The following is a 72,089-nucleotide window of genomic DNA, read 5'->3' as shown; positions in this document are numbered from 1 at the left end:
AAAGTCCTGTGAGGAGCTACTGGTAGCTAGGGGCGTGGCTTAGGTGTGTGCGAGACAACTCAGAGAGGCGACTGTTCTTTCAAAACAAAAATGGCAGCTCCTAAAGAGGTTAGCGAGGTTAGCATCCAATCAACTGCCAGGTATTTCTTTTTTTAAAGTGCGTGCCCTTTTCCAAACACTTTTCAATGCAGGCTTCTCAGAAGACAATGGCAGATTTACCAATGGAATTTGTAAGTTTTTTGGGGGCCTTCATTTCAGATAGTGGCAGACAGAAGCAGCTTTTCATTTCTAGCTGGCGGCCCTCACTTTTGTGACATGATATCATGGTAAAAGACCATTGACTGTATATAAAAAGTAGTCACCGAGATGTCACCCATTGGTTTATGAACTGCAGTTTTGAAGTGTTTTGACCGTCGCCATCTTGTTTTTTTTGGAAGCATAAGTGACAAGAGAGGGTTGAGCTAAGTACATCTGAACGCTATAAGACATTTTTAAAAGTTTAAATTAACTTTTAGAAACTAAAAAGACACTGTAAAAGGGTTAAAGTTGCAAGATGGAAAAACGGACAACTCCCAGATCGGATAAATGAAAATGAACATCATGCTGTATTGAATAAGACTTGAAACTAGAGATTGTGACCATAAACTCATGTTTACAATGTTTACTGAGGTAATTAATCAAGACAGAAGTAGAGTCATTTTCTCATAGACTTCTATACAACCAGAGGAGTCTCCCCCTGATGGACATTAGAGAGAATGCAGGTTCAAGACATTGTTTCAAAGGTTTTTGTTAACTTGACATTCTATTAGATAATTTGCATTAGAATAGAAATGTATGTATGCTTAGCAACATTACTAGTAGCCAACTATGAAAAAGACAATACGATTCATGCTTTAAGAATCACAAGTTTATTCCTCCACTGATATCACTGTGGAGTGGTGATTTGTAAGAAAAAGACTAGAACCAGGGAGAAAAGATGTGTGCTTTTCCTCAGAGGGCCGCGGGCCGACCTTGCAGAGCTCCCGCAGTCTGGACGCCCTGTCCGACCTGAAGCTGCAGCGTCTGGAGGCCGAGCTGGAGGGGGCCCGGCGCCAGGTCGAGGCCGCCTGTCAGAGGGAGACAGAGCTGAGGGCCGAGTTCCAGAGACTGCAGCATGAGGTGGCCCAGCTACGTGGAGCGCAGAGACAGGTGGGCCTGCTGCTTCAAAAACTGGATGTTAGATGTCACATGATGCTATCAAACCGTTATCTCAACTGCTGACGCCAGACTCTGGCCACTTTGTCACATTGTTAGGGACTTAAGTTCATAACTAAGGGTATTTCAACACAAAATGCAATGCATTGAAATTAATGTTGTATTCATTGATTGGTTAGAAATTTGGCAATACATGAGGAACTATACAAAAATGATTGTAAATAAAAACTAGACTAAACTATTTGCCCATGATGTCTCTCAGATGTTGTGTTGTTGTGTTTGTGACTTCTGTTTGCAGCAGAAAGGTTTCCATGGTCAGATAATGCCATGAGCACGGACTGAAAACTCATCCAGTTGGTGCCACATCCTCCAAACAAATAGGGCGCAGCATTTCACCTCCATACAATCTACATTTACAGTCATTAGTTATATATATATTAATGCTGGGCAACATTTTAAATTTTTAATCGCGATTAATCGCATGATTTACTGCGATTAATCGCATTATTATGTGCAAAATTCAATAATAAATTCAAAGGTAGTGTATTGCGCACTTTTATTTAAAAAGTACTGCTATATGAACAAAAGTGCAATAACATTTGGTTTGCAAACACTACAAATAAGGTTATTTTTAACAGCAGTATTCCCTTTACACAGTAGCAGTTAAAATACAGTTATGATTCTGATAATAGATATTCAGCCAGTGTTCACAACTTTATCTTCATGTGTGTAATAGATGCAATTTGAAATATACACCTTGAAAACTGCAAACCTATCTATGTCATGTTTGTTGAATTCTCAGTGGCGATAACTAAATGATATGCTTATTATACATATTCCAAACAAAAAAACTTTAAAAACAAAAAAAAAATGAATTTAAATGAATTTTTGCTTTTTTTTTTGGTATTTTGGTCAGACATATGCAACGCTGATTACCGTAATATGTGTGGTATTTGTTATAAATGTACATTGGTACATAGAGGGTGATAAGAAGCTGTACTTGGAGGGACTTAGGACCCAGGGGAATGTAGGTGAAGCATGGGAACCTGGAGGGAGTCTGTACCGTGGCAGTAACGTGAACGCGGAAGTTATGCTAACAAAGAGTTGCAGTTAAGAGCAGTTTGTTCTCACGTGCTTATGTTTATTTAAAAACACGACAATATGTATTTTAATATTGTCACGTTTGATCCTGTAACGAGACATGTCACCCGGAGGGGGGCAGCAGCAGCAGGAAGAGAAGGAAGAGACGCCACACAAACACAGCTGTTCACTGCTCACTGCCCGGTTCTTGTGTTAAAAATGTCCGTGTTACCGGCACCAGACCAAGGGGAAATCTGGACCGGCAGCAAAGGTTACACAGGCTAGGAAGCACTGTGTAGCCAACTGATCTAACTGTGGATTAATACAGAGAGAGGACTAACGTTAGCGTCATGCTCAGGCCAGAGCTAGTTTTATTCTGAGCTGCATTGCAGATCATAACATTTCACAATTTACACAACAAATTCACATGAATTCAAATATATTCCACATCCAGTTCTACTAACATTTAACAGCTACGGTGTAACACTGAAGTTCACGGACAGAACTAGCTAGGTAGCATTACAACGTTCGTCAGAACAACTAGCTACAAAATATAGCTAACTACCTTTATCACACATCTCCAATCATGTTACAACATTACAAAACATTTAACTGTATTTACATTCGATCATAACTCAAGTTACGGACAGAAAACACGTTTTGCATACCTGTGGATTAATACAGAGAGAGGACCAACGTTAGCGTCATGCTCAGGCCAGAGCTAGTTTTATTCTGAGCTGCGCATGAGCGGAGCCTGTAGCTACGTTTTCTCTAATGCAGTGGTTCTTAACCTTATTGGAGGTACTGAACCCTGCGAGCTTCATCAGTGCATTCACCGAACCCTTCGTAATTGGAAAAATAAAATATGATTTCTTCAAAACATAGGTATATATTTTATTAGTGCACAAAATGAACCATGCATCAGTTGCACACAAAATCACTGTGTGCAAAGAACAAAACCAACAAAACATGAATTTCACACAAAAACATAACTCAGTGAATATTTACTGCAAATCAATGTGACTTTTGCTGTTGCCTTTCAGATACAAGTTCAGAAATGCGCGGCTTCACCTTGGCAAGTGCCACTCTCATCATTTTCGCAGCAACGTCTGTTCCTTTTCTTAGTTTTCATGTCCACCATCCTCGAAAAGGATTGCTCACAAAGATACGTTGTAACAAACGGTGTGAGTATCTCAAGGGCTTTCTTGGCAATACGAGGGTATGGTACAATTTGGTGACACCAAAACGTTGAGAGCGATATTTTCCGTAGTCGCACAACTGCGTCTGAATGACGACCGCTTCCAGCGTCATTCGCGCAGCCCGGTTGAAATTCGCGTCATTCGCAACCATTCGCGTCTGTGCATTGACTTTACATGTAAACTACCTGTGTCTGCCACCAGTGTGTGTCTGCCGAGGGGTTCGGCAGACACACACTGCGGTCAAGTGAGCCGCCGCTTTAAAAATTAATGACCGTCTATTCCTTAAGGTGCGTTCACACCGAGCGCCCCGTTCGGTGTGAACGCAGCATAAGTTTTAGCTTTCTCCGTGCTTTTTGGGCTACCCAAGCCACCGTACCGTTATGCTGCGTTCACACCGAACGGGGCGCTCGGTGTGAACGCACCTTAAGGAAAATAGACGGTCATTAATTTTTAAAGCGGCGCTCACTTGACCGCAGTGTGTGTCTGCCGAACCCCTGAGAGTGACTCATCGAACCCCTGGGGTTCGATCGAACCCAGGTTAAGAACCACTGCTCTAATGGATCCACAGCAGCACCAAAGCGCCATCTACTGACGTGATCGTGTATTATCTCGATATACAGTCTGAAGAGTGTTAGAATAGTTCAATTATTAACAAAGAAAGTGTGGAGGGGTCTGTTTTAATAAAAACTAACATGTAGCATTTCCAACCTACTACATCTGCTTAATAAAAAAGAAAAACTGCGTTAATGCACGATAAAAAAATGTACGGCGTTAATTAATTAATGCGTTAACGCGATAATAACGCGTTACCTTGCCCAGCCCTAATATATATATATATATATATTTTTATATTATATTTTTTTAAAAGCCAACTTTTTAACAGCATGGCAGGAATAGGCTAAATTCCAGCAAACTGCAGAAGCCCTGAAAGCCAGTTAAAACAACAAAGCCATCTTATTATCTTCAATTTGTTGCTAAAGAAAAAAGAAAATTATAAAATATGACCAGCTTTGTCCTTTCAGGGTTTAATATAACTACACCGTGGCTCATCAACACAATGCTTCACATCAGTTTGTCAGAGCTGCTTTCAGTACAGCACCAAGAAGAGTTGTTATAATAGTCACTGCTCAAAGTTGCATTAAATTAAATGTTGCACATGATTTTACATTTCCCCAAGTTCCATATCTCTCCAAATGTCGTAACATAAAAAGATACCATTGGGTGCAAATCTAAAGCGTATGTTGAGAATGAAAGTTCATTATTGATCATGGAAGTAGTAGGCTACTTTGACATAGTACTTTTATTTGAATGTTGGAGCTCTAATACATAGATACATTTACAACACGTTTTAACACTTTTTTACATGGATACAGACCATTTTCAAACCATATGTTTTCAGATGTCATGTAGATTGATATGTTGCTTGCTGGTCAGTTGGCTAAAACATGCTGAATGTCCAGTTTGGGCCCGAAAGACTTTCTTCTGTAGCTCCAACCTCCAACTTTATGGAAAGCCGAAAGAGACATTAAGCGCCTCTATTTCCACACGACTTATATTAAAAATGTTTTTTTGTGGCGTTTACAACCAAAAAATCAAAAGTAGCGTTCTTAAACATAAATCGTGAAAAAATAGAGGCGTTTAATGTCACTTTCGGCTTTCCATACAACTTAAGCATGAGCAGAGTTTGAAGGATGGTTTGGGGCTGTACATAGATAAAATCAATTAGTAAAAATACATGTAGTGGTGGAGTATATAGATCACATGTAGAACAACAAATCAATAGAAATGTCTTAGACAAACAAGTGCTGCTGCTCTAACCACATCTTTGTGTCTCTGTCAGTCACAGGACCTGTCCCAACACTGTGAGCACTGTGACGTAGAGTGGATAAAGAAAGCCGGGGACGAGCAGTGAGTCTTATTCTGAAAGCAGTCTATAGTATTTGTCATTTCTATGTATTTATTCAGTCACTCTCTTTGCGTTGCAGGGTGAACCTAGCATTAGCCTACACTGAGCTAACGGAGGAGCTGGGCCACGTTCGTAACCTGGCGTTTAAACAGAGTGACCTTCTGCGACAAGTCTCACAGGAGTCCGGTAGGACTTTCTATTGCATGTATTCAACAAACGGATTGTGCCGATTTTGTGGCCGCTAAACCTGCATAAACGAGACAAAATGGAAATGGTGTAATTCTCAAAGAAATTAACTTTTAACTTGTCGCCACTATCTGCACGTATTTAAATGAGGTAATATGCAGACGTTTTGCGCAAAGATCGGTCCATCTCGATGCAAATGAGCCTCATTGTAAAAAAAAAAGTTCTATATACTTATACGTATAAGTATACTTATATTTATTCTATATACTTATCGTTTCAGCTACGGCGGGAACAAGGGCCACTAATTTACAAAAACAGTTTTTAAAACATGAAACGTATTTAAGAAAAAGGTACAATAAACAATAAAATACACAATAAAAACATTAATAAAAAAACGACCTAGACCATGAATTCGACCCAAACGCAAGTCTAAACAGGTGTGTCTTGAGCTGATTTTTAAACAAATTCACATGATCAGCAATCCGTAGGGGTTCAGGCAGAGCATTCCATAGCTTGGTCACCAAGGTAACCAAAGGTTAATATAGCCCTAGCCCTATTTTTAGGCCTCTGCTCGAAAATTGCATACCCATACCTTTTAGACTGTAGATCTGAAACTACAAGGTCTATTTCAATAATTCTGATGGTATAATACAGGTAAAACTTGTGAGAGACTTGTTCAGATGTGTAAATATTGTGTATATGTTACTGGTTAATAGTGAATGAAGATGGCACACAGCTCAAATTGAAAAGTTCCAGGTTCGCCTGAAAAAAAAGCACTTTTATTGAACTTTTTTTTTTAAATAATGCAGATTGAAGCCTAAAAATACTCCACAGTCATAGCACAACAGGTTTGTGGTCTGTCCAAGCTAATTTTACTTAGCAGGCCAGCATAAATGAGGTCTGAGTACAGAAGATGAATTTCGGATGCATAGTTGGCGGATTTTTTTGAGATAAATACTGATATTGTGATAAATCTTCCAGTGTATTGAATTAGTTTGTGTATAACTGTGTATATTTGTGTAAAATGGCTTGCATGATGATTTTGCCCGGACCTTTTTTTTTCTTTTCGATATTTTACATGTCTGGACCATTTTTCATATTTCTTGATGAAAAGTCCATTCGGAACTTTGGTACCGGTACTCGTTCCCCAAATGGGGCTCGCTCGGGCTATAGAGGAGAGTGCGTGGGACGGACAGAAAATTTAACAAGTTTGACCTGAGAAAATGAGGGCAAAGTAGTTCAGCCACATATGTAGGAGTCTGGCCTTGTAGTGCTCTGTAAGGGAGAGTGAGCATTTTAAAGTGGATCCTATGTGCTACGGGGAGCCATTGAAGAGATCCGAGTATGGGTGTGATGTGAGACCGTCTATTTGTCCTAGTGAGTAATTTGGCGGCAGCATTCTGGATTGCCTGCAAACGGTTAAGAGCAGATACACTGAGTGAGGAGAAAAGTTCTTTACAGTAATCAATGCGAGAAGCAATTAAGGTGTGTATGATCATCTCTAGTTCAGCTGTTGATGCTACAGATCTCAGTTTACTAATATTTCTTGGGTGGAAAAAACAAGATCTAGACAGCTGCTTAACATGGGGGTCAAACGACATGGATTGGTAAACTATTTTTTGCCGTCCAGTTCCTAATAGCATTGAGCCTTGATAACCTGAAAGCCTCACTGGGTTTGAAGGAAAGACGGAGTTGAATATCATTCGCATATAAATGATATGCAACATTATAACTTTTTATAATCTGTCCCAAAGGTAAAAAATATAGGGAAAATAACAGAGGCCCCAGAACCGAGCCCTGCGGTACACCACAAGACAGTGGAGAGGTAACAGACACAAAGTCTCCCACAGAGACGATAAAACTTCTGTCAGCGAGGTAGAATGAAAATAAGTCCAACGCTATGCCAGATATAACCACCCAATCACGTAGCCTCTTAATCAAGATGTTATGATCTACAGTGTCGAACGCAGAACTGAGGTCGAGAAGTACTAACACAGAGCAGTCACCTGCATCAGAAGACATTAACATATCATTCGAAACCCTCAAGAGAGTGGTTTCAGTAGAGTGCTGTTTTCGAGTGCTGTTGGTGATTCTGACAGGAAAATTCATGAGTCGGGGAGTGGAAGTTAAGGTGGAGACTACGGAGTAGGAGACCCACCAAGCCGCCAGGGGGAGCTAGTGTTAATTGTAGGGGACGGAGGGGTATGCTTGTGCTGACAGGCTATAACCAGGTGAGGAAATGCGATGTGGGGTAGTCAGTGCGACGGTGAAGTCAAGATGGAGTAGAAAATGTTGTCATCGTGACTTCACCTGGCAGTGAGTTTAGTTTACCACTTCGCAGTTTGACCAAAATGTAACAGCCATAGTAAGTGTGTACACACCGTGTGTCACAGCCTCTGTAACATGGCGACAGCCACAGCTGCAACCACAGCAACAGCATTGCCCACCTAAAGCCCACCATGCATAGTCTAATTAAACCTACAACCACAGCCAGTCATAATACTTAGCCTCTGCTAGTCATCTTAATATCAGCGGCCATGATACAGAGGTGTGGCCGAGTTACACACAGTAACTCATGTATTTTCATCAACCTTACAGTTGCTAAAGCGCAGTGGCGGGCCGTGTATTTTATACCTGGGCCTTCACTGCTGTCCTGCAGCTGAACACACGTATTCGTATTAAACCGTTCGGTACGAGGCTTACGAACCGAAGAATACCTTTCAATAACACTAGTGCATTTGGAAAATGCAGAAGCTTAAATTGTAGGAAATATAATGTTTTCTGCGCTCACGTAGGAGACAACGGGCTGTGACCTCTGAACCCGGAACAAAAAAAACAAAAACAAAAAACAGCTGAGGCACCGCACGTGTTCCTGTTAAGCTAAACTAGCTTAACAAGAAAACAACAGCAGCAACACGCATTCTGCTACACACTCGAGGGCACGGGCCATTCAGATATTAGATGTAAAAAAAACAAACGCAGTTGACTTATCAAATGCTGTTCACTTAAAGACAAACTCCATCCTCCTTTCTTTGTTGACAAAGAGTTTAATCTCACGGTTAAATCCCAACTCACAAATCCGTTTCTCCTCCTTCAGCCATTGAGTGTCTACACCAAGCAAAATGCAAAAAATGTTTTCAAGTTACAATCCTTTTACGATGATCTCTCGTTCTCTCTTCCTCCCCCAGTCTCTCGTCAGACCACTGCTCCTCAGCGTCTATCCCCCACCTCCCCCCAGCGGCCCTCGCTCTCCCCCGACAGTCTCCTCCCCACCCCCTCCCCTCCTCTCTCCCCCAGCGGCGGCCCCGCCTCCTACACCCATCAGCCAACCTGTAGCCGCCTACGAGCGAAGTTCCAGGGTCGCCGTAGTTACTCAGAGGTGAGGCGGAGTTTTTAGATGCCTCAACATTTTTGTCATCTTACAGTGAAACTGCACATTTACTGCAGACAAGTCCTTTGACCTTTCAACCTCCTTTTTCCCCAGGTGTCCGACCCGTCCGGCATCCACAGGCCCTCAGCTTGGCTGATGAGGGATCCAGTGTCCACCCTCCCAAAGCCCAGGCCCCTCCTGGGGGAGAAGCAGGGTTACGGCCAAAACAAAGCTCAGCTCCGCACCTCCTTGGTGGGCCTGGTCAGACCGGCCTCGGCTCACGGGGCTGGAGGAGGAGGTGGTGGGGGAGGAGAGAGGGGTGGGGGCAGCAGTCTGAGCAGCAGTCCACATCACTGTGCTCTGGACCTGGGCTTTCCTCGGGCTTCTGAGGTGAGACTGAGCTTTACTTTTATCAAGTCAACTTTTGGGGCTGCAGTCGACTGCAGAAGACTGAAATTCAACCTAGTCTTCAACCAATCCAAAAAAAAAAAGAATGAGCATGTTGTGAAAATTCACTTCATCTTTAACTATAAATTAACTTCCCATATTCATAAGCACATCAGCGTGTTAGGACTGTGGATAAATAAAAAGTACCAAAAGAGATTGTGAGCTTTGAGCTTTACAGTCAATGATATGAACCCCAAAACCCACCGGCAGGGTTGAAAAGCATGTTTCCTTTAAACAATCACCAAAATGACACTGTCTGTCATAGCCGGAAGCTATGATAACCATTATTATTGTGAGATTTTCTGAAAATTAAAGGGCGAACGCTGCAGCCGGCAGTTGATAAACAGGCTGCAATGTAACCTTCAATGTATGTCCACTTAAAAGTGCTTGTTTTTGCCACTGACAGGCTCCTATTATTAAATTAGTAAGACCTTTGACTTTAGCTTTCACTAGATCTGGTGCGTTTACTATTCTGCGTTCGTTCTGAAATCTCATGCTGCACCACATTATGGAAATCAGCTAAATCTTCATCCATGACATGACAATCCTTTTAGAAAACACCAAGCTATGCTTTTCTGCTCCCCAACACAACAAACAAATAAATTGGTGTCCCCATTAGTCACTTAGACACAAAAGCATCGGAAAAAAGGTAACAAAAACTATTATCTGTAATCGATCTTTTCAGGAGTTGTCAGGATACCAAACCAAAATTTCGATGCAGTTTCTGCAACGGATGTGTAAAACTGGACCGGAGCATCCTTAAAACGTTTTTAGCTGTGTACACCTGTTGCTGACACAGATGAGGCCATATAGTGATGCATGCATAGACTGTACATAAGAAGTGAACGTAGTTATCGCGACGTCACCCATTGGTATGTGGACTGCTGTTATGAAGCCATCTTGGATTACGGCCGTCATCATGTTTTTTTCGCAACCAATGAACAGAAGTTACCATATTTGGAATGCAGAGGAGTGACGTAGAGACGCCGTATACAGCTCTGGTAGCGGCATACCCTGCTTTATGGTCTATTTGACTCTAAATGGACCATAATTTACGAAATGATCATCATGTCATCATCATTGAAGAAGACTTGAAACTAGAGATTGAGACCATAAACCCATGTTTACAATGTTTACTGAGGTAATAAATCAAGTGAGAAGTAGAGTCATTTTCTCATAGACTTCTATACAATCGGACTTCTTTTTGCAATCAGAAGAGTCGCCCCCTGCTGGTCAGTAGAGAGAATGCAAGTTTTAAGATAGTTCCACATTGGCTTTACTCTTCAGAACCGGATGTTGCCTGGTTGCATGTAGCTTGACCCTACGTGTGCAGACCACACCGCAGACACACTACGTGCAACATGTCATACACTATTCTACAGTCCTGCAGGGTTCGTACGGTCATGGAAAACCTGGAAAAGTCATGGAATTTTAAAATGGTTATTTCCAGGCCTGGAAAAGTCATGGAAAAAAATAAAATCCCAAAAGTTTTGGAAAAGTCATGGAAATTTGTTATATTCATATTTTCATGTCGTTCATTTACGCTGAGTTGCCAGCCAGTGTTTCTCAGATTGGAGTGAGACGAGGAGAAAAGGTGATGTCGTGATCTTCGCAATAAAACATCTCTGATGTGTCGAGTCTTGGCCAATCGGCGTTCAGATGTCTACAGTGTCTTCATTTCCCTCCGTTACAGTTTAAGTTACGTCATGTTCCGTTACCGTGCAGACTTGCTGGGTTAAGTTAACGTCCACTGCATGCGGAACTTTGTCGACTGTTAACGTTCGTCATTATCGCGATTTAGAAGGAAAAAACGTAGCGTGATGAAACATGCAGCCCCCCCGTGTTCCGGTTCAGTTCACGCGGTCACTCATTAACGTTAAACCGGAACACCTGCGCATCTGGTAGCAGGTTGTTTGTTTAACTCAAAGTAGAATGAGGATGATTTCGTGGTCAAAATAACTTTCATGACCACGAAACATGAGGCCCAGATACTGATGAGATGATGAGGTCAAAGAGCTTCAGGGAGAGGAGGCTGGTTGTGTAGCGCAGCTTGACGCAGGGCTGAGCTGTGAGTGGAGCTGGGCCTGGATAAAGGTGGAGCTGGGCCTGGATAAAGGTGGAGCTGGGCCTGGATAAAGGTGGAGGTCTAAACAGACGTGAGTACAGCTTCCTGCTGTCACAGTATTTTAAATACATTGATAAGGCAGGGTATGCTAAATGCAGCCTCTGCTCCAAGGAGATGAACTACAGCAACAAGGGCTCACGTGCCCTCTCATCACACTGTTCACTGTAATGACCACAGCCAGTGTACTAACAGTCCCACGTTGCTCTCAAGAACCCTGAAGTAATGAGAGGGTTAAGGTGCCTGTACCTTCATTTCAGCAGTTCGTAATGCAGAGGTGTGTATAGATCACAGCTATTATTTTACTCTTGATAAGTTACCTTAGCCAGAGTAGATTATCATTTTCATTTAAATAATTGAACTGGATTGAACGCATATTAATTGCAAATAGAAGATAGGCCACAATTCCAACAGCTGTACAGTAACAGTGGAAGTTAATATGAAGCCGTACAGTAACAGGGTTCAATGAAACATTTGCACTACAAAAGGGAAAGCAATATGTGCACTAGCTGGATGCTACTACCTACTAAAGCTCTTATTGATGTGTCAGTGTTATGAATGCCTGTCAACCAGAGTATATTTATAAATGTTTATTATTTTAATCAAACTATTGTCTCTCATTTGTTTGTGTCATTTAAAGTATACTGTATCCTTTGGAATTCTCATTGTTAGTTTAAATACTACATTTTCTCACTTTTTCATGTATACACCGAGATTTCACAAAATGTTTGGTCATGGAAATTTGGTTTAAAGTCATGGAAAAGTCATGGAAATCAATTGGTCAAAATGTGTATGAACCCTGTCCTGTAAACTGCAGTAGTAATGCTCACGCCCCTCCTCTCATTCAGGTACATCACTTCCGTCGTCTTGAGAACCCGCCTGAGCCCGCCCCACTGGTGACACCGCCGCAGTCCTCTGATGATGAAGAGGTGATGATGACAATAACGATGTGCGTGGCACTACTTGTGACTTTTAAAGCTGGGTTTATTCATTTTTTTTCATGTAAATTTACAGGATGTATGTACATATCTGTCGCCGGCCGCTAGCCCGCCTCGGACGCTCGGCGCGATTGGGATTGGCTCGTCGTTGCCTAGGGAACCACCTCTGCACCGCTCATTCTCGTCTCCTAGGAAACAGCCCCACCATCCCTCCTTCTCGTCCCCCGAGGGCCCTGCCCCTCTCTCCTGCCATCTGCCTCCCTACATGACCACCGAGCACGCTCAGTCGTGGCCCTCCATCAACGTGAGTAGAAAACAATTATGAGGATTGTATAGAAGAAACTAATAGAATCACTGCAGACCTTGTGGGGAGACGAGCAAAAAAACAAAAACAATTCACTCCATTGTCAGTTTCAGCAACCAAAAGCTGATGCCTGGTTGCCAGAGTGGCAACCACTTTTAAAAGTTGAGCCTTGTATATTTAGAACATCATAGCACCTAAAATAATAAGCTAAATAAGTTTTGATTTTTGATTTTTTAAAGCTGCAATAATGGGACTTTTTGGCCAATCAGAGCAGACCAATCACTACAAACTTACACTTACATAATATCAACATGTATGTAATGTATTTTTAACAACTAAAACACAGCCTCACATCTTTAATCCATTTTGTTCATGACTGGACTTTTACTTTGTCTCTAGGCTGCAACACAACAAAGTAATACACAAAAACAATAAACACATGTTGTCCATAGTTAATGTTGATGCAAAATACAGTTTCAGTGTACTTAAAAGGCCACTCTGCGTGAAACGTGACTGCAATTGCGTTCAATAAAAATAAATCTCTATATATTGATTGTAATTATATCTGTTTGGCAAAACTTTTCTAAACTAGGCTTTATAGCTATTTACTTTGTTATAGTTTATAACCATATTCTATCTATTTAAGAACACTGTTCTGGCACAGCTCATGCAGTCAACAAGATGGTTTTTTTCACTTGGAATTATTAATAAATGGTTATCTTCTGCTTTAAAAAATAATAATAATTACAATTTCTTATGTGATGGCAATGATCTTGACAATGAAATAGTTCAGCAGTGTTACATGTGTGTACAGAAATTAAGGAGGGTCACCGTAACAAAATCTTACCTGGCCAAGTCGGAGAGCGACAATCGACCAATCAGAGTTTGATTAGAAGGATTCAGAATGAAGACATCCTATTCCCATTTTGCAAAAATAGAAAAAATAACGACAAGCGTAGATGATATAAAGCAGCTGTCCAAGTTGTTACATGTCAATAATACACAAATAACTTTTAAACTGTCACATTTCTTTGACCATGTTGAAAAACATGTTGTAAAAATGAAGGAGGGCGAGACAGATGCATCACACTTCTGATTGGTTAAAGCAAAACAAAATAACTTCATTACCGCCAAGAAATCTTACGACAGGAATATCCAGAATATGAGCGACAGTCGTGGTGAGTAGAATGCTTTTGTTAGATCTTTTCCTAGAAGGAGTCGGATCAATAAGCATTTCTAAAAATGTACTGCATGATGCCTTCCCCATCAACCAGCCGACCAATTACAGTTCTTGCTATCTCTGTGTCACATCAGCAGCAACAGACTTTATAACTATGCCGCAACCTCTTATAACCATAACCCCTATAAATCGAGCTCAACTCCAAAATTCAGTCCCCATTTTCCTCTGGTTTGGTCTCCACCAACTCCTGAAGAAAAACATCTGGCTCTTTAGAGGCTAAATGTGAAATTAAGGCTGCAAATACCAGCTTTTTTGATAATCGATTAATCTGTTAATTATTACTTTGATTAATCAATTATTAATCAGATAAATATATATATTTATATACACATTTTATTATTTCCAGCGTTTTATAAAAATAGAAAAACATATTCCTTGACTTCTTTTGTACCCTTTTACAACAATTAAAAAAAATAAAAATAAATGGACATTTGGGATGCAGCCATGCTGTAACAAATCAGGAGTTGAAGGTTTTGGAGCCAAACCCAGATGAATTTAAGAGGAGGCAGCAGGATAAGCTCAATGATTTATTGTAGAAATGAACTCACATTCCAAAGCAAAAGGTCCAGCAGGTAGCTGACAGGTTAATCCAAACACTGGTAATTGGTAAAGAAACCAGAAATACAACACACTTAAAAATACTACACACTATAAACAAAAACAAAGGCTGGAACCCTCAAAGAACAATGACGAACTGGCACAAGGAGACGGGAGCACAGAGACTAAATAGACAAGGAAAGGAGAGTGATAATGAGGACAGGTGAAAACAATCAGGGCGGGGCAGACAATCTGACAGGCGGGAAAAGACGTTTTCTGCAAAGAAAGAGATGAGTACGAAAGAAAAACAGAAAACACTAAAAATGAATAACTTCAAACAAGGAAAATAGCACCAGAACACAAAATCCACTAGATAACTGATCTAAAGATGGTAAATAGTAAATGAACCTGTACTTGTATGGAGCTTTTCTAGTCGACCACTCAAAAATGCTTTTACACTGGATATCATTCACCCACTGACCCATCAGGACTGTCTAACCAATCACACGCATTCATACACACAGCACAGCCGACGGCAGAAAGTTGGGGTTAAGTGTGTTGCCCAAGGACACATCGACATGGACTAGCAGAGGATTACCGAGGATCAAACCGCCGACCCGCTCTATCACTGAGCCACAGTCGCCCCCTTAGCCTTATCAGTTTTAAAATAGTTTTATCGGAGGCATTATTTTTTTATCAAGCATTAGCTTTAAAATAGCTTCATCGTGGCATTAGCTTTATCAAGCGTTAGCTTTAGAATAGCTTCATCGTGGCATTAGCTTTATCAAGCGTTAGCTCCAAAATAGCTTTACCATAGGCGTTAGCGTTATCAAGCGTAAGCTAAAAAACAAAACAAACTGGTAAATAATGCTTTTTTTAAAGATAATTTCTGAGCAACTTTGAACAAATTGTCATCCTCTGATGGAATACAGAGCTTTTCTGTAATTTTAGGTGAAGACTAAATTAGATTCTGTGATTTTGCACATCATTTAAGTTTCAGTAATTTGACGCCTGTGTCTATCTCCGTCTGTAGTTGTGGATGGAGTCAGAAGAAAGTGCTGTCCGGAGTTGTCCTCTGTGTCAGCTGACCTTCCCAACCGGTTACCCCGATGACGCCCTCATCAAACACATCGACTCCCACTTGGAGAACAGCAAGATCTGACTTTTTTTCTTTTTATCAAGCATTTTACACCCATTGTCACCTGAGATGGACACCAGGCCCATCTTAATTGTTTTATCCAGGAATGGTTCAATGAGCCTGCATGCTTCTTTCTTTGGAACTCGCTCACTATAGCCACAGTCTCCTGGTACAGGGGATACATGCCTTGCTCAAGGAGCCCTTCCATCCAGACGTGGCATCTAACCAGCGACCTTCGGTTACAGAACAAGTTTGTTTTTCTACTCTCCAGGCTCAAGAGTTCTCTTTATTTATGTTTACCAAGGACATACGTACATTTCCTAACATCTCTCACAAAAGCCCCATATTAACTATTCTACATCAAATGGTCACAACCAAACTCACTCAAATACCAACTTCATTTGTACATAGACCTGTGTGAAATAAGAGCGGATGTGGGAAAAACAATAGTGCTTAACGTCTCATAAGCTGGTCTGACAGCAGTCATGGACGTCAGAAGACGTGCACTAAAACATCCGACACGTGCAATGTGCAATGTTAGGAGCACCTGACTGTCACTGCTCTCGTGTTGGTTTGTGGAGAATCAAAATGATTATTTTCAAAAGGTTTCTGGACCTGCAATAAACTATTGTGAGATAAAATGGTTAAAAAAAGTAATGCAGAAGTAATTTAGTTTGTAACACACTCGTATGGATGTGATTACAAGAAGAACACTATATAGTCTTGAGGTCTAATAGCAAATATGACATGGGCTATCCAACAAGGACAGTTGAAAGGATACAGTGTTAACAAGTTAGGAAAGAAGCCAACCTACAAGATAGGGGACTTCCAAAACAAACTATGTAAACTCAAGAGTGTGAGATGCTCCGACGAGGTAATTTAAAGTTACTATGGGGAACTTTAAACTGATTATGAAACAGTCACAATGTAAAACCATAAACTGTATATAAGAAGTGGACGTAGTCGTCGTGACGTCCCCCACTGGTTTGTGGACTGACGTTTTGAAGCCTCGAGTTAGTCACCATCTTGGATTACGGCCGTCTCCATGTTGTTTTTCGCAACCAATGAACAGAAGTTACCATATTTGGAATGATGAGGAGTTACGTAGAGACACCGTATACGGCTCTGGTAGCAGCAACGAACTGTCAATCATAGTAATCCCGCCCTAAAGCATACCCTGCTTTATGGTCCATTTGACTCTAAATGGACCATAATTTACATCATGCTGTATTGAAGAAGACTTGAAACTAGAGATTAAGACCATAAACTCATGTTTACAATATTTGCTGAAGTAATAAATCAAGTGAGAAGTAGTCATTTTCTCATAGACTTCTATACAATCGGACTTCTTTTTGCAACCAGAGGAGTCGCCCCCTCCTGGTCAGTAGAGAGAATGCAAGTTTTAAGACACTTCCACATCAGCTTCACTCGGCAAAACCGGAGGTGTAAAAGCGATGCCTCTATATGAACTAAATTGGCTATTTATGTAGTTATTTCGCTCGTCATTGCTGCCAGTGGGTCCGATTCCAGCAAAATCATGCAGGTTCACCAGAAACTCCTTTTGCTCATACTCCAGCGGTGACCTCGGGCAGCAACCAGCCCGCCGCGGGTAGACCCAGATCCGGCTTCACTGCCACCTTTGACCTTACAGTCACTAATGTGGCTCCGGCCAGGAGCAGAGCTTCACATCGCCGGTCCGCTGGGAGCTGACACCGATACCACGCTGCTGGAGGCACAGGTCGTATTGCTGGGCCGGCTGGGAGGGAAAGGAGGCACGGGAGAACCAGAACGAGGACTGCATGGGGCAAACTGTCAGACAGTAAAATGAGAGGTTTCCCAAAAGGGACGCTGGTGCTCGGAAACAGTACTGCTTTGGTCCACAGGGGCCGTCAAAATGAACACAAAATGAACGTTCCTCATAGTAGCTAAGGAAAAAATAAGAACTACAGCAAAAAAAGCACCTACTGCCATATATTTTGGTGTGGTAATGAAAGTGCCTTGGTTTAACCACAACCTTTATTTTGAAAAGAGATCTATGGAAACCATTTGAGTTGGAAAAAAAGAACAATATACCTGGTTTATTAGGAAGTTTATTTTCCACATAATTGTAACTTTTTATTTTATGATTATGACTTATTATTTTGTGATTATGGCAATATTTTGTAAATTGAGGTATCTCATATCCATTTATTGTTGTCAAGATTTCTTTCATTGTCATTTGCAATTGTTTTCACCCCTCATAATTATGAGACGTTCTCTCATAATTATGAGAATAATGATTACTAATTGTGAGAAAATGTAAGACTTTTCTGGTTAATAATTATATGATAGTATCACATAATTATGATATGATTTCACTCTTATAATTATGAGTTAGTAGCTTTAAATTCTAGGAAAAGTAGACTTAGAATTTATGAGGTATCTCATGAGTCTGATTTAGTTTCTAATTATATAAATTTCGGAATTCATAACCATGAGAGAGCATCTCATGATTATGGGAAACTTTAATGAACTATTAATGTAATTTCTGACTTATCTTTGTGATATCTGATAATTATCAGATGTGATGTAGTATCTCATAGTAATCACTAAGTATACCATATTTATGGGAGCAATTATGACATACAAAGAAATGGTATACTTTATACATAATTGGAGAACTCTGACCTATATCTAATCTATCTCATAATTCTGATGTATTTTCATTATTATGGGAACATTTCTCATAGTTGTTGAGTCTCATTGTCAAATAAATATTCATGAGTTTTTTTTTAATATAACTCAATGTATGGCATATCTCATAATAAATCACAAAAATAAGCTACTCAGCCATAATTATGAAAAACTAAGTATATTTATGACATTTTATTGCATGATTAGAGGTAGGTAGTTACAATTATTACTTTTTTGTATTCATGAGAAATGATTGACTTCAAAAAACGCCTGTTCTCAACATAAGACATAACGTGTTTTAAAATCCAGTGTTACGTTACATTTCACACCTGCTGAAACATTCCACACTCAGGAGTTTATGTAATTGATATTGCTCCACAGGTTTCCCATGGCACTAACAAAAAAGACAGTTAAACCATGAGAAACATCCCACTTGTCATTACTCATCACTTCCTGCATCAGCTGGGCTGCTGTGCTGAAAACACCTGGACTCATCTTGAGCAACTCTGGGCAGATATTTAACTGACTGAAACAGATTTCGAGGATGAAAGACACACGTATTAAGCAAAAAAAGCGAGAGAATCTAATATTAATCGAGCAAAAATAATCTTCACAATAACTCCACGGCTCCTGGGACGGAAGGGATTTTATACATTTGGCACTTGTTCGGATGGATGCACAGAATAATGAGCAGCGGGTCAAGTGGTCGCTGCCTTGCTCAAGCACACGTAACACACACACACTGGCTGTTGGTAAATCGAGCCAGAGGCACTTCTTCCATAAAGCCAATAGAAAGCTGTGGGAGAGCAGAGTTTACTCCAGAAGTTCAAACCAAAGGTTTATTTTCAAGCTTTTTCCAGAGCTTTCAACCATATCACGTTATTTCAACATTGTGCGATATAAAGGATGGATTTCGCTAACTTGATCTGCTGATGACGACCATGTATTCGGGATAAAAGCTTCAGAATATAAACGGTAGCAAGTGGTTCCATAGTTGATTTAATTTGTTTTGAGATTTTTTGCCTCCACCTCATTAAAACGGAGATTGTTATGGAATTGCATTTGTGGTTCTCACGACACTCAAAGGCAGCATTTAAATCAGACTCGAGTCTACAGCCATAACATTGAGGCTGTACTGAGACAGAGCTAAATGCTAACATCAGCATTCTAACATGCTCGTTACAACAAGCTCATTATGATTTTTTTTCCTATCACCCCTAATGTGTTGAGAGGCAGAAATGTTGGAGATTATCGATTATCGATTTAACTGATTTTAGATTGCAATCTTAACACAGTTGTGTCAATTAAACCACACACTCGCCTTCAAAAACAAAAACGTATTACTTAAAGGAACAGTTTGTAGCATAGGATCTGTTTGGCAGAAATGGAATACAATAATATTAAGTATGCTTTCTTTGGCGTATAATCATCTGATAATAAGAATTGTTGTGTTTCCGTTACCTTTGAAAGAGCCCCTTACATCGATATATGGATATCTATATATTTTTCTACAGTAGCCCAGAACGGACACACCAAATACTGGCTCTAGAGCAGTGGTTTTTCTTAACCTTATTGGAGGTACTGAACCCTGCGAGCTTCATCAGTGCATTCACCGAACCCTTCGTAATTGGAAAAATAAAATATGATTTCTTCAAAACATAGGTATATATATTATTAGTGCACAAAATGAACCATGCATCAGTTGCACACAAAATCACTGTGTGCAAAGAACAAAACCAACAAAACATGAATTTCACACAAAAACATAACTCAGTGAATATTTACTGCAAATCAATGTGACTTTTGCTGTTGCCTTTCAGATACAAGTTCAGAAATGCGCGGCTTCACCTTGGCAAGTGCCACTCTCATCATTTTCGCAGCAACGTCTGTTCCTTTTCTTAGTTTTCATGTCCACCATCCTCGAAAAGGATTGCTCACAAAGATACGTTGTAACAAACGGTGTGAGTATCTCAAGGGCTTTCTTGGCAATACGAGGGTATGGTACGATTTGGTGACACCAAAACGTTGAGAGCGATATTTTCTGTAGTCGCACAACTGCGTCTGAATGACGGCCGCTTCCAGCGTCATTCGCGCAGCCCGGTTGAAATTCGCGTCATTCGCAACCATTCGCGTCTGTGCATTGACTTTACATGTAAACTACCTGTGTCTGCCACCAGTGTGTGTCTGCCGAGGGGTTCGGCAGACACACACTGCGGTCAAGTGAGCCGCCGCTTTAAAAATGAATGACCGTCTATTCCTTAAGGTGCGTTCACACCGAGCGCCCCGTTCGGTGTGAACGCAGCATAAGTTTTAGCTTTCTCCGTGCTTTTTGGGCTACCCAAGCCACCGTAGGGCTATCCAAGCCACCGTACCGTTATGCTGCGTTCACACCGAACGGGGCGCTCGGTGTGAACGCACCTTAAGGAAAATAGACGGTCATTAATTTTTAAAGCGGCGGCTCACTTGACCGCAGTGTGTGTCTGCCGAACCCCTGAGAGTGACTCATCGAACCCCTGGGGTTCGATCGAACCCAGGTTAAGAACCACTGCTCTAGAGAGAGCCATTTGCGTTTTCACGTTGGCCACAGTACTGAATCTGCATCACCACCGCTATGCCACTAAATCCTACACACTGGCCCATTAAAGGGGACATATTAGTGCTTGTGCACATACATTTGGGTATATGGAGCCAACCCACAAACTGTGATATAAGACAACCCAGTCAGTTTTTTGTGTGGGCTGTCTAGATCAGAAAACAAGCCAATCAGATTTGCTTCCCCTTTCTATGTCACATGCAGGCTCATTAGAATATACTTTTCTTCTTTTTTTTCTTAAAGAGACAGGCGCTAAAACGGAGCATTTCAGACAGAGTTAGAATACAGATATATTCAGACAGACAGTATGTCAGTATGTCTGTCTGAAAAAATCAACAGTATTTATTTTTTTTTTTACATTAAAGAATGTTAACATGTTACAAAATACAAGTATAACCTAAAAATGATCACGATTTGTCCCCTTTAAAATCAGATGCTCTGCACTTGTTTGAATGCCTCAGTGTTGTGGTGAAGTGACAAGGGATAACATCTGCAAAGACAAACACACCTGGAATGGGACGCTGTTCCCATAGCCTGCAGGACAAGTCTGCCCAGGACGCGTGTCACTTGTTTGGCACAGATCACAACTTCACACATTGTGAAGTGCGCTGGTGTACATAGTAACATGTATGGACAATATCCCGCTTATTGAAGTGCTACATGGTACTTACATTACAAATAACTAGGTTAGGGCAATAAAATGAGAAGCCATTTCTCCAAAATGTTTGAATCTTTTGACACTTTAACCTCTCTGGAAAGCTTTTTGGAAAGTGAAGAATCTTGGGGGGGATATGTTTAAGAGCTAGTGGTTAGCTCTGTTAGTTTAAGTGCTGTGTATACTGCCTCAACACTGCAGCTGACACATCTGTTTTCCCCCATAGAATCAGTCTTAAAACACGTAGTGTATCCTTTCCTGTCAATCCCTTGCACACATGAAGGCAATTAGAATCCAGTACAGTAATGGCGGACCCCGCCATTAACAATTGAAATTACTTCTACGTAATGTAAATACATTAAACAGCCATTGCTGAAAAATGCAAACCACATAAAAAATAATAATAATAATGCATTGTTTGAGGTTATACAATTTGAAGGAATGGCAAATAAATTGTATTATAAAACTTCACAGAATTTGTCACTTGTTCCAACCAAAAAATAAATGAAAGTATTAGATCGTCATGACGTCCTGTGCTGGCGGTGCTGGTTGCTTTCAAGGCCGCAGAGAGGATTGCAGTGAATGAAATATCACAAGAATTCCTTCATGTATCAGCCTACCACTACTATTACTACTTTACTTTTTTAGTGTGTTGTGGGACAAGATTGACTTTTCTATAATATTTTTGGCAGTTATTACATACTTTAATGTGGATTGTAGTTGTGTTTATAAGCTTCACCAAGATTTCTTCCGACAAACTGATTTTGCACTTGATTTTAGCCATGTTAAATGAAGATGTGAAGGCACCCAGCAGGAGGGGAGGAGGGGGGGGCTCTTTGTCCGTTCCACCCACTGTTGTCATGGATACCTCACTGTTAACTTCCCTGTTTACATTGGTGAGAGAGCGGAGCGAATGCTTTTCGAATAATGAATATATGTCAGAGCTGTGGATGGGGTTTTGTGCTGTAAATGATCAGGAATAAGAAAAAATAAAAAGGTAACTTTAATTCAAAACTAACGGGTGTTACGTGTCATTGACTGATGTCGTCTAACTGTGCACCCCGAGTGACATCACTGGTCTTTTCAGGGACTGAACAGAATTCATTGGATGGGAGCTGTGCACTTTTCAAAATTATGTAGTACAAGTTTAAGATATTAATGGTATAATTATTTTCAGATAAAGAAAATACATATTTTTTTCTCATAAAAAGACTTAAAATATGTTCACAGATTTATAATTTCACAAATATTTACTTTTTTTAATAGATATAATTCTTCAATTCAAGTTTAATACTGTAAATACATTTTTTTGATTCGGTACATTTTTTTTAAATAAACTAAAAGTTGTATTGTTTCTGTAATTTAACATATATTTTTGTTAATTGGTAATTTTTGTATAGTTATGGAACAAAAACGTTGAAAATGTGTGTTTTTATCAGCGTATATTATTTTTTTAGCAGTGGTAAACTTAAAATAGTTATTGAAAAGGTGGTAGTAGTAGAAAGTTATTCTGTATAGATTTATTACTAAATGAAAGGTAGGCCTATTCGTGACTTTAATGAGGTTGAATAAGAAATGTTAAATGCTTACAGGTTTATATGATTAAAAACACAATAATTTAATGTCATTTTACAGAAACTTTTCTAATAAAGCTATTTACCACTACATACATCATTGGTTATAAGTCGTAAAATTAAAGAAAAATAATGATAAAATTCTTGTACAATTATGATGTACAAGAATTGTTCACAGCTTCGATAAAAAAAACAACCTTTTTCCACCTTGGTGCTCATGAAAAAACGAGAAAATTATTAAAATAAAATAAAAAAAATGTATTGATTGACATTTTGAAAACAAATGAAACATGGTGACTTTAAGTTAACTGATGGTAAAGCTGACTTTGAGTTCAGTGTAGCCTCTGGTTGTACCATTTAATGCAGACCTGGGTATTGTACGGCCCGCAGGCCATATCCGGCCCGTTGGCTGTTGCCGACCGGCCTTCGCAACGTCAATGGGAAAGCTGGACTCGGTCCGGTGTATTTGGCCCGATTCTGGCGCGTAATTCATCCTGAGTCTCAGCAGAGTCTGCAACCGGACTCGGCCCGACGTGTTTTTCCGGCATGCCGAGCTTACGCCAGAACTGGACCAGGTCATTTTGGCTACCTGGGATGTGTTGACTGATGCAGAGCGGCACGGACATCTGAGGCTTTGCTTGCTAAGCTGCAAAAGCAACATGCTCAGAAGATGTTGGTTCTCTTTGGATCTATAGTTAGGAAATGTTTGAAAAATAATATTGTGCAAAGTAACTAGTAACTAAAGCTGCCAGACAACTGTAGCGGAGTAAAAAGTATAATATTTCCCTCTGAGATGTAGTGGAAGTACAAAGTTGAATGAATCAGAAATACTCAGGTAAAGTACCAGCAGCCTCAGCCCGACTATCTACAAAAAGTTCCCTAATCCTTAAATCATTCTGAGCTAAACAATGACCTAAGTGATTATCTTTCTTTGATTACCCTGTTCTTCTGATCAAACTCTGTATGACATCACTAACGTTACCTGATGGCTGCTCCACAAGCAGATTGATGTTCTGCTTGTTGGTCACATGTTGTGATAAACTGCTGCTGATTCCTCTCTTACTTGTGAGGGTTTTATTGTGAAAACAGATTCATGAAAAACATGCAGACCTTAAAACAACATGTCCTGTGATGTGAAGGGATAATTTGTATTCTACTTATCGACACTTCTATTAAAATAAATCTCTTTACAAACACAAATATATAGTTTCCTTATTTTAAAGAAGGCTCAGTTCCTTCAAAAAAGCTGGTCGATTTAGTTTTTATCAAACACACTAAGTTGTGTACAGATGAGGTTCATGCAGATCCAAACGTCAAAGTGCTTCAACATTGTCTCTGAGATCCTGTCGCTGCCGACTCATACATGTAACCACAGATGTCCTCAGTGTTAGCCAATTCATCAACAAACAAACCAAAATACTACATATACTAAACAACAACATAATTACACTAAACAAATAACTAACAAAAAAAGCTATTGAGGTGTGTAATGTTTCTGTAGTGTAGTTATGCACCAGATGAACAGCGACTTGATGTACTGTAACAGGCTTTTATTCGGACGCTCGTACACACACTGTTCATGCGGTCTTGCTGACTGCCTGTCTATATCTTGTACCGCCCACAAGGTGGCGTGGTTCAGAATCAGAATCAGCTTTATTGGCCATGTATGCTTATGCCATGCATGGAATTTGTCTTCGGTTTCCACTCTGCTCTCAATGTACAAACACAAATTTACAATAAACAAGAAAAAAAATATATAAAGAATAAAAAAGGCCAGCAAAAAAGTAGAATGGATGTAGGTATAAACATTTAACAGCTATATACAATATAAGTATAAATATATATCCGAAAGAAAAAAGTATATATATATATATATTAGTGCTGGGCAAGTTAACGCGTTATTATCGCGTTAACGCATTCATTAATTAACGCCGACAATTATTTTATAGCGTGTTAACGCATTTTTTAATTTTTTATTATTTTGAAAGTCCGTTGCTCACTGGCAGCGGTGGAGGAATGGAGACTACTGGACATCGCTGCGGTAAAGTCAGCAGACACTTACATTTTAGTGCACCTATATGCTGAAATTCACGGTAAACGCATTTAAACAGCACGGATCGGAGCGAGCGAAGGACTTTGGAAGTTAACTAACGTGAGACAACATCCGGTTTCTTCAGATGAACATCCGGTTTTCAGAATAAGATGCCAACAAAGTATGAATTATATTCACATTAAGTATAAAACATGCTGCATCTCGTGAGTTAAAGGGAAAATACACCTAAATTGTGGGTAAAGTTGATCTTTGATCGCTGGGTAACCATCATTACCTCGGAGTTACAGCATTAAATTGATGAACAGTAGAGCTGCATTCACATCCTCTGACTGTCATGAAGACAGACATTTTTGCTGAAACGTGCTGAAACATTTTATTCCTGTTGCACAGCAGTGGAACGTTTCACATACAGTCACACACTGAGCACAGATAGTGAAGAGATAGAACTGCTACTGTGTAAAGGGAATACTGCTGTTAAAAATAACCTGATTTGTTTAAAGTGTTTACAAACCAAATGTTATTGCCCTTTTGTTCATATAGCAGTACTTTTGAATTAAAAGTGTGCAATACACTACTTTTGAATTAATTATTGAACTTTGCCATAACAATGAGATTAATCGCAATTAATCGCAAAAAAGCCATGCGATTAATCGCGATTAAAAATTGTAATCGTTGCCCAGCACTAATATATATATACACACACACATGTGAACATAAACCTATAGACAATGGCATGAATTGATGTGATAGTGCAAGTGGTGGTAATAGTGCAGTATAACTTATTTATTGTTCATCAGAGTGACGGCCAGTGGAAAGAAGCTGTTCCTGTGTCTGGTGGTTTTGGCGTACAGAGCTCTGTAGCGCCTACCAGAGGGGAGGAGTTGGAACAGCTTGTGTCCAGGGTGTGAGGGGTCTCCAGTGATCTTTCCACCCTGTTTCCTGACTCTGGAGGTGTACAAGTCCAGGATGGACGCCAGGCTGGAACCAACGATCCTCTCTGCAGACCTGACAATCCGTTGCAGTCTGTTTCTGTCCTGTTTGGTGGCCGATCTAAACCACACAGTGATAGAGGCACAGAGAATAGACTGGATGATGGCTGAGTAAAACAGGATCAGGAGTTCCTGAGGCAGGTTGAACTTCCTGAGCTGGCGCAGGAAGTACAACCTCTGCTGGGCCTTTTTCTTGATGGTGTTGATGTTGGGAGCCCACTTCAGGTCCTGGGAGATTGTGGATGGCAGAAACTTGAAGGTGTCCACAGCGGACACAGTGTTGTTGAGTATGGTGAGGGGGGGGGGGGGGGGGGGGGGGGGGGGGTAGTGTTGGGGGGCTCCTCCTGAAGTCCACTGTCATCTCCACAGTTTTGAGCCTTTTAAGCTCCAGGTTGTTCTGACCACACCAGAGGACCAGCTGTTCAACCTCCCTTCAAACTCAGGACAGTTGATTTCATGATGTTTTCATTACAACCTGATGCTTACGCACCTTCACTGGTTTAAGGTACACTCTCCTTTTATGCTCTTAAAAGACGTTTCAGGCCTGGAAGAGGCCAAAAGTGGATTTTGTGGAAGTAAACATACGGTAGTTTCAAAGATTTTCTTCAAAAAACTGGCTCAGGACAGTTGATTTCACTGTTTCATAATGTTTTCACTATAACCGGATGCATACACACCTTTACTGGTTTAAGGTACATTCTCAGCCTTTTATGCTCTTAAAAGATGTTTCAGGCCTGGAAGAGGCCAAAAGTGGATTTTTTTAAAGTAAACATAGTTTCAAAGATCTTCTTCAAGAAACAGAAGCAAGCACAGCCCGGCTATTGGCGATTCCACTTGGTCCGTTTAAAACCCTCTAAGGCACACAAGGTCCTAAGCTCCTGTATCAAAGCAACTGCCTGCTCTTCACTTGCAACAGACAGTCATTGACGTAAAAACTCCTTAGCATTGTCTATCCTCACCAGACATTTCCAACTTTTCAGCCTGTCGAGACTCTGGAAAGTCATGCTTCATCTGCTGCTTTGTGAGTTCCTCTAGTTTTTCGACATAAATCCTATTTGCAGTCACCTGTGGCCAGTGAGTATTTCCTTTGCCAGTGTCATGAAAACGACAAAAAATAAGATGTATAATTGTGGGTATTTATTTTATACTTTGTACTCCCTGATTTGAACGTCTTCAGGCTCTTTCCTCACAAGATGAGAGGTAACGTCATATAATCTATTTACTCGTTTTTGTCAAAACAGCTTCAATGACAAAATCAAATATTTGATGAATAAATAAATAAATGTCTTCTGATTTCCGTAAGTCAGCATACCATGCTGACTTACGCAAAGGGTTCACAAAGGGCTCAAAATGTCTGCAAGAGAGCCCTCAAACACTTGATGATTTGACAGTGGGACATCCCTAAACCCTCACGGACTTCGCGGGAGCGCGCCTCAAAGTCCGTGAGTCCGTAAGGGGGGACATTGGGATTTGGCCGAGCTGTCAGAAATTGGAATTACAGATAATTTATTAAAGTAACTTAAAATAGTGAAACAACAGAATCTGTAATCAATATTCTCCATCGTACTGGACTCTACATAATGATATAAATCGCACAACAGATGTCTCCAAATAAACTTTAGAGTGCAGCAATAGTCCGTTGCTGCGACTAGTCTGCCGCAAATTCAATTGAAGAAGAAGAAACGCTCCCCCCCCGACACCACTGTAGTGAATGCAGCGCGTCTCCGCGCATGACCCGGATGAAGTTCTGCTCAACTTTATATCCCACAATTCCTTTCTCCGTCTTCCTCTTTCCCTACTGCAGCCATGTCTAAGAGAGGTACGAAACCCACCTTGTAAAATCCACATTCATCTGCTGTGTTTTACTTTCTGCCGGTCCTTATACTGATGTTAGTGTGTAATAGAGTGGGGAAGATAACACATCTACGTGATTAGTTTAAAATTTATGCAAACAGTCTCCGATTTGTGAACGATAGCATTTTCCCTGGCTAGTTGGCTGAAGCTAAGTTTCGCTGTTAGCACCGTGTAGGCATGAAGCATGTACCGCTAAAGCTAGAGGCAGAATATGAATTGGCTGTTTTGCTGTAAACTTCAGACCGCTTTAATTGTTAAAGATCAAATGTCGCATCATTTAATGATCTCAAACGAGAAGTCCGGGCCAATTTGAAGCAGGTGTGACTTTAGCTAACGTAAGGCCAGCATAGATCGCTAACGTTAGGCTGTGACAGTAACGTTACATCACGTTATCTATGAGTGTGGTCGTTAGCAGTGTCAAACTTGATGTTTTAGCCACTTTTGAAACAAATTTGAGAATAACGGCGGCTGCCAGAGTTTGTCTTTGTCACACAGCTCATGTTTGTCAACTACTCAAACCTTAAGCACCGTTTTTGACGTAAAGTTAGCCAGCCAACACGCAATGTGTGGCCTTCTGTAACTTCGTTAAGATCCTTCTGTGATGAATGCTAGCCTATTTATGTCAACTGTTGGTCTCAATGTTCGAAGACTGGTGTTTTCAACAAATGACTTGTAAAGTGGCTAGCTGCTACAGTCTAATAAGTTGTAACCTAACACAGGTGCGTTTGAATTGTCAGATGATAGCAGGCCAGCCTCTTAAGATGTTACGATTTTACATTTTTCAGTTTTTGTTATGGGCTGAGAAATGGCATCATTTTCCCTAGTTCTAGTTAAGCTGCTGGGGACATTGCCATTGCAGCGATGTTATGCTTTAAGTCATTCTACATGTGTTAGAATGGCTGCTCTAGCACAAGCCAGTGTTTGGGCTTAATTAAGTGTTAGATCACATGTAAATATAAGTCATCAGTTTTACCTGTCAACATCTGAATCAGAATATCAAGTAGAACACCATTTTAAATGTTAACGCGATAAGGTAGGGATTATGACCGCATAAACTGGATAACAAATGTAGAGATGGCACTCAATTATAGTCACAGGTCCCTTGATTTTGTTATGGAAGTGGTAAAGGTGTAACTGTCAATTTGAACTGTGTTCCGGTCTTCTTGCAGGACGTGGTGGTTCATCTGGAGCCAAGTTCCGCATCTCGCTGGGTCTCCCAGTAGGAGCGGTCATCAACTGTGCTGACAACACAGGTACACCTCAACCTGTTATGTTATGTAAATATGCAAAATTTTTTGCAGGTCCCAAGTTAAAGTAAGATATTTATGAAAAATGCTTATACCCATGTTAGCCTTCCTGCACAGGAAAAGATGCGTTAAGATGGCAGCAGACATGTATTTTAGCAACGACTTTTTGCATGTACATTTTATTCCATGAGTTCAGTGTGAGTTGGTAAATTAGAAGGCAGTTGGCTGAATTGATTTCGACTAATTAGGCTGATTGGCCAACAATACAAATCGTAGTCTTTGTTCCATGCTGTCCCCCTTCCAAAAGCACTTGCTTAGTCTGCTCAGTGTCTGGGTGAGTTGTCGTAGAAGGGAATATGAACCTCATCACTGTGGGTGAGATGGCGGTTACACACTGGCTGACTAATCTCAATCAGTGATGAGACAAAATGACAAGTGTGGTATTCCTCATTTCTAAACAGGGCTGGGCCATAAATCAATATAATACATTGTCTTTCAGTTGAATCAAATCGTGATGAAATCATACATCGATATCGGGACACACATTTGCGTTGTCTAAATTGCTAATAAGCACATACTAACTAAAATTTCTAAGAAAATCTCCAATATTTTCCACTTATGTTCTTAATTCAATGAGAACATTGTCGGTACTTCTCATTCATCAAGTATGTAATTCATAGTATACCAGGGCTGCCAAAGTGTGTCAAACATTACGGTTGAATATTTATTAAAAAAAATAAAAATTCAAACTTATCTAAATATTTATTTTTGTGCATTATGTCCATGGAACTGTCCATAGTACTGGCCGCAGTACTGTGCGGCATGTTGTTTAAAACTTAACCTTTTGTCAGACGCCCTGTTTTTATTTGCTCCTGTTGCTCATTGGGCGAGGAACAGCTGATGGGGTACAGCTTTACAGTCTCCAAAAAATGTTATTTCATATAGACTATTCATTTCTTCATTGAATTATCAATAAACATGCTATATTGTGATGTATATCGAGATATATGAAATTACCTATATTGTGAAAGGTTTTTGGCCATATTGCCCAGCCCTGTTTCTAAAATGCCAGAATACTGCAATGTTCTTGAACTGATGATTCTGCCATGTCGTCCCCTTCATGTTTGCGTTCTCTCTCTGTCCCTCAGGTGCTAAGAACCTGTACATCATCTCTGTGAAGGGCATCAAGGGGCGTCTGAACCGTCTGCCTGCTGCAGGAGTGGGTGACATGGTCATGGCCACAGTCAAGAAAGGCAAGCCAGAACTCAGGAAGAAGGGTAAGTGGAAACAACTAGTCCGTGCAAGCTACTGTTGTATTGGGGTAAAGAGGATGAGGCAGCTTAATTAACACTCATAAACCACTGAGATATTCATTTAGGTCCTTTGCAGAAATGCATTGACATTTAGAAAATGTCTGCATTGATTTTTAACTCCACATGTGCTGAGTGAGGAAGACTTGGAAGCACAGGCTGTCTCATTGACACTGAATAGCTCATAGTACAACTCAATTCCTAACAGTACAGTAGTTGGAGTAATACAGTGTCTCCACAGTGCAATCTCAATTAAAGTAAAGTGAAATAATGGTTTCTACTGCCAGTCTCTTTTGCAGTGGCCCTGTCTCTGTATTTTCCAGTCAAATTGAATTGTTAACACAGGTGTGTGTTCTGTGGCTTTGTAATAACTTGAACTTTCCACATTCCTTTTGTGCACAGTGCATCCTGCGGTGGTGATACGGCAGCGGAAGTCGTATCGGCGAAAAGATGGCGTGTTTCTTTACTTTGAAGACAACGCAGGTGTCATAGTAAACAACAAAGGAGAAATGAAAGGTGGGTTTGTTCGGATTCTACACCAGGCTTATTATTTGATGTCAGTCATTCTGACTTAACAGTTATGTGTTGACAGATGAAATATATTAAGTATATTAGCGTAGCTATGTTTTGTTGCGTAATGACCTCAAGCAAAGAAGTGAGAGCAGCTAGACAGATTTGTCCTACCATATTTGAGATGGTTTGAATAATGTAGTTGGTTTTTAGAGATGTTAGTGACCTCTGTAAAATAGGTTGTGGTGGTAATGTTTCTCATGTAGCTATGTTCTCGCTGAATCCAGCTGTGCTCGTTTTATTTATATACATTTTACACAGTAAAACCTCTCAAACCGGTCCTTACAACCTGCATAAAGGCATAGCGCAAGAACACTGTTGAGTGGCTCGGAGGAAGCACATGTGAGATGTTTCCTTGGTATTTTGAGTTTGTTACGAGATGCAATCGGTCGAGTTTTGAAAGTGTAACCACACTTAATCAACTTTTGGCTGCGGCTCATCCAGAGATATGGTGTGATATTTAAAACAAAATTAAATTTTATACGAGACACTTCCTCTTTCTACTTCAAAGTAAAAGCCCTCTAGCATTTCTAAGGACAGAATCCCTTAATTTGTAATGCAAAGCTTTGTTTTTAAAATATTTGCAGGACCAAGTTGGGAAAATTGAGTGTATTACACAGCTCCATAAATCAGTGGAATGTCTGCTTCTAAGTGTGGAAATACAGTAGTCATAGCCGAAACCCCATGTAAGCTAGTATTGTGTTAAAAAGGTGAGTTGACATTTATCAAAGGCAAACTTGATGTAGAAACATGGGACTGGCAGCAGCAACGCTGTCTGTATATGCAATACACACACACGTGTGGACTAGCAGCTGCAGAGCACATTCAGAACCCTGCTGGCACCGCCTCGACCGGTCTTGGTCGGGTCCACAGCCGGCCACAGTGGCATGTGGCGGGCCTGCACTCCACTCACCTATTGTAGGATGGATTGCAGGCGTCTAGTGACACACAGGGATTATATTTAAGAAACCTTGTAAACTATTGTTTTAATGCTCAATTTTACATTGAACACAAGAAAGAAGAGATAAGTAGCCAACTAGTGCAAAATAACATGATGCCATGGCTTGTATCATTTCCTACTTAAACACAACAGACTGGATCCCAAAACCTAAAACATACCCAGAGAACGAATATCAATGGTCAATTATTCTGGTCCGGCCTTCCTCAAAAGTATGATACAGGTTGTAGGTTAATGGGAGGATATTCCCCTTGAAAAAGCACTTGCTTTGTCTGCTCAGTGGCTGGGTGAGTTGTCGAACAAGGGAACATGAACATCATCACTGTGGGTGAGATAGCAGCATCACACTGTGGCTGACTGATCTCAATCAGTGATGAGACAGTACAACCAGTATGTAATATAGGTGTGGTAATGCTCAGATGTTTGATCTTATGTATTGCTATTAATAACTAAACCGATCAGGTCTAAAGGTTTGTGGCTATCCCCCAAAAACATCTAATGCATTCAGTCATGAAGTAGACACTAGGAGTTTGTCAAGTTATCTTGCCACATTCTATTCGTTTTCCTTTTTGTTGAATGTTTTTTGTCTCAATTACAGCAGTCAGCTGTCTTATTTCCATCTGTATAGAAATGAAGCATGCTGTGTTGGAACCAAACTAACTCCACCTTACTTCTCTGTATCTGCAGGTTCAGCCATCACAGGCCCAGTGGCCAAAGAGTGTGCTGACCTTTGGCCCAGGATTGCCTCCAACGCTGGTAGCATAGCCTGAGCTGGATCCTGCACCTCTGTTCGTTTTCAATAAAAAACTGTTGGTAATCCAGACACTTGTCTTGGTTGTTTTCATTTACCCGCTGTACAGGAAACAATATTTTTAAGGTAATGCTGAAATAATGGTTTATTAGACCTCTGCTCGTGTTGAAGGTGGGCTGGAGCTCTGATGGGAATTTATTAGGTCACAAATCTTCATCTGCCAATATGAATGATAAAAGATCTAATTTGTCCCAAAGAAGAGGTCTAATAAACAGAACCTGAAAACACCACAAATATTTTATGGACGTGTTGTGGAAGCTTAATTCTAGTAAGTAATGGATGTTTTCAACAGTTAATACTGGTTTTGATGTTGCAGTATTCATAAAGGTTGACTTGCACACTTCAGCTAAGTCAACATGGCTTCAGTTTATGTGGAAAGAATCCTGAATAAGACCCACCATTAGAGGCTGTATTAAAAACCGAACAAAACTTGGCCAAAGATCTGTCTGGAAAAGCTTTATTTCACAACCTTCAGTTTACAGATAAATAACGTATGTACAGTTCTTGCACAGTAACTACTTGCAGATCAGAAACGGCCCACATTTCAATGGGAGGGTGTTGGGGCAAGCATTCAGACTACAGAAAGACAAACAAACTACTGGGAAAAGTTAAAAACCTGACAACTGTTAAAAATAGTATAGCGTTTGAACCCGACTTCTCTAATCAACAATACACAGGACATGTCTTCATCATGAAGATGAGAAGGATGGGAATTAATGAACACAAGGATAGGCTGCAAATACACAGTGGATGTTTGAACAGGCTGTGCAAACTCTGAAATCAGCACTTTGACATGTGAGTCTCAAACATTAACAGGAATATTATTGATGCATTACTGGCTTACCTCTACTACTACTACGGCATATGTACAGTACATATACCATCTGTTACTCCAGGTAGTGTGTGAATCATCCGGGTTTCTGCTTAAAGTCATTCTCAGTCAGCACTGAGTGTGTGTCTGGCAGGGACGTGGGGTCAGGGGAGGCAGAGCCTCACCTGTCATGAAAAGTAAAAAACATGATAAAATAAATATTTCTCTACTGATCTGTGCTATAAATGTAATTTCTGTATGATTTCAATCATTTTAAGCATTTTTATAGTCAAAATCGCTGAATTTGCGCATGTCCTGTTCAAACAGAGAGGAGACACATGAGGTGAGGCAGCATGAGCTGTGCCTCACCTCATGTTGCGCAATCCCTAACAAACTGGGTTGAGCGCGTGCCTTTTGCTTTCTCATTGTTTGTCACCACTAATATTTGTAGACTCTTGTACTATATGTCCTTTCTTTCCATAGAATAGCTCATGTATTTCACGTATGTGTAGAACATATTCAGTCTTGCTGATCTGACAGAAACCGCAGTGAAAAAGCACAGAGGGGAGGCACACAGTACCTCTGCCTCAATGAAGGGGGGGTCGGGTTCATGCTTGTAGTTCCGTTACTCTTCTTCTACACTTCTCTTCTTCTTCTTATATTTTGCTTTGACCGCAAACATTGAAGATTAAATATCTAAGCTTTAACAATTCTCAAAAAACAGGGAAATATGACCAAATCAACAGCAATCCAACGTCGGACAGGTAAAGTAACCTTGTATGTGTATGTTGTCTCTTTATAAATCCGTGGTTGTTACACAGATTTTCGCGCGCGAGCGCCCCGCTTCTGAAACAGGTTGGTGGGGCAGGTCGCAGATCGCGGCGCACACGCTCCTGGTGCAATCAAATATGTACCTTACCTATGTGTGTGTAAAGAATGCTGATATGAAATATGAAAAACAACCAGTAGTCAATGTGCAAGCTGCCAATTGAATGGTGATTTAAGATACTCTATATTGGGTTCATATATTTGTAAATCTGACTCTGAAAGAGTCAGTGCCTCACCGGCCACGAACCTCACCGCACGTCACTGGTGGGTCCGTGTTTTAGTCATCTGTTTTACCGTTAATTCGAAAAAAACAAAATACGGAAATACCATGGTATTGTCGTTTTTTGTTTCAAACCAAAAACGGGAAAACGGAAATGGGCGGTCGTATTTCCGTTTTTGGTTCTGAATTCAAAAACGGAAAAACCACAGAACCAAAGTCAAAAACGAGCCGAATTTTGTTCCTTTTTTGTTTTTTCCTTTAAAACGAGACGCAGAGCACAACAGGTAATCCGGAACAAGAATATTTCAAAAATAAAAGTGAAGGCAATAATGACCGTAGCCTATGCAAGAAATTAATAAATAAATCAATCTCGGCCGATGGGAGTAGTTTCATTTATTCATTTATCAATGTACACAGCAATAATCAACTTTTCGATTAATTGGTGCATTGTTTGATGCAATACAGTTCGTGATATAGTTTAATCAAAGTCATTTTTGTGTTCACAGAAATGTTGCTGTTGGCACTGATATTTCTTGTTCCACTGTGTTGTGCTGTTGATTTAGTGAACGCAGAGTGTAGCCTGTAAGGACACGAAAAGCAAGTGTTCACCTTTCTACCACTAGATGGCAGTATAAGTGTATTTAAACCATATAATTATACATATTTACCTGTGCCTTTGTTAATTATCTAGGTTATTGATACAGATGTATTTAATGCTGATTATCTCATCTGATATTTCATGTTCATGGTTAATTTACATTAGTTGTATACATCATGTATTTACATGTTATATTTGTGTCATTTAAGAACTCAACATACATGGAAGAGTGAGCATGTGTTGATCACGAGGCAATAAATAATGACAATTGAAAAAATAAAGATGTTTGGTTTATTCTTATTGAACATTAAGCCTAATTTACCTACCTCATTGATTTAATTGTCACACTTAAATCCTGATTTGAATGGTTAAACAGAAGAGGTCAAAGGGCCGAGATGAGAAGATATAATGTGGGTCAAATGCTGTGGTCCAAATAAAATGACTTCAGTTTTATTACCATTGTGTTACAGAAAGTTTGACTCTAGAATGTTTTAATTTTTTCCCTAATCTCACAAGACAAGAGCAAAAACCAGATTAATTGGTTCTCTTTTCTTCTTTGCTGCCATGTTACCGGTCTCGTGACCCCTCAGGTTGATCTCTGGAGCTGTAGGCGGATGTAGACCGTCAGGATGAATTGAGTTGGGAACCAATGCAACAGACTACCAGCTCTTTAGCATGTTGGACACACCAGCATGACACTGTCTCGCAAAATGAAGTTCCCATCCAATAACACTGGTCTGCAGAAGACTGCTGTGGGAGGAGGGCTGTTGAAAACTGTTGAAAATTGCAACGGTGATATGAGAGAAAAAACATGTCAAATACTCCCCTAAAAGCAGAAACCTTCAGAGTTAGTGCTGGCATTGCATTGTGAATACATTCCTGTATTTGACTTGTATTGCTGTATGCAGGTTTCCGTGTATCCTGGTTATACCTGGACCATGGTCTGGCCTCCTGCCGTGTCATAATCATTGACTGTGTTGTAACTCTGTTATGCTGTTCATTCTGTACACATGACATATATTACACTTCTGGCCATCCTGATAGTTGCTCTCCCTAAAGTCTCTTTCTCTTTTCTCCCTGTTAGTTTTTTTAGGGGAGTTTTTCCTGTTCTGATGTGAGGGTCCTGAGACAGAGGATGTCGTATGTGTACAGATTGTAAAGCCCTCTGAGACTAATTTGTGATTTTCGGCTATACAAAATAAAATTGAATTGAATCTCAATTCTTCTGATTCTTCAGTCTGCAGTTTACCTGCTCACATGATTTCCATCATCACAGCTTTGGCTTACAAGAGCTGTTCTAAAACACAGCACTCTTCTGTCCAAAAATGACAGAAGAGTGCTGTGACGTTTCCGTGGTCGGAGAGAGGACTGAATCCATCCTCAGTTTGAGTAGATTTCATTTTCTTTAATAAACTGTCACACGTCACAAAGACTATTGTTGAGGTATCCACCAAAAATGTCCGAGACACACCACACCCAAAACAGATCTCTTTATTCTTCCAGTTAAATAATAGATTCACCAATTGATTAATCGCCCTATTGAATTGAAGATTAAACAAATACTTGAAACAGAGTAAAACTGTGGTATGCTGTGTACTGCAGATGAACTTTGATGCTACCTAACACCTCTTCTTCCTGAGGAGCGAGATGCGAGACCCTAAAAAGAGCAACGGCAACGTTCTGTGGTTTGGGCATCTGGCTGACACTTACACATTGGATACTTTTAGGCATATTTGGGTTTTCACGCCTAACTGACAAATATGAAACAGGACTCTTGTAATCTATAGCCATATAGGAAGTGCTATCTTAAAGTGTAATTTACTTTTTATTCATATGTTTTATCCTCATTTAAGTTTCATTCTCTTTGATGAGTTTCTTTCCTTATATTGAGCCAAGAGTGTTTTGATCTCGGATATATTCTTTACATGTAATCTCATATATTTAGTGTCAATTTAATGATGATAGCCTTAATGTGTTTTTCTATCATTTATCAATATGTAATCATATGTGCTTCTATGTTGACCGAATGGAAAAGATAAGTACATTAATTCATTTTTGGTTTAACTTACTCTGATAATTTTCAGAGTCAGCATAGGAAACAGGTTGTAAGTGCAGAAACTGCAACTATAGTAATTGTTAGAAGAACATCCTGTTCAATAAAAGCCAGACAGAAACCTTCATTGGGGAGCTAGCAAGAAAGAGTTAACTTAAAGAACAAAACAGCCGCGCACGTATTTTACTTTGACGAGCGCTTTTACGCCACTCCGCGAGCAAAAGTCGCTCGCGAAGCTTAAACCTGCTCGTTCGCGAGTAGTTTTTCTTTTTGACAGTAAGTGGGCGGACCCAGTCGCCATTGTATCTCTACATCTAATTGGTTACAATCCTCGTCTTGGGATAGACCGGATATCACTCTGACACAGACGCTAGTTCTGATAGAGGTGGTTTTCAATCGGCCACTAAACACTACTCCACTACATCTCAGGATGTTCTACATTTGTCTGACAGGTTTTGTAAACTTTTCAGACTGTAGAGGCTGATGAAATACAAATTATGTTCATAGAGTGGTTAAATACAGTAATTAAAATGTGTTAAAGTCAAGTTGCTCAGATTGGTTTAAATTCACTCCATCATTCTATTACAGACAATGTGTATTTGATACTCAAACCTCTTGTGACAAACAGCTCAAAGAAACTCTTTGATCTTAATTGATTAAAACATGATGTGATCATATTTAATCATAGTGTTGTGTTTACAGAAGAGATATAATATAGTTGTATATAATATGAGCAACAATTTGGACCTGCTCAAAGATCTGGAGCCAAGATTAGGGACCACTGCCAAGATTAGGGTTGACACGATACCACAATTATGACTTCGATATGATACCTGCCATAAGTATCACGATACCCGATACTTACGATACGATACCAGAATTCGATACAATACCAAAAATACGATACTGGTATATATATCTATAATAGTAATAAATAAAACATCTGTACGGTTCCCTTTTTTACCAGCTTGTTCCTGCCCAGCTTTTTGAACACTTAACAAATGGCATTAATATTAATGTTGAACCTCTTCGCATCTTTTGAGCCTCTCTCATATTTCCGCTGGCTTTCAAACACAGCTGAAGGGAACTCTGTCTCTGTGTTGCTGCCGACTCTGCTGGCATCTGTCTGACTGTCTGTGGGAGTGGGTGGATAAACAATGCTTCATTTACTTGCATAGTGAGTTTGATATTTTCACTTCATATTTTATCTTAATTCATGGAATAATTATTTTTCCTTAACTAAAAATAAAAATAATTAGCTCAAGATCCACCCTCAGTCTCCACCAGCATGTAGCCATTTTGCATCAATTGTGTTTCATTTAGTACACTTGTGTGTGCATTGTGACCTCATGATCATATAGGCTTGTCGTCAAACTAGGCTAAGGCTACTCGTGTTAGCTGTATATAAGTGAGCTTGGGGGTGTTCATGTTTATAATCACATTTGCTTACCTGTCGTTCTTTGAACTCTTTGAAAAGTTCGGGGTGTGTCTGAAAGGTGCTTTGCCATGTTAGACGTGTTGCCTCCCTTGATCTGTGTGGCTTTGAAACAAGTTTCGCAGACGGGTCTCTGTATGTCAGTGGGGACCGTACACGGACCCCCATTTCCGTTTTTCCGTTTTTGGTTTGAAACGAAAAACGAGAATACCCATGGTATTTCCGTATTGTCATTTTTTTGACTGAACGGTAAAACAGACTAACAAAACGTACACAGACCTTGATGCATGTCTCCCCTGCAGCCAGTGGTGGGCCATGCATTTTATACCTGGGCCTTCACTGCTGTCCTGCAGCTGAAATACCACCTTATAACCACATTATGGCACCACAGCTATTATTCATTTTTAAGGCTGTAACCATGTACGTCTTCATATTAAACCTTTCGGTACGAGTCTTTTGAAAAATGCTAGAGCAATTACAATGCAAAAGCCTAAATTCAGGAAAACATAATGTTCTCAGCTGGTCTGGCTGTGGGATCCGCCATCATTCCTTAATGACAAGCGGCAACCGAAAGAGATTATCACAGGATTTTACTTTCACAACTTGAATGTTGAACGTACTGCTCTGCAATGTCTTTCCTCGTCTCAGTCTCCTGTGTCATGGTGTGTGTTACATCTGATCTCACTCAGTCAGAATGCCCATATTTGATTGGCTGAGCTGCATCACGTGATGTGATTCACTACCCGACATGCCTCTGCTGTTAAGTTTCAGAGCTGCACATGGACACTGAGCGGCATGTAATGCTGACGTCATTATAGGCCGGCTCGCAGGCTCTGATATGTCAAAGAATACGCTCAACATGTCAAACTAAAGATCTGATTGGTTGAACACAATGACAATCAACAATATCGTCTCCATTTACTTTAATCTGCACTGGATGCAGGCGAGAGTCTGCAGGCCTCTGCCTCTGTTCTTACCTAGAGACACAGAGGTGAAATCTGATTGGATAAAAGCTCTACTTAAAACAAGCTGCACTGGAAGCAGAGCAACTGAGGAAGACAGTAGCTGTGCAATGAGAAAATAAGATAATGGGAAAAATATTTTTATAAATTATAATACATGTAGTGTATTTAAGAAAAATTATTAAATTATAAAATAGCTATAACTTTGTGATTCTGTTTAGGCCAGCAGAGAAGGCCTTGCAGGCCCTGACGGCCGCCACTGTCTGCAGCACTTGCTGTGTGTGAGCGCTGCCTGTTGCTGTGTGAGCGCTGGGCAGCCCCGCCCCCTTGCAGTCAATGCCTTTAGGCAGCATGACAGGGAGCGGAACAGTGAGTGCGCTCTTATCGCGCTATTTTAATGAAGTATCGATACTAAAAATATGCAAAATCGTATCGTTTTTAACGTACGGGTACCGCGGTACCTTTTTAGTATCGATACACCGTGCAACATTAGTTTGTATATTAACTGTTAAATCACTGACAAAGTAGTTAGTGGATGAAAAAGTATTCAGATCCTTCACTGCAGTAAACGTACTAATATCATACTGATGAAACAATAATCCATTACCAGTAAAATACCTGCATTCAAAACCTTAGTCAATGTTATTATCAGCAAAATGTACTTTAAGTGCAGAAAGTAAAAGTACCCGTGCAGTAAAATGTACATTATTTGCCCCTGACCTGCAATCTGAAAATCTCCCCCTAGCGTCGGTGTCAGAGTGATATCCGGTTTATCCCAAGACGAGGATTGTAACCAATTAGATGTAGAGATACAATGGAGACTGGGTCCGCCCACTTACTGTCAAAAAGAAAAACTACTCGCCAGCGAGCAGGAAAAAGACTCGCGAGCGAGCGGGTTTAAGCTTCGCGAGCGACTTTTGCTGGCGCGAGAGTGAATTCTGCTCGCGCGAGACGGAATTTTGCTCGCGGAGTGACGTAAAAGCGCTCGTCAAAGTAAAATACGTGCGCGGCTGTTTGATTTTCGTGCGCGCATGGATCTCATTTGCGCTCTCGGATTTTGACAGTGATTTGCCTTCATGCTATGACTCACGAGCTGTGTCTCAATTCAGGGTCTGCATCCTTCGGAGGTCTTTTGTGACCTCATCAGATGTGTCCTCCAAATCTCCGACGAGAAGGCTGCATTCGTCGGCTGCATTCGTAGACCGGTTGCGTCACAGCGCTGCGACTAGTGCTGTCCCATTTCGCATTTTCAATGCAGCCTTCTCGTCGGAGATTTGGAGGACACATCTGATGTATGTTTCGCGGCCCACCATATCCCAAGATGCATTGCGTGCCGGTGCGCTATTACCGGCAGCTCGGCTGCCTGCATCCGACCGTAGTTAAGCCTTGTAAATTAACTTTTAAAAACTTCACTTTCAAACCTCAGAGGTTGAATAATATCTTACTGAGTTTGTGATGATTTTACAGATGATTTATACTTTATATCATGTACATAAACGGACCAACGTGAGCTCAGGTAGACAGGTTGTGAACCTGAAATATCACTTTAAGTCCGGTAACGTTTCAAACGTTGAGATTAACTACACGAATACACTGAATTTGAGTATTTTGCTGATTCTGTTCATGTTTTGTTACAGAGAGCCAGGAGCTGAGGGGAGAACGATGGACAAACATTCAGCAGCCGTAGCTTTGAATTAAGACATTAGTCCATTTGTAATATCTCCATTTGACCATCCTGTACTTAAGGTTACAGTTACATGAGCTCTCATCCTGTACAAAGCCTTCACTAATAACACAACCAGTACATCCTTCTCATGTGTTCATGTTGCTGTCACAGAGATGACAGTTGTGATGTCACCTTTTTATTTTATTTATTTAAATTTACATAAGACATCCATGTAAATGATTTCTATGTGAATATGTGTATATTCTGCAGTGTAAAATGTGTCAATCTTCTAAGTTTGCATCCCTGTGTGAACATTATTGATAAATGTTTCTCTTTTCATCAACTTATTTAAAAAATATAAAGTATATGCACATGTGTTACTGAGAGTTAATAAACACGTTTGCTGACGTTTGTTTTGCTGCTGTTAATGTTAACTGTCTTGATTGATTTCCTCTGCCTTAGGATTGCTATATATATATGTACATGTAAATATATATGTATGTGTGAATGAAATGAAATAAAGTTATTGATAAATTAATTTAATTACCAGAACTATAACTGATTGAAAATTAGTTATTAGTAACTGATTTAATTAACTGATTATTAATATAGAAAAACAATATTATAAAAAGATCTATGAATTAATTATTGAATATATGATAAAAAAAACTGATTAAAACACTAAACTAAAACCTTTCCAGTATATATACTGAATAGGTTTTAGTTTAATGTATTTATATGTATATATATTTATAATCCTGCTGAGCAGGGATTATATATATATATATTTATATATATATTTATAGTGTGTATATTATATATATATATTATATATATAATCCTGTTGAGCAGGGATTTTAGGGACGGGAGCAGCAAGAGGGGGGCGGGGCGGGAACAGCTGTTGACGCAAACAGGAAGTCCTCTGTAGCGTAGGCCGTCTCATTTCGGAGACCGCACGGTCTAGCCTTTGCGGTCCTCAAAGGACGCGGCCCACGTAGACCACGACGGCTGGGTCCTCCGACGGATGCAGCCCCTGAATTGAGACACAGCTACATAATCACCGAAGACGTGTCCTCGCCATCCTTATTGGTCTTTCAAAGTGACGCCTTGTGACTCCGATTTTTATGCGGCTATAAATAGGCTCTGTTGCATTTTTTTTTTTTTAAGGTGTGGGGGATTGGGGGTGCGTGAGCCCAGTCGGGATGTAGAAGGGGGTGCGTGGCCTAAAACGTTTGTGAACCGTTGGTCTAGAGTCTAGACAAAGGTGGCCTCACCGCATTAAGTACCGATGTTGGTGCGTAGCTCCTCTTCACAATTCATTCCTCTTCATGCTTCCCACGTAACTAACAACTCTTTTCTCAGATGTCACCTTCACATTGTTTTTCCTGACCAACAGTCCAGACCTCAAAGAGATTCCATTCAAAAGCAGCTAATCCTTACATTTTAGAAGCTGGAAGGAATGTGAACGTTTTTGCCTTATAAATTAGTTTAAACTAAAAAAGTGACACTCAAAATTTATGTTGAATTTTCTGTCGATCCAATAATCAATGAATTGACTTTGCTAGGCTCCTCAAAGTGTTAATTTTCCGATCATAACTTTGACCTGAATGCAGTGTGCAATGCTCAGCCAGAGTAATACATTCGACAGGAGTATCATTAGTAACTAAGGGGGGGGGCACACAATTAATTAATTGTTTCAGCACCAATGAGGGATAATGTGAAATGTATTCACAATGTCATGCAAATGATTTCTTTTCAACTGAATTTGTCCGCATATTCCGAAAATATTTGGTGTATTGTTGGAAATTGTTAGAAATATGAATTTGAACATGTTCAGAAATAGTCTCATTATTATAACATAAATGTGCAGGTTGATTAATGCTGTCCTGATCCTAATAGATAAATGGTTTTATTTATGTACACTCCCCTTCATGGTATCACATGCAGCCTGGGAATAAACGGGCCCCCTCCTCTCCCCCTGGACTCCTCATCCGCGGGGGCCTCGGTGCGGGCGCTGGGTGTCGAGCTGGGCTGGGGGGGCTTCTCACATGTGGCCTGGGGATGGGTGTGCCACGTCCCGTCCCGGTAGGTGCAGTAGCATACTGTCCACTCGTCAATGTTCACACGTTCCCCCGCTGGGATCACCCTGTTCCCAGCAAAGCAGTTGGGACCTGGAGTGACAGGAAAGACAGTACAGGTACAAGTGTTGCTCTCACAACCTTTTTTTTGCTTTCGTTGTTGTTTGCTTACCCTCAGTAGTGAAAGCACTACTTTATGCACTACTTTATTGTTGGGCGAACACAAGCTTGCTAATTAACATATTACATAATGTTTGTTTAATCTGTCAAAAAAAAACATGCATTGTAAAAAAATTAAAATAAAACGTAGTCTGGTCTTATGGGGGTTGTTTGCTGCCAAGACACTAAGTAAACATTATAAACAATATACCTGCAAACATCAGCATGTTAACATTAACCACTGTTAGCGTGCTAGCATAGCATAGTTAGCATTTAGCTGTGCTCAATTAAAGCCTCACAAAGCATAGGTGCTCTGTTTTAGTCTTTCTTGCTGAGGGTTAGGGTTACCCAGTAGTATTCAAGTGGCAATCAGCTAGTTGAATTCTCCAAATGCTAAGGAAACGTGCTGCAATGCTTCCTTTCTCGTGTTAAGAACAAATGGAAAGGAGATAAGGCCGTCCCAGAAGCCTAGAATAAGATCTTCCTAAGTACTTATGCTCTCCCTCAGATCTTTCCTTGACCTCATGACGTTTTCCATGAGGACAAGGAGAAAACAGAGGATGTCATATTTTCTACAGACAAACAAGACACATTTAGAGACTAGCTGGTGAACATGGTGGAGCATTTGGCAGCTAAAGAGACAGATATCCTCTCCGGAGTAGGTGGAGACAGAGCTAAAATAGAGTGATTGTTATAGTGTTGTGTTTGCACACTTTAATTTTCAGGCTGGTTTCTGCAGTGAAAGCAGTTTTAAATGAGACTTGAGATGGGAAAATAAACTGCTGGTTTGATTGAAGCACAACTTCTTTCTTCAATGGTGGTTCAAGTTCATAATGAAAAGCCTTATTGATGTGTGCATGATATTAATATAAGTGGACAACATGATACAAGCATCATAGGGAAAGCTACAGATACTGATTTTTATTTAAGGTCAAATTAACCTGTCTTTGAAAAAGTCCTTCCTCTAGATCAGGGGTCTTCAACTAAAATTCCAAAAGGTCCAGATTGAGAAAATCTCCTCGGGCAAAGGTCCGAAACATTACATAACAAAGCTTTTGAAAAATGTGCATCTTAAAAATAAAGTAATTCATTTTAGAAACATTTATTTCACTGAATTGTCCTGCAGCTTTAAATTCAGTTCATTCAGGTGTGAAGTGATGTCAATAAAAAAGCCACAATATTATATTTTTGTCATCTAAAAAGAGAAATCAGTGAGCATGGACTTTATGTGTGGTTATTAAACCACTTGTTTCAGCTCTATTCTCTCTGTTAACATCATTGTTGAACAGTGAACTAATGTGTTAGGATTCTGATCATTTTGGGCTCATAGGTTTATTTTCTGTGTCTTCATTTCAGATGTGAGTGGATACGTTTGTTCAAAGGAGTTGTGCTTTGCCTCGTAGTGCGCTTCATTTGCCGCTTTTATCAATAGTTACGGTTTCTGAACATATGAGACATGCTGGTTTTAACTGTCCGTGGTAAGAATTAACATATAAGATTCTGTTCATTCTTGCTTATAAATTATATTCTCTCTGAACACGTTTCTCTTTTTGGAGAACGTCATGTGAGATAACGTCACTGATTTGCGCAATGTTCCTGCTCTTCTTTCTATTTCCTCGTCTCAGCCCAGTGTGTCACGGTGTGTTTAAATCTCACTCGAGTCAGAAAACTTGTCAGAATGCCCATATTTGATTGGCTGAGCTGCATCACGTGATGTGATTTACAACGCATTGGTCAGTGTGTTTCCTGCACCGCTGAACAAGTGCCGTATCGGCTGAATAAGTTGTGCCGGTTAAAGTATAAACTGGCTATGTAATATGTTAATTTCCAAATTATCTATCGGTTTAAGATCCTGGGTCCGGATCCGGACCGCGGTCCGCCAGTTGGGGACCCCTGCTCTAGATGCTATTTATTTTCCTGAATGCATGTAATATACTATAATAGGATATCTTTAAATCACGAAGTTATGTATTGTTTAGGATGGACATAAATACCATGCAAGCAAAAATGGAAACAGTCTGCCTTTGAGATGATTTGCATCCCTCAATCACAGATGGGGGATCCTTTATTTGGCAGCTACCTGTGAAACAATTACCAACGCCGGTCAGCAGGAGGACAGGATGTACAGTTCATCTGATGCCAGATCCAACCACGTTCAATAAAGCACAGCTGATGAGAGGGAATTTGACAGCAGCGAGGTGAAAAAAACAATGACGCAACAAACCAAACCATCTGTTCCGTTGTCTGTCCAGCAGAGGAGCAGTAAAAATAGAAACTACAATTTAGATACAACTGCCATAAAGCAGCAAGGCAACTGGGAAGCAGATGTATGTGGTTTATTTTATGTGCTCATAAAGAATCAATGGTTTTGGTTGTGAAGCTACTTTGGCTTTTAATTTTATTCTACAAAAAGCAATCCATAATACAAGTTATTATTATCCCTGATGCTATTTCTTTCTGACGCACACACAAAACCCACCGATGTAAGACCTTAATGCCAGTGGCAGTAAAAGCGTGTATGACATAACAGGGAAGGCTCCATAAGCTGCTGTGTGACGTAACCTGTGCTGCTTCTGAGAGCTGCAGGGTGAACACTGTTAAAATGACGGCCTTCTAATGATGTGCAGAGGGCATGAATGTGTGTTAAGGGAGAGTCAATGAGATGGGATATCACAGCACATGGTTATGCTCCTGCTATGGTCTGGTATTTATCCGTGTGTAGCATCACACGGATAAAACTGATGCCAGTTAAGAGGTTGTGAGTGGAAAATTTGATTTCAGCTCAGTAATAACTATGTATGGAAGGTAAGCTAGGACAGCAAGTTGGAACTCATAATTCATAAACCATATTTGTTTACCTTTGTTCTAGAGAGCAGTAACTGAAGTAGTATTGAGTAAAAAGTTTACAGTTTTCAAATTGGCTGGCAAACTGCATAACAGGTTGTAAAGCTGCTTTAACGCTTCAACGTATTTTTACACAAATTATTTTAACCCAAACAATTGTCACCATGTAATCTCCAAAAAAATATTTTAAAATGCAGATACAGCACTCTGTTTTTGGATATTCTTCCCAGAATGCAAGATAAAAAGTATTGACCAACAAAAAGTGTTCTCAACCTTGGTTTACACAACATGAAAAACATATTTACAATAAAAAAGCTTACAGCTTCTAAAGTCCACAGATTGCCAAACCAGAGTACAAATACTGAGGCATGTATTTTCTGGTTCTTTCTTTATTAGCTATAAACCCACAGCTGTGTATCAATGGAGGCTGAAGTTCTTAACTGTCAACACCACTGAGCGGGGCCCTTTGCTTAAATACCAAGACTTTCTCTCAGAACTGTCTCTGCTAAAGGATAAGACTGGTGATATCCTTTCTCTTTTATTATAGATGTAGTTTCATAAAAACAGGAGGAAATAGTGCATGTGTTGGGGACTTTTTTCAGCTACAGATTAATACATATGTGTTGGTGAGTATTTAGGACAGCACGACAGTGTAAGTGGGTTTGAGTCCAAATAGGTGTGACTGTGGATTAGTGGTAGTGTCACAGCTCTGCCACTTCTATCTAGTTTTTTCCACCTCTCACTCACCTAATCAGTTCATTCAGTGCACCTGCCAGTCACACTCACCTCATCAGCTCATGACTCTCACCTGCTCACTCTGCCTCCTCCACTATTTAAACCCCTGTCTCACACACACCCACTGCCAGATCGTTCTCTGCTCTCATGCAATACTTTCCCGCATACACCCTTGGACTGATTCCCTGTTGCCGACCCTGCCTGTTTCGGACTACCTCGCCTTGCCTCTGCCCTGGTAACTCGCTCAGCCTTCTGTCCTTGACCACGAGAACCTGTCGCTGTTTTTTGAGAATATTCTTCCTGTCGTGTGTGTCGAAGAAAATAAAGAGTTCAAGTCAAACTATTCCTGGTGTTTGTCGTACTGCTCCTGGGTCCTTACTACACCCGTAACAGGTAGAGCTCTACCAAGTGGTTCTATCCCCAGCCCCGCTAGTCCATGTTGATGTGTAAGAAACGTTTGGCCACATGGCAACATTCATCAGCCCATCAGAACTAACTAACATTCATACCCATACTAACTTGCATGGTAGCCCTGTCATCAGTGTATGAATGGATGTGGATAACATGTAGTGTTAAGGCGCTTTGAGTGGTCGGAAGACTAGAAAAGAAAGAAACAAGTACAGTCCATTTACCACAAACTACAGTATCTGTGTTGATGGTAATGAAGGAACCCAGCTCTGCAAAGTCCACTTGTTTGCATGAATGTGCTCAGTATTTTATGGCAATCTCCCAGTCAGATCAGGAGACATGTGTGCAAGGTTGCCCCCAAAAGAGGCTTTCTAGAGAATGGCTTGATGAGTGTCCAAAATTGAGATGGTTCATCCTCTTGGGACCATTCCTGAGTTTAGTAACTTCATCACATTATACCTGTTACATAGTTTTACTCCCTTGTGTGCAGGTGGAAACTGTGGCTTGATAGCCTGCAGTCCAAGAGGAAAGACCAAAGGGTGACCAAACACATTAGTGGTCCTCTGTGGACCATGAATATCCACAGCACATTTAAGGCACATAAATTAGTTTAGAGACACTCATGGACCAAAGTAATGGACTGACAAAGAGACAGCACTTGGTGTGAACCCAACACTGAGTCTTACCAGTCTTACAGATGGGGCAGCAGTGGTTGGGCTCGTAGGTGGGGTTGACACAGTGCGGGGTGGGGCAGTCCGAAATGCTGCAGGACACCTCTCTGTTGGCCTCGCAGCGACATTGCTCACACCTCGACAACTGAAAAACACAAATAATTGTAATGTCATTGACTTCAGGTTTTAACATATGGCCATTTAACAAAAGTAGTCCCATTATCTGTGACCATTTGGTGTAATTACAGTAAACAAATGAGCCCATGGCAGAGGTGACTGGTAGGTTCAATCTCATTGTTATGTTACAGAGGATATGTGGACAGTCAATATCAAACAAACACACACAAAGACAACTGATCTGTCTCTAGTGCTATTGGACCGGTTGGATGCCCTTCATCAATCAGTTGATGAAGGGCAGTGGAAGGACAGGTATTGACTGTTTTTATAAACAGTCAATACCTGTCCTTCCACTGCTCAATCCCCACTGAGCACATGGAAGCTGTTTTGTTGACCGCACAAACAAGGCAGCCCCTCTTTGTATGATCAAATGTTGAGCAGCTGTTAGAACTGGCTTTTAACTCACTCGCAAACTTTTCAAACGTGCTGTTATGGCCTATGTAGAAATTATAAAATTGCACTAAATGCACAATTTTAACATTTATTTTACCATGATTGCACAAGCAAAGAATCATTTGTACTCATCTCATCATTGCTACCTGGTAAGTCCAATATTCACTTAGCGTAAACTGTGTATTTAGCAACAACAAGTTCTACTTCACACTAATTAACTGTGTCTGTCTGCTACTATTTGGTGCTGATGAGATAGTGTACACAGAGTTTATCAGAGCATGTTTGTTGAAAACAGCTTTCTGCTGCTACTGAAAACAAAGCTGCTGAGAGTGAACTAAACAGTTGCTGAAAAAGCTGAAGGACGTTAAAACACCCTGTCGAACTGCAGAGTTGATTATAATTTCACATTACACATCATAATTAGTTCTGTTGTTGACTAGTGCAGCTTTAAGCTTTCTATAACAACAGAAACTTTAGCAATACAATGTTGACCACACAGAGAAGACAACTACTCACCCACACCCCCCTTTTTGTGAAAAGGGGGGTGTGATTTAATAAATCACATGTGATACATTTCAATTAGGTCATGTATTCTTACCTATTACCTCTGATCTGTCTCATGGGGAGGAACTGTGTCAAATACATTTTTAAGATGCATAATTCTTTGTTAAAATAAAAATAATACCACAAACTGACAGACAGACACACACTTTGGGCCATGGTTAGTTTATAGCCATAATATAATGAAGCTGCATGTGGTCACTAACCGGAGTGAACATACACGATCGGGACGGTGGAAGCCCTTGGGTTAATCCAGCGACTATGGGTATGCAAATATTCTATTCTACTTTCCACATATGTGAACATAATGATAATCTCATATTAATATGATAGAATATTGAATACTTTTGGGTCCAGGATACAGTTTACATGTCAATAATTGTATTCAGGGTGGATGCGACTAAGTACAAGTTTGAGGTACTTGTACTTTACCTGAGTATTTCCATGTTATGCTACTTTACACTTTTACTCCACTACATGTATCTCACAGCTGTAGTTACTAGGTTTTGAGATCAAGATTGTATACATTAAACACATGATCAGTTCATAAAGTATCAAGTACCCAACATAATATAAAGCTGTTAAGGTTTAGCTCTACCTTGCCAGGAATACAATTCCAATAATAAATAGCCCACATAACTAATGTAACACTTCCAGTGGAGCCATTTTGCACAATGAGCACGCCACTTTAACTGTTGACACTTAAAATACAATTTACTACAAATACTTGAAATTTGACTTAAATACGATTTTGAATGCAGGACTTGCTACTTTTGCTAATGTAAAAGTACTTCTTCAGACTTTACTTATGTGATGAGGGATTGGGGGGGTCGGATCTTTCTCACCCTGAACTCCTCAAGGGGTCGGTACGTTTTTCCCCCGTAGACGCAGACCCTGGCCATAGCCTCGCACACCGGACAGCATGCTTTATATCTCATCCGCGTGCACCGGGGGTGGATGCGGCGACACTTAGGTTGGACGCACACAGGGCCGTCCACGGTGCACGTGCACGGACACGCCGTGGGGCTCGGGTAATACACTTCTCCGATTCCGTAAACAAACCCGTGGTCGTCGATGCACCACTTCCCCCGGTAGTCCCCGAACTCGTAATCCAAGTCGGCTTTGGAGGAGTACTCCGCGGCCACCGCGAGCTCCGCGACGCGCCCCGGACCGGGCGTCAGGAGCAGCGGCAGGACGAGCGCGATGGAGAGGCAGCTGAGCGCGCGGTGCGGCTGGCTCATGGTTACAGGTTACCCTCACCGACACTAACCATCTGCGTGTCTGTGAGATTCTCCCACCACCAGGGGCGCCGGTGACGCCGATACACGCGCGTCAGTCCGGAGTGTCACTGACATGCTGCCCAGGAGTTCATTCATACACATGGCGGAAAAAAACAAGCGCACCTTTAAAGCTGTGACTGTATCAACAGGAAATATTAACAGCAAACTTAGTGAGTTGGTCTTTAAAGCTCCGGAAGTGATTTTACGAAACTAACTTGTTTCGTTTAGTTGTAACAAGCAACAAGACACGAAATATTATAATACATGAAGGTGCTAAACTTCATGTATTATATTTCCATCACCCTGAGATTCCCTTTTACTATAAGGGAATCTCAGGGTGATGGTGATGTTATTATAGAGACGTGAGACAGGACAGAGAGAGAGATGCATAGCAACAATATAATACAAATACAAATAGAAATATGACTAATAATAGTAGTAGCAGTGGATATAATTGAACATTACCACTAGCATAAATATATAAATATTTCTAATATTTAGTATAATCATTTCTTGGACTAATCACTCCTCCCCTGGTCAACAGGAACTACTTCCTGTTGAGTATTTTTTGTTTTGCTCAGTAACTTTATTGTCCGGTTTATTAAGTCAAGTCAGTGGCAATGCATTCTGTTGCAAGTACGATTTAAATGACTTTTTGTCAAAGAATAATCCAATACAACTTTCTTTCATATTAATATTGAACACAGGTCTCCTAAAGCTCAAGGCACTGCATATACTCTAATTTCAAGCGTACAATCATTTCCTTTCAAAATGTATGCTGCAGTGTAGACTAAATACTAGTGATATTATTTAGTGATAATACACATACAAAAACCTAAAGATCAGTTTTACAACACTTACTTTTAATATTTAAAATCTAATTTCAGAAATAATGGCCAAATTAGGAGAAAACACCATTTAAAAACGAGGTCTCAGAAGATCCAGCAATTTCTAGTGGAGCAAAAAGAACACAGCCACAAAAGACTGAGAAATCCTCTTTAATTGGCTAGATAAGTCAGTACAGAAAAAAGATGCAAAAACAGGCATATTACTAAAAACAGTCCAATTCAAGTAGGAAACGGTCCTTTAAATGCACAAATGACTGAGGTTACATGTGGCTGAGGGTTGCATGTGCATTTCCCTGCTTGTGGCGTTAAGATGGTCTAAAAATAGTCTTTCAAATAAATAGCCTCACCTTTTAGAGGAGCTGACCGAGTATGTCAGCTCTTTCTCCATACATGTGATGAATGTTAACTGTATACACTCAATGCAAGACATTATATATCAACAGATTTTTAAAAACATCATTGCCCATCATTTCATTTGTTGTTACGTTTCTTGCACACATCGGGTGTCTGGTCCAACATATCATTTCAAGTAACAGTTTTCCTCAGTCTCAACTCTTTGATTAAGACTGGAGTTATTTTTCTGATTCTTTCAGGAGTATGGTTTTAATATAGCATGCTGAACTGAGTGCACCAATAATGAAACTGTGCCTTTCTCCATACTGACTTCAGAGCTGGAGACAGTCACAAGGTCGAGTACAGATTTAATACGAAGACTGAATTTCAGTATATTAATCTAAAAAGGATCAACTACATCTCTAAAAACACTAATTAGTAGTAGTTTTGCAGTTCACAAAAACTGCTAACCTAAACAATTCTGAGGTTTTATATTGGGGTGGGGGTGGGGCACACAAAATGAGCTTCAGACAATCCAGACTCCGAACATGAATCATGTAATGTACACCAAGTTTGGGCTGATTTAAAGGTTAATACATCAAGTGATATTAGAAGTGTGTGGAATTCAACCATCTCAGCAACATCCAACAGTACAAAGTGTACACAGTGGAGGTTTACATTCGAACGATGCATGTGGATGAACAGCCATCAGCAACTCCAGAACCCCCCCTGGTGTCGGGGAAGAAGTGTTATGGACCATGGTAATGAGTGGCCTTCACGCACCAGCACCGTGATGTAGCAGAATAGCTTAAACAAGATGATCAACATATCATCATATTTTGAGAACTTGATAATATTTCTGAAATTCCAGCCTCTTTAATGTGAGTATGTTACTCTGCCAACTGTAAATGTATGTGAAGAATGTACCAATGGATGTTGAACAAACAGGAGCAGACTGTAATAACAGCGACGTTTAGGTGGCACGTTGGGAGGGGTTACTGCTGACATTATGAAGTCTGTATGTGGTTATGTTATGCTTTAAAAAATCCATCAAGAGACATGATTATAAAAGAGGAATGGCTTGTACAATGCCTGGAACACACAGACAAACTTGCTCAGGTCTAATTTTGATTTCGATTCATTCGGTCACATCAACAAAGCAGGCGTGCTGAGATATACATTTTAAAAGAAATTTAAGAGACATCCTAATTTCCCCAACAGGATCTTGCTTGGCCCAGCTGTATGAATCCGGCTCATGCACTCTTAATGCATGTTAACTATTATTGACCATACTATCAGAGCCTCAACCATTCAGCACTGCTCATTCACAAGATCTGCTATGATAGAGCCACCATACATGTCTCACTTCATCAACACCTGGTGCTCCACCCAGAAGAGGAATACAGGAGAGCTGCAGCACGTGGAGGCCTTCTAAAGTTACCACTGTGTATCTAACAAAGCGACTACTATGCATCATACTGTTGGCTGCTCTGACTAGGGGGTAGTAGTGGTGGCGGTGGTGGTGGAGGGGCTGGTTCTTCTGAGGGAGGGGGAGGCGGAGGTGCTGCAGCCACATCAGGATTAGCCGCGCCGGGGTTGGCTTCCTGAGCCGCTGGGGTGTCAGGTGTTGTTGCTGCTCCGGCATTGCTGTCTGAGGAAGGAGGGGGCATGCTGTTCCTGCTGTCATCACTGGGGGTACTGCTGCCTGGAGTGCTGCTCTCCCTGGGTGGCTCAGGGGGAGGGTTTGCTTTATCAGTGGCAGAAGGGGCGGGGTCAGATGGAGTAGGCTGAGGGTCTGACGGGGGCTCTGCAGGAGCCACCTCATCTGGGGAGAGAGATTGAGAGATCAAAGCTTAAAATTGTTCGGCAAATTTGGCATTCCGGGTGAGTACCACACTCTCAACTGGATATTGGACTTCCTCATAAACAGACAAACACCGTCAGTTCCTGAAATCAGCATCACAGAGAACCTGAAAGCTCAAAAACAGCTGAAGGAAACTCAAGGGGGCACAATTCCTTTGTCAACCTGTACAGAGGAGCAATAGAAAGCATGGTGACCGTGGGTTGTGCACGGCCCAGGGAGGTAGGGCTCTGTAGCGGGTTATTAAAGCCGACCAGAACATCATTGGTACTCATCTACCGAGCGTCAGTAATATCAGTGAGGTGAGGTGCCTGCACAGAGCCCAAATGATACTAAAAGGCACCCTGCTGTCTGGCAAGCAATACAAAAGTATCCACTGTCATGCAACCTGACCAGTGTTTATCAAACTTCATTTCATGCATTATTGAAAACCTAAAGACATATTAAATACTTTAAATACCAACTAAACACATTTAACTCAAGAGCCTGAGTTAACAGGCTCTTGGTTTTTCCTCTCATCAGTAAAATAATGTATGCTAGCCCTTAATATTAGATTCAATGTCATAGGTAGGCGACAATTATCAATTATTATTAGTGCTGGGCAAGTTAACGCGTTATTATCGCGTTAGTTAATTAACGCCGACAATTATATTATCGTGCGTTAACCCAGTTCTTTAAAAAAAAAAAAATATTATTAAAACGATTGCGATCGTTTCGTTACAGGATCAAACGTGACAATATTAAAATACATATTGTGGTGTTTTTAATAAACATAAGTACGTGAGAACAAACTGCTCTTAACTGCAACTATGTATTAGTATAACTTCCACATGATGCACGTTACTGCCATGGTACAGACTACAGGTTCCATGCTTTACCTACATTCCCCTGGGTCCTAAGTCCCTCCTTGTACAGCTTCTTATCACCCTCTATGTACCAACACACATTTATAACAAATACCACACATATTACAGTAATCAGCGCTGCATATGTGTCTGACCTAAATACCAAAAAAAGCAAAAATAAAATGATTCATTTAAATTATTTTTTTTACAGTTTTTAAAGTTGTTTAGTTTGGAATATATGTATAATAAGCATATCATTTAGTTATCGCTACTGAGAATTTAACAAACATAAAAAACATGATGTAGATAGGTTTGCAGTTTTCCAGAAGTATATTTCAAATTGCATCTATTACACACATGAAGATAAAGTTGTGAACACCGGCTGAATATCTATTATCATTATAACTGTATTTTAACTGCTACTGTGTAAAGGGAACACTGCTGTTAAAAATAACCTTATTTGTTTAAAGTGTTTGCAAACCAAATGTTATTGCACTTTTGTTCATATAGCAGTACTTTCAAGATAACAGTGCACAATACATTACTTTTGAATTCATTATTGAACTTTGCCATAACAATGCGATTAATTGCAGACAATCATGCGATGAAAAATGTTAATTGTTGCCCAGGACTAATTAAAACACAAGAAAATGTCAACACTGTAGGTACCTGTCTCCATTGGTGTGGGCTTGTCCTCCTCCTTGGTCCCTGAGTTGGGGTTAGCTGTGCTGCTAGCATTGGCACTGCTCTGCTCTGCAGCTTTGTTTCCAGCTGCCTCCTGTTGCTGCTGCTGTTGTTGTTGTTGTTGTTGCTGCTGCTGCTGCTGCTGCTGCTGCTGCTGCTGCTGTTGTTGTTGTTGTTGTTGCTGCTGTGCCTGTTGAGCAGCTTTCTCTGCCTGCTCTGCTGCCTCTCGCTCTCTCTCCTCCGCCCGGCGCCTGGCCATCTCTTCAGCAGCAGCCATCTCTGCTGCTAGCTTCTCCATGTCCACCTCAACCTTCTGACTGCAAAGCTGGAGACAGAGGGAACACTTGTGAAACAATGGCTTCTACAAAACACAATTGTCCATCTACAAATTGACCTAAAGATGTCACCAGATTGAATGCAAAGACACAAAGTTATATAAATTAACTTAAGGTGAAAACATACTTCAGTATGAATGCTCATTTTGTCTACAAATCAGAATGTGCAATCTATGCATTGAATTCAATGCATAGATTATGAGTAATCATCTTTTTTAAGTTTCAGGTTCACATATAGTTCTTCTACACATTCTAGATGGATGTTTAGCTTTCTGGAATAAAACCTCATCCTTGCTTCTCACTCTGCCTCACTGCCTCAAGGTATAAAGGTCCTGCTGTACCCGCTTGAGCTCAGTGTTGAACGAGTCAGTGGTCTCCAGGAAGCGTCTTTTCTTGTCTTGGTGGCGATCCTCAATCTGCAGAAGTTCTGCCTCCAGCTTCCTCTGAAACACACAGATGAAATACACGAGTGAGTGTCTCTGAGGTGCGTTAGTACTTGTCATGTGCATAAGATTACATTCTCCCAAAATGTTTTCAGAAAGAAAAAAGCTACTGAGCTCCTCTCATAGAGTGTGTCCGTCCAACCTACCTGGTGCACCATGAGAGACTGGACCTGCCTCTTGAGGACCTGCATGCGGGCTGTGGTGACCACCGAGCGGACGTCAGGCACCACGATCTCACTGAGGATGTCACTGATGAGCCGGTGGTTCCTCTGGAAGCGAGCGGCTGCTGTGTGCTTCACTGAAAAACCATCATCGTAGTCTGGATGGAGGAAAAATACGACACTTAACAGTCCACCAGGAGAGAGGAGGGGAGCAGGTTAGCAGCTCACATTCACACGTGCTCTGCAGATATCTACCCCAAAATCACCTTCAAAACGTTTCTGTTTGAAGTGCAAAGAACTAAGCATGCCCCCCCGGGGGAATCTTACTTTAAATATGAGCTTTAAAATGTAGCATTCTGGTGTACTCTGAGAATAAAATTAAGTGATCAGACAATATTTACTTTAATAACTGAATAATAAATTAGATTTTTGCTTAATCAGTATTTCAGCTCTAGTTGAACAGCTGGCAAGTTAGCTTCTTCTTTTTTTCCAATCAATATTATTATTATTAACCTTTATTTTGACAAAATTTATTGAGACCGAGGTCTCATTTTCATAAGTTTTAGTCATATAAAAACAAAGATAGCAAGAGTAGCGAGAACCATCGCCTGTACAAATAAAGTGATTAGTTTTCATTGAACCCTGTTACTGTACAGCTGTTAGAATTGTGGCCTGTCTTCTATTTGCAATTAATATGCATTCAATCCAGTTAAATTATTTAAATTAAAAATGATAATCTACTCTGGCTAAAGTAGCTTATCAAGAGTAAAATAATAGCTGTGATCTATACACACCTCTGCATTAGCAACCCGCTGAAATGAAGGTACAGGCACCGTAAACCTCTCATTACTTCAGGATTCTTGGGAGCAACGTGGGACTGTTAGTACACAGGCTGTGGTCATTACAGTGAACAGTGTGATGAGAGGGCACGTGAGCCCTTGTTGCTGTAGTTCATCTCCTTGGAGCAGAGTCTGCATTTAGCATACCCTGCCTTATCAATGTATTTAAAACACTGTGACAGCAGGAAGCTGTACTCACGTCTGTTTAGACCTCCACCTTCATCCAGGTCCAGCTCCACCTTTATCCAGGCCCAGCTCCACTCACAGCTCAGCCCTGTTTCAAGCTGCGCTACACAACCAGCCTCCTCTCCCTGAAGCTCTTTGACCTCATCATCTCATCAGTATCTGGGCCTCATCATCGTGGTCATAAAAGTTATTCTGACCACGAAATCATCCTCATTCTACTTTGAGTTAAAAAAACAACCTGCAACCAGATGCGCCGGTGTTCCGGTTTAACGTGAACGAGTGAACTGAACCGGAACACGGGGGGGGGGGGGGGGCTGCATGTTTCATCACGTTACGTGTTTTCCTCCTAAATTGCGATAATGACAAACGTTAACAGTCGACAAAGTTCCGCATGTAGTGGACGTTAACTTAACCCAGCAAGTCTGAACGGTAACGGAACTTAAACTTTAAAGGAGGGAAATGAAGACGCTGTAGACATCTTAACGCTGATTGGCCAAGACTCGACACGTCACATGAAAGATGTTTTATTGGGAAGATCACTATATAACCTTTCTCCTTGTCTCACTCCAATCTGAGAAACGCTGGCTGGCTGGCTGGCTGGCTGGCTGGCTGGCCAGTTGACCCCCCCCCCCCCCCCCCAAACAAAAACACTACGGATCTACACGATTCACGTGGATGATATATTTTGATTCAAAACGGCGAATTCCGCCGAAAAGCGACAAGTTTTCAGGTATGACATCTTTCATATCTTGATCGATGCACTTTAGAAATCAAACATTCATAACTCAAACTTACCATCCGGGTCTTCAGCAGGCTGAATGCTCATGTACGGCTCTCCTTTGTCCATGCGGCTCTGCCTCTGTCTGCTCTCCTCCTCCATTGCGGCCTCGGCCCGGTTCTTAGCGTTGACGTAGGCCAGGTAGGCTGGTGAGTTGTGGTAGGCCTTCAAAGAGTCGTTATACTCAATCTGAGAGGAGAGAGAGAAAATAATAAGCTGAACAAAATAATACAACAATCTATCTGATCCAGATCGTTTCTGTTACAAGCCATTAACTATTGTTGGGTCAATTAAAGTGGCATTCCACCCAAAATCTATTTTTTGAGCATCAAAGACTCATCCCCTATAGTCATGTTTGAAGCTTTTTTTTTTTTTTTACAACGCCCTGTTCTTCATACATGAACAATCGAGTAAGCCTAAATTGGATTATTGAAGATATGTGACCGACTACACAATGAGATATTCCTTAAAAGAGTTTGCCATTTGTAGAGCACATTTAAGTTAAATAAATAAATCTTAAAAATACATTAAAGAAGAAATTGAATTACAGCCTCAAGGTTGTATGCCCTCAGCCAACCAGTCATGATATAAATTATAACATCACTGGTTGGCTGAGGGCATGTCTGTCCAGAATTGCATCATTTTATCCTATTATACATTGTCATAATTAGCATATGAATTCTTGATTTATAGCCAAAACATGTCCAAAGTCTAATCAGTTTAACCTCGAGTGCAAGTGGATGTTATGTTCCACACGTTCACAAAAACATAATGCCTATGTTGCAAAACTCTTAAGGCAATCACTTTACCTTTGTCTTTAGTAAACAACATTTGTATTAAACGTAAGAAAAAACAGGGCTGTGATCCATCACTAGATGAAACTATTCTACTACTACGATCTAAATAATGTTAAAAATAGATTGGCTAAATAATTCAATGGCAACTGTGATCGTTTTGACGGTCAAGAAAAAAACAGCAAATTTCTGCTTACCGCTTTTAGATTTTTCAATTGCTCTCAAATTGATTGGCTTAAGCTGTATTTAAAAAGAGACATCTCTTTGCGTTTGTGTACTTGTGGCAGAATTAGCTTAGACTTATGGACAACCGAACTGTGCAAAGCCTACACAAAATATACTGCAAAGTACACTCAGGACTGTGCAGACCTGAACCGTAATGATGACACTTCTGGCAGCTCACCTTCTCAGCTTCGTACTCGTTCAGGTAATCTTGTTTCTCCTCATCGGTCAGGTCTCTCCACATCCCTCCGATAATCTTTCCAATCTCCCACAGCTTCAGGTCCGGGTTGGATGCCTTCACTTGGTCCCATACCTTGCATTTGCGCACAAACGCAAGATGCAAACACACATGCACCATTGAGAGCATCGCCCCACACACACACACACACACACACACACACACACACACACACACACACAAAAATGACATATGGTCACAACAGGGAAACTGCAGTTGATGGCAAATTAGGTTACTATTAGACAGTGAAGGAAATAAAAGAGGAAAAGTGCTAAGGAAGGAAGAAATTGGCTTCAAAATTATTATACAAAATTATTATTTGGTATAAGGTAAAGCATATTTTGTGTTGCAAAAAGATTGGATGGAATGGAATGAAATATATCTAAAGACAGAATCACCAGTTTTACGTGAACATGAATTTGAGTAGATTTTGTCTTTACGCCGTAATCAACGTTAAAATGTCAGCTCTAAAACTAGAGAAGCAGCAAAGCAACAGGCACAAAAGGGAGAAATGAAGGCAGATCATGCTTGCAGAAGGAAACACAAGGAGATGTCATTTCTCTTTATCGTTGACAAACATGGGAGGCTACTGTAAGCCAACGGGAAAACAGAGTGGAGAGTATCCACTAGGTGGTTGAGGTGGTGGTGAAGGCGTCATGGCTTGGCTGTTTCCCACCCTAAAACCCCTGTAACTTTTCAGGGGATGGGAGGACAAGCAGTAAAAGCAGACACCGTGGATGGGTGTCTTACCTTCCTGCTTACCTTCCGGCTGTACCGCATGTAAGGCATCAGTGGCTTGTCTGGAGGTTTGGGAGGCTTTGGGACGGTGATCCCTGAGGAGGTCTGTGGAGGGAAGACAGACAGAGAGAGAAAAGGGAGGGCAAAGAAGTGGAGGAGAAGAAAATGAAGGAGGAACAGAAAAAGGACAAACAGTTTAGAGAGAGAAGAGAGAAAAGCAAACATCAGCTGATTATGGTCCGTTTATGTTGAAGCTTGTATGAAGGCAAATTAAGAGGCGTTTATGTGAATATGACAATACATAACTCTAAAGTGGTCCTGAATGCTTTCCTAGTTCCTACAGCTGGATACATTTATGATGCATATTGATTGTTTGGCAGCCAACCCTAGCATGTCGAGAAAAACAGTTCAAGATAATCTAACAATTACAAACGGTTGCTATTTAGAGGGTTTGCTGAACACCAGTTAGCTAGACAACAAGCCTGTGAGCTTTGTGGCTGGAGCAGGAACCAAATCTAATTCCTGTTTGCATTCCCACTGCATCTGAAAAACTGTGCCGACGAGGCAAATGACATCCACCAGACTGGCCAACTGAGGGATGCATGGCAGTGCTCCATCAGTTGTATCAAACAGCTGTGCAAACATTCATAAAGCTATAGATTGTAATAACCAGGAACTACAGGCGATGCTTGAAAATGTCTCACTTTAGGACTAAAATAAGCCAGAAGGTCAAATTCACCTACTTGCAATGAAAACATTGAACTCCATATTTACAATGGGACAGTTGTGCACAAGTCTAAAAGATGGATTTGTTCCGTCCATACATGTTCTCTTTGAGTACAGCAGTGTAACGCCATTAATAGAAATGTGAAAAAATTCAACCCCATGTAACAGCCTGAGTGAAAAATACATCATGGGCTACGTGTTTTTCAAATTGTAACCCCATGTGACAAATCAAATAGTTATTCAGAAACATTTTAAAAACCTCATCTCACTACTAAAAAGCAGCATCGTCTTGCAGGCAGGACAGCAGAGGTTATGTCACAGAGATGTACAAAGAAGTATTGAAGCTAGGTCCATGCTTGCCGTAAACCTCAATCCAGACAATCACCGGTCACAGCCTGCACGTCAAGCGCAGAGGTTCCAAAAGCAGCACTTTGTCGCGTGCACGCTCGGCGCACGACTGGCAGAAATAGTTCCGTGATAAAAGCACTAATAACATTTCTGAGGGTTTTTACAAAGATAGACAATTTGTTTTTAAAATATTTAGACCAGCCAAATCAAATGAGATATTCAACCTTTGTTTAATTATAATGAATTTAATACTTGAGTTTTCTTTACAGGTCTTGAATAGAGGTAATAAAGTAGTCCATGAATATAAGATGAGTTAACAGCCAATTACAATTCCTCCTCGGCATTGTGGAGAATACTCCAACGAACAGCACATTGAGCATAGACGCCTTTGTGCGTGGTGCCTCACACGGGTATAAACGACGCTTTACAGGGCAACACACAGCAGTCCCATTGAACTATGAAAGCTGGTAACCATTGAGTCGCGCATCTCTGCAAGTTGGTACAAAGTGGCTGTCAGGACACCAGCTTGTCCCATTTGCCCATAGTACCTTACAAGCAAATAAACACGCAAACCAGTGGTGGGCCGTCAGGGCCAGCTAAGCCTTCTCTGCTGGCCTAAACAGAATCACAAAGTTATAGCTATTTTATAATTTATCTTAAATACACTACATGTATGATAAAAACATTTTTCCCATTATCTCATTTTCTCATTGCACAGCTACTGTGTTCCTCAGTTGCTCTGCTTCCAGTGCAGCTTGTTTTAAGTAGAGCTTTTATCCAATCAGATCTCACCTCTGTGTCTCTAGGTAAGAACAGAGGCAGAGGCCTGCAGACTCACACGTGAATCCCTTTGCAGTTTAAGTGAATGGGGACGATATTGTTGATTGTCATAGTCTTCAACCAATCAGATCTTTAGTTTGACATGTTGGGCGTATTCTTTGACGTGTCAGAGCCTGCTAGCTGGCCTACAAGTACGTCAGCATTAACACGCAGCTCAGTTTTCAGGTGCAGCTCTGCAGTGAGGTGCAGCGTGTGCTGTGATTGGTCAGTGGGCGAGCACGAGACTATTGTGAAACGAAACTTAAAGTAGCCATCAGAGTAGTAAGAGTTCAAATTGAAAGATATGGAAGAAATTATGACATTTTTTGCATTTATTTTATTTTTATACATAGCTTTGTTTTTTTAACACTCAATGGCTGAAGGAGGAGAAACAGATTTGAGAGTTGGGATTTAACCGTGAGATTAAACTCTTTGTCAACAAAGAAAGGAATATATGCGACTGGTTCTTGTGAGTTTGTTGTTGTCATTGTGTTAATTATATAGATTTGGACTATATGCATTGTCCGTTAATTACGAAGCACGGAGTTATTGTTTGTTAAGCTCGTTTAGCGTAGCCTCCCAGAAGTGCGGTGCCTCAGCTGTCTTTTGTTTTGTTTTTTTTTGTTTCCGGGTTCAGAGGTCACACAGCCCGTTGTCTGCTACGTGAGCGCAGTCCACCGAAAACATTATATTTCCCACAATTTAAGCATCTGCATTTTCCAAATGCACTAGTATTATTCAAACGTATTGTTCGGTTCGTAAGCCTCGTACCGAACGGTTTAATACGAATATGTGTTTTGTTACGCGCGTCATAATGAGATTATTAAGTGGTGTTTCAGCTGCAGGACAGCACTGAAGGCCCAGGTATAAAATGCACGGCCTGCCACTGACGCAAACACTCATTAACTGAAAAATAAAAAAACGTACAGCTGTCCTGTGTTCTCTTTAGGGACGCACCAATGACCTTCTAGATCTCCTAAAGAGTTTCAAGCGACAAAAAATGTCAATAAGAACCATCCATCATAGGGATTAGAACTTAGATGTTTCCAGTGTTTTTTCCTTGCCAACAGAATGGAAGTAAATGTTTGGTGAAGCAGACTTAAAAGTATTATAGAGTGAAAAGTCTAAATGAGTCAGAATTACCTTGACACGTTTAAAACTGACACCGAAAATATTCCTTTATTCTTTCATTTACAGTCTGAAAAATGTTAAATGCAATATAAATAATGCTTTTGCAAAACCCACAAAACACCCCTAATTTGTTCAGAAACTAAATTTAAACTTCTAACTGAAGCTAACGTAGCAACCTACCGATACTTTAGGCTCAGTGCATCTTACGTGACGCACTGAGCCCATGTGTGGCATCTTTCACTATATGACCGGGGAAATGATGGTGACTGAGCACGACCCCTCCTCTCCTATCTGTGCCCCTATATTTAGCCCAAGACAGTTTCTTAGTATCCTCCCTCTTATCCTGCACCCATCCCATTTTTTGGATTTGTTTTCCAAATCCCTCCATCAATTCATTACCCTGCTGGAGCCTCCGGAGCTCCCTCCCAGCCGGAGGTTGTTGTAGGCCAGATGGCTGTAAGGGTTGTAGCCCACAAACCCTGGGGTGGAAGGCAATTGCTGATGGAAGACAAATGAGACAAAACACGAATGAGAAATGGTTTACAAACAGAGGAGGAAGAGGGATAAACATAAATAAGTGAAAAGGGGGAAAAAGTGAAAATATATGCGTATTGTTTTTCTTGTTTGCTTTCCATGATGTCATCATGCAAGACAAAAAAGGCAACTGGCCGCCAGGCTGGCATTCAGAATTCACAGTGGGAATCTTGCATGTAAATCAGGTCCTTGTGACAAGCTCTTGTTCTTAAGCCAAAGTTGCATTTAATTAGCCATGGAACCGCAACATTGCATTTCAACTTTAAACAGTTCTGCCCCCTGCTATCAAAAATAAGCTTGACTACAACTGTACACCAAATGTGCTAAACTCTGATAGTTGATGCCAAAAAAGGCTTAATATCGTAAATCACATGTAATCATTAAAAAGCGCATGTGGCACATCGACTTCTGCGCAAAACCATAAATGAGTGGTGGTATGATAGTAAAAAGCAGAAGTGAGAGCGAGGATGGAGAGCTGAAAAACGTCCAGTGTTCAGACAGAGAGAGAGAGAAATTAAATGAAAGCAATATAAAAAAAAATGTGGAGAGAGTAAGACATCAAGAAGGAAAGATAAAAAGGAAACCAAAAAGAGTGTACAGACCTAACATGGCCCTTTGGCCACTAAACAGTAAAAGCTGAGACTGGAACTGAGATTTGGACACTTACTGTTGTCGGGGCAGGGGGGGGGGGGAGGGGCGTAGGATGGTCGTTCTGTGAGAGAGAGAAAAGAAAGAAATGTTAGGCCACTGTTACTACAACCTGCTGTGTGTGTATTTTGTATTTTATGGCTACCTTTGCTAAAATCATATTTGTTGGAATGCTGTTAAGCCTCTTAAACTTCTTCAACTTTCAAATCCTTCTACTTCCTCATACTTTCAGCTACAGACATCATTTCAACTTTAAAATGTTGAGAAAACCCTGAGCTATTATTGTATGTTATAATCTTTCTGATATCTTTTACACTTTTTGAACTGCAGCAATTTAACTTTTAGGATTTTTAATGGGTGTGTATTGCGCAGCTTAGAGTGCGTGATGTCACCGCTAGAGCGAAGAGCAGCTTCAGAATCTTGTGAAAAAAACATTTGTGTTTTGCCACTGTCTCCACAATCTTCACTCTTCATGCATAATTTCTGGATGTAGAAGTAGCTAATCTTGTCCTTGTCGTAGACAAATGACTGTGGAATCCCACAGATTTACACATTTGGCACAGAAGCCTGTAATTGAGAGGAAAACCAACTTTCTGCTCCATAGAGACCAATGTTAAATTTTGCTTCAAAAACATCTTCTACAGAACACGGTACCCCATTTCTAGATCGCCAGTTAAGCCACATTTTTTAGACTACAGACACAATTTTTACAGGATCTGATCTTCAACTCATCCTTCCTCTCATTTATTAATATCGGAGCAATAGGAGCTACGGTTATGGGAGTTTTGAGGATTTGTTTGAGAGGTGTTTCCCTGTTTTATCTCCATTAAAAGGCTGCAAGGACACAGGTGTTTATGATTGAGCTCATTAGTGAAGCTGATAAACACAGACTCACACTCTCCAACTGGTGCGTCCTCACCATGGCAACCAGTTACACGCACACTCTTTCTGTCCGTCTCTCTACACACACAAGACTTGGAGGCATTGATAGACCTCCTGTCTGTCTGTCTGTCTGTCTGTCTGACTCACTCAGGACATAGAACTGTCTGTCTGTCTCACTCTCTTCTCTCTCTATCTATGTCTCTATCTCTCTCTCATAGTCATTCAGGTCTTAGAGATTTTGAGGGACTTCTCCCTTTCAAAATGTTCAGCTCTTTCAGGAGAGGGGTGCTTTGACTTTTCATATTTGTAATCTTTAAACTTTTTGAATTATTAAGCTATTTGCAATTTTCTTTTGAATGGGATCTCTATGGAGAAAATCTTCAAATCCTGTTAAACTTCTTCAACTTTCAAAGCCTTCTTCTTCTCATACTTTCAGCTACAGACACCATAGTGAGACATTTCAACTACAAGGGTTTTCAGCAGTGCAGTTTAAATGCTTTCAGGCTTCAACATTTTTCAGACAGGTAGTCTCCCATTTCTTAATTTTCAGCAATTTTTTTACAATTAATTTCAGCATTCCAATGCATTTTCAGCAGGAAATGCATTTTCTAGTTATATATTATTTCCCCTTCATAATACTGCTGTACAGCAAACACTAAACATTAATGGTGATTTCAATTATCAGAAATGGAGTCCCATTTCCAACATCATTTTGTCAATGCCACATTGACACCCAGAACACAGGAAAAGAGCGTGGCAGGCCAAAACCTTTACAAACTGAGTCAAACTAAGTGTATTAGAAATAAAGAGGGGTGATGCCAATAGAGGACAGAGCAACAAGACACACAGCAGAATGGCGCATGCATTGCTTCTTCAACCAGTACTGGTTTGAGACCAGGGCTGACGTCAGTCAGCTACACTATGGGAGAACTTCCTCACTGCCATTCAGTGCGATTGTAACTAAGAGCTGTTGGGTGGCCACACAGCAGAGACGTTCTGCAGTTTGCCAATTACGTTGATCCGTAATCATGATTTATTACAGTTTACCTTGATAGAATCCGAACCGTGAATTCTGTGATCCGTTGTCAGGGTACAACGGATCACAAAAATACACTATATATACTATACACTATATATATTTTACAAATAAGATGTCTTTTGTCTTGTCGGAACTTAACCATGATTGTTGCAATAGGTTGTTACACAGCTCAGGGTTCATACACATTTTGACCAATTGATTTCCATGACTTTTCCATGACTTTAAACCAAATTTCCATGATCAAACATTTTGTGAAATCTCGGTGTATACATGAAAAAGTGAGAAAATGTAGTATTTAAACTAACAATGAGAATTCCAAAGCATACAGTATACCTTAAATGACACAAACGAATGAGACAATAGTTTGATTAAAAGAATAAACATTTATAAATATACTCTGGTTGACACCGACACATCAATAAGAGCTTTAGTAGGTAGTAGCATCTAGCTAGTGCACATATTGCTTTCCCTTTTGTAGTGCAAATTTTTCATTGAACCCTGTTACTGTACGGCTTCATATTAACTTCCACTGTTACTGTACAGCTGTTAGAATTGTGGCCTATCTTCTATTTGCAATTAATATGCATTCAATCCAGTTCAATTATTTAAATGAAAATGATAATCTACTCTGGCTAAGGTAACTTATCAAGAGTAAAATAATAGCTGTGATCTATACACACCTCTGCATTAGCAACCTGCTGAAATGAAGGTACAGGCACCTTAAACCTCTCATTACTTCAGGGTTCTTGAGAGCAACGTGGGACTGTTAGTACACAGGCTGTGGTCATTACAGTGAACAGTGTGATGAGAGGGCACGTGAGCCCTTGTTGCTGTAGTTCATCTCCTTGGAGCAGAAGCTACATTTAGCATACCCTGCCTTATCAATGTATTTAAAACACTGTGACAGCAGGAAGCTGTACTCACGTCTGTTTAGACCTCCACCTTCATCCAGGCCCACCTCCACCTTTATCCAGGCCCAGCTCCACTCACAGCTCAGCCCTGCGTCAAGCTGCGCTACACAACCAGCCTCCTCTCCCTGAAGCTCTTTGACCTCATCATCTCATCAGCATCTGGGCCTCATGTTTCGTGGTCATGAAAGTTATTTTGACCACAAAATCATCCTCATTCTACTTTGAGTTAAAAAAACAACCTGCAACCAGATGCGCCGGTGTTCCGGTTTAACGTTAATGAGTGACCGCGTGAACTGAACCGGAACACGGGGGGCTGCATGTTTCATCACGTTACGTTTTTTTCCTTCTAAATCGTGATAATGACGAACGTTAACAGTCGATAAAGTTCCGCATGCAGTGGACGTTAACTTAACCCAGCAAGTCTGAACGGTAACGGAACATAACGTAACTCAAACTTTAACGGAGGGAAATGAAGACGCTGTAGACATCTTAACGCTGATTGGCCAAGACTCGACACATCAAAGATGTTCTATTGTGAAGATCACGACATCACCTTTTCTCCTCGTCTCACTCCAATCTGAGAAACACTGGCTGGCAACTCAGCGTAAATGAACGACATGAAAATATGAATATAACAAATTTTCATGACTTTTCCAAAACTTTTGGGATTTTATTTTTTTCCATGACTTTTCCAGGCATGGAAATAACCATTTTAAAATTCCATGACTTTTCCAGGTTTTCCATGACCGTACGAACCCTGACAGCTGGAGAAGCGATTTTTAAAACAAATGATTCCACTTTGATAATACCACTCTTAATTGTATTTGGCGATCATTTTATACTATTCATTATGTTTTTACACAAGAGTTATGATACAAAGAAAAGAAAATGTGTTAACTATTCACTGGTGGCCATTTACAAATCTATCGCAGATAGATTGCTATTAGGAACAACGCTAATGAAGTGAACTTTCGTTTGTTCAACTAATAGCATGCATGTTTCACGTGTTCAACTAATAACATGCATGCTTCACGTGTTCAACTAATAACATGCATGTTTCACGTGTTCAACTAATAACATGCATGTTTCACGTGTTCAACTAATAACATGCATGTTTCACGTGTTCAACTAATAACATGCATGCTTCACGTGTTCAACTAATAACATGCATGTTTCACGTGTTCAACTAATAACATGCATGCTTCACGTGTTCAACTAATAACATGCATGCTTCACGTGTTCAACTAATAACATGCATGCTTCACGTGTTCAACTAATAACATGCATGTTTCACGTTACTTACTTGACATCGTGGCTGCAGACGAGACTAAGTAGAGCAGGCAATTTCCATGTTGGTCAAGCTGGATAAGAAAACATAAGAGAAGAAGAAAATCCGTCACACACATTATATGAAGTAAAATCACACCGCTAATGCAATTTTTAGCTTGGTAGAAACGGTAGCATAAAGACACCGGCAAATGATTTTAAAGTAACCAGCACCGAAAATAAGGACGAATGATAACAATGGCTGAGGGGAATTAAAAAGCTAACGTTAACTTACCCAGCTTGGCCTACTAGCCAAACCTGCTAACACAAAGAGGCTATTTACCCCATAATAATCTTGATGGTATTGAATTCAATGGATTTTAACGTAATTTAGTTACTAAAACAGAAATTACACAAAGCATGACCTCTTGCAAAACGGTTGACATCAGAAGCGTGCATGGCTTTCAAGATGTTTGAAACCTTGTCGTTGAAGCTCGGCTAACGAACAATACAAGCTCTGGCTAACATTACATCGTGGTGGTTAGCTACCCATACTATCTTAGTTATCTAATTGTAATTCAATCACATTTGACGTCGTTTTTACACTAGTCACAAAATGATAAAAATGTAACCGTTTTCAAGTAATTATGTTGGAAACTGCGTAAACATACTCAGTCAGTGGTCCTTTGTTCCCTCCGTAGGGCCGCTTGTTCCGCATCACACAAACCGGAAGTGTTAGCTTTGTTCTGTTGGGCGGAAAGGATGTTTTCAGAATAAAAGCGTAACTTCAAATATACAGCCGCTGCACAGTTGCCATCAATATACATCAATAAAAGAAAAACAGGTTATGAAATCTGCAATATTCCAAATCAAGCAATATTTCTCGGACAACATTTGACTTCTTGAGAGTTCCAGTTGTGTTATCTATAACCAATAATTATTTGAAGTATGATATAAAATCATGTGGGAAAAAATGCTATTCTCATCATTGATCCAAGTCTCACTCAAAGATAAGGCTATAGAAGTCTTGCTTATGCAGTGATACATAATAATAGTAAATACTTGGTAAAAATGGAAATGTGTTTATTCGACCAAAGATTATGCTGATCACTTTTTAGTTTTGGGGGAGAGATGGAGATTACAAAGCAGAGCCACTCTTTGCAAAATTCAGGCATATCTTTAATACATTAACATTTATTTTTATTTTTGCGAAGCAAGCATTTTTACAGAATCTTTATTTATGTGAAATACAGACTCTGAGATGGCCGTATCTCATTTTAAATCACTATTCCTAGATGTTATAACAAACATGCTCCTTTTAGAAAATGTAAGATCATGTGACAATCCATGGTTCACAGATCGACTTTCAGATATCATTCATCAGCACAATCTTGCCTAGGCAAGCAAGATAATCCAAAAGTCCCTCAAATTAATTTTAGGTAAACAAATGTTCCTTCCAAATATGCAAAGCTAAATCATAATTATATGTTAAAGAATGTCTGACACCTTAAAAAAAACCTCTAAATTCTGAAAGGGTTGTTATGTCAATGTCTTCAGGTAATAACAGTGGGCTACCACAATGAAATCACAATAGACAAAACAACGCTAAATACCCTAAATCAGCCTTCTATTTCAGTCTTGCTGACCGTCAGAGGCAGTGCTTTCACGCTGAATATATTTCGTCTTGCTCACACGCAGGTCGAGTATTCACACCAACAAACTCATGCGTGACCTCGGATTACCCTGGTATAGATTCTGTTATCATTCACGATATCATTCCTTTTTCATCTTCTCGTTTATGCAGTTGCATTAGCCTGAGCAAAATACCCGAGGGGACATCCCCACATCCCTGAAAGCCATTCCACATTGAGCACAGCAGACTTTCTTCTTCATATTATTCATAAAAACTACACGATAGACAGTTACTGCAGATGTAAAAAAAAAAAAACCCAGTTTGTCACTTACCGAATGCTGTTCACTTAAAGAGTTAAAGAGTTTAATCCCAGTTCCAGTTCCAGTAAGAAGACCTTCTCATGGACGAATAGACCGCGACCGGCCGGCGTGCGCCGAACGAACACCGAACGAACATACGAACACCGTCCGGCGTCCGTTCGGTGCGCGTTCGGTGTACGAAGACTGAACGCCGAACGAACACCGGCCGGCGTCCGTTTGGTCCCCCCCTTACGGACTCACGGACTTTGAGGCGCGCTCCCGCGAAGTCCGTGAGGGTTTAGGGATGTCCCACTGTCAAATCCTCGAGTGTTTGAGTCTCTCGCAGACATTTTGAGCCCTTTGTGAACCCTTTCCGTAAATCAGCATAGGATGCTGACTTTGCCTAACGGAATTACCCACAAATCATTGCAATGTGACGTTAAACACGGGGACGCATGGAGACGTAAAGAAAAACGTAAACAAAGAGGAAGGCCAAATCCCAATGTCCCCCCTAAACCCTCAAACCCTGAACCCTCAAGGACTTACTGACGTCACCTGGTAAGTGGTTGAGTGTGAGAGACTGTGAGGGCTTGAGATGGTGTAAATAGGAATGGTACAGCACTTTGCTGCAACATATCACTTTACCATGAAAACGACAAAACATATGATGTATAATTGTGGGTATTTATTTTATACTTTGTACTCCCTGATTTGAAAGTCTTCAGGCTCTTTCCTCACAAGATGAGAGGTTCATATAATCTATTTACTCGTTTTTGTCAAAACAGCTTCAATGACAAAATCAAATATTTGATGAATACATTAATAAATATTCTCTGATTTCAAGTTTATTTTTTGTTCCATCTTTAACCCTTAATATATAAATATTTGATTTTGTCATTGAAGCTGTTTTGACAAAAACGAGTAAATAGATTATATGAAATTACCTCTCATCTTGTGAGGAAAGAGCCTGGACTGTTTGCCTGTTGTGTCTTCTGCCGGGAATAAAGTGTTGGTTTCAACCTCCTCGTTTGGACCACCCCCCCCCCCCCCCCCCGGTTCCTCAGTCTGTCTGCCCTGCCTTGTCCTTCCCGGTTCTCACCCTCACATCCCTGGATTCCCTGCTGTTCCCTGTTAATTTTCATTTTGTGTTCATGTCGAGTGCTGTACACTCTTGTCCACATGACTGACTATTTACTTTCCACACACACGCCCCTTCTTCTTCTACGCTGCCACCTCTGAGCACAGTTTCCCGTGACTGCTCCCCCTCCTGGCCTTCCCTGTCATCAACTCCTTCAGCTGCAGCTCTCCCCATTCAGACTATTGTGACTGAGAGGCTGCCCCGTCCACACCGCATTCACAAAGCCATAAACAAAAACAACCTCAGCTATATCCCTCCCAGTGATGTTTATATCGGCTCCCAGCACAAGTTCATCATCTACAACCCCACTTCTGTCAATTCCATCCCGTCTCTGTGGACTCATCATCGGCGTACCACCACTCCCTCATTACGTCATCATAACAAACAGCACGTGAATGCAGCCAACCTCAGAACCCTCCCCAAAACCTCACAACCAACCACAAAACACTCCATGAAGCTTGCTCTGTTCAACACTCGGTCACTAAGCAACAAAGGCCCAATCATCAATGAATTCATCACCGACAACAACCTTGATATCCTCTGTCTCACTGAAACTTGGCAAAAACACCTGGATTACTACGCA

At 40.5% G+C, this 72,089-nt stretch overlaps 3 protein-coding genes and 1 pseudogene across 3 annotated transcripts in view; 2 read left to right on the top strand and 2 right to left on the bottom strand.

The window, feature by feature from the left end:
* LOC142935938 (TANK-binding kinase 1-binding protein 1-like) overlaps positions 1-16,290 on the top strand; it is a 20,071-nt gene extending 3,781 nt beyond the window's left edge. The window contains exons 5-12 of the mRNA XM_076080030.1: positions 995-1,188; positions 5,314-5,381; positions 5,459-5,565; positions 8,754-8,944; positions 9,050-9,325; positions 12,353-12,433; positions 12,519-12,746; positions 15,557-16,290. Of these exons, the coding sequence (XP_075936145.1) occupies positions 995-1,188; positions 5,314-5,381; positions 5,459-5,565; positions 8,754-8,944; positions 9,050-9,325; positions 12,353-12,433; positions 12,519-12,746; positions 15,557-15,685 (1,274 nt within the window). The 3' untranslated portion in view covers positions 15,686-16,290. The remainder of the gene's footprint in view (positions 1-994; positions 1,189-5,313; positions 5,382-5,458; positions 5,566-8,753; positions 8,945-9,049; positions 9,326-12,352; positions 12,434-12,518; positions 12,747-15,556) is intronic.
* An 11,654-nt stretch (positions 16,291-27,944) lies between these two features.
* rpl23 (ribosomal protein L23) lies at positions 27,945-32,958 on the top strand. Its single transcript, XM_076082481.1, has 5 exons — positions 27,945-28,017; positions 29,222-29,305; positions 30,448-30,576; positions 31,012-31,125; positions 32,825-32,958. The coding sequence occupies exons 1-5, from the start codon at positions 28,005-28,007 to the stop codon at positions 32,905-32,907; spliced, it is 423 nt and encodes a 140-aa protein (XP_075938596.1). The 5' UTR covers positions 27,945-28,004; the 3' UTR covers positions 32,908-32,958.
* A 10,475-nt stretch (positions 32,959-43,433) lies between these two features.
* On the bottom strand, positions 43,434-50,788 carry LOC142935922 (von Willebrand factor C domain-containing protein 2-like). The gene is made up of 3 exons (XM_076080029.1): positions 50,393-50,788; positions 48,432-48,561; positions 43,434-43,692 (listed from the first exon to the last, which is right to left on the bottom strand). Exons 1-3 carry the CDS (start codon positions 50,786-50,788, stop codon positions 43,451-43,453), a joined length of 768 nt encoding a protein of 255 aa, XP_075936144.1. The 3' UTR covers positions 43,434-43,450.
* Positions 50,789-51,809: 1,021 nt separating this feature from the next.
* LOC142945215 (SWI/SNF-related matrix-associated actin-dependent regulator of chromatin subfamily E member 1-like) lies at positions 51,810-68,480 on the bottom strand (annotated as a pseudogene).
* Positions 68,481-72,089: the final 3,609 nt, after the last annotated feature.

The sequence above is a fragment of the Anarhichas minor genome, unplaced genomic scaffold (genome assembly GCF_050575085.1).
Source record: "Anarhichas minor isolate MPS153535 unplaced genomic scaffold, ASM5057508v1 ptg000007l, whole genome shotgun sequence".
NCBI lineage: Eukaryota > Metazoa > Chordata > Actinopteri > Perciformes > Anarhichadidae > Anarhichas > Anarhichas minor.
Note: the sequence above shows the minus strand (reverse complement) of the source record. Positions and strands in the feature narration are given on the sequence as shown.

Bases quoted from the DNA above. Each gene is read 5' to 3' on its own strand.
- rpl23 (XM_076082481.1), top strand. The intron at 30,577-31,011 runs GTAAGTGGAAAC...TTTTGTGCACAG, and splicing joins GCCAGAACTCAGGAAGAAGG to TGCATCCTGCGGTGGTGATA. The intron at 31,126-32,824 runs GTGGGTTTGTTC...CTGTATCTGCAG, and splicing joins CAACAAAGGAGAAATGAAAG to GTTCAGCCATCACAGGCCCA.
- LOC142935922 (XM_076080029.1), bottom strand. From the start codon at position 50,788: ATGAGCCAGCCGCACCGCGCGCTCAGCTGCCTCTCCATCGCGCTCGTC. The intron at 48,562-50,392 runs GTGAGAAAGATC...TGTGTTTTTCAG, and splicing joins GACCCCTTGAGGAGTTCAGG to TTGTCGAGGTGTGAGCAATG. The intron at 43,693-48,431 runs GTAAGACTCAGT...CTGTCACTCCAG, and splicing joins CTGCCCCATCTGTAAGACTG to GTCCCAACTGCTTTGCTGGG.